This window comes from Hemicordylus capensis, chromosome 3 (genome assembly GCF_027244095.1).
Source record: "Hemicordylus capensis ecotype Gifberg chromosome 3, rHemCap1.1.pri, whole genome shotgun sequence".
In the NCBI taxonomy this organism is placed as follows: Eukaryota; Metazoa; Chordata; class Lepidosauria; order Squamata; family Cordylidae; genus Hemicordylus; species Hemicordylus capensis.
In genome coordinates, this window is record NC_069659.1 from 352896462 (window position 1) to 352967501 (window position 71040).

At 49.5% G+C, this 71040-nt stretch overlaps 2 long non-coding RNA genes across 5 annotated transcripts; one reads left to right on the forward strand and one right to left on the reverse strand.

Annotated features, from left to right (window-relative positions):
• The first annotated feature begins 1851 nt into the window (after nucleotides 1–1851).
• On the forward strand, nucleotides 1852–21403 carry LOC128350602 (uncharacterized). Of its 2 annotated transcripts, none has more exons than XR_008319354.1 (2): nucleotides 1852–2774; nucleotides 21280–21403. It is a non-coding gene; the product is annotated as an uncharacterized LOC128350602 (long non-coding RNA). The 2 variants fall into 2 exon arrangements; XR_008319352.1 differs by lacking the exon at nucleotides 1852–2774 and adding an exon at nucleotides 17741–18193.
• Nucleotides 21404–24492: 3089 nt separating this feature from the next.
• LOC128350603 (uncharacterized) lies at nucleotides 24493–55070 on the reverse strand. Of its 3 annotated transcripts, XR_008319356.1 has the most exons (5): nucleotides 54873–55052; nucleotides 53946–54611; nucleotides 38474–38651; nucleotides 33130–33419; nucleotides 24493–24844 (listed from the first exon to the last, which is right to left on the reverse strand). It is a non-coding gene; the product is annotated as an uncharacterized LOC128350603 (long non-coding RNA). The 3 variants fall into 3 exon arrangements; XR_008319355.1 differs by lacking the exon at nucleotides 24493–24844 and having other exon boundaries at nucleotides 31725–33419; nucleotides 54966–55070; XR_008319357.1 differs by lacking the exon at nucleotides 24493–24844 and having other exon boundaries at nucleotides 31725–33419; nucleotides 54873–55060.
• Between the last annotated feature and the right edge of the window lie 15970 nt (nucleotides 55071–71040).

Below are 71040 nucleotides of genomic sequence, written 5' to 3' on the forward strand. Positions count from 1 at the left end.
TCTTCCAAGTTGCAATTCGCATTAATGCCGTTTTCAGCTTCTCCCAGCCCCCACAAACCGAAGTATCTCCCACGCAGCCTGCGCCCTTCCTCGGAAGTCAGTCCCCCGTGATTCCCAAGCGACTTGTTCACTAGCAGGGGTGGAGTGTTTTTGGTGGGGCCCGGGGGCGGGGGGGGAGGACCCGTAGGGACAGAGGTACTTCTCGGCTTCTCTGGCTGTTGGGCGCCCGCACTTCTGAATCTGCAACTACACCACTGCTCCCTTGTATGCATGTGTTGGGGAACTGCAGGCATAGCTTGTGAATCGCAGCTGCTGCCCTCGTGGTGGAGACGATGAAAGGGCATTGGTAAAGGTCAAAATCCCCATCCGAATAAGTGCGGCTGACTGCTGAGGAGGCACGCTTTGGATCGCGCTGCACGGAAAAAGTTCCCGGGAAAGAAATCCTCACGACCCCACCTTTTTCTTCGACCCCTTTCGCAGCAGGTCAAAAGCACGAGAGCAAGATGCTCTTCTCGGGGTTGGACTGAACCCAAGAACAAGTTTTCAGAAGCGAGTTCCGGCTAGCATGTGTAAATGGACTTGCTGCGTGTTTGGGGAAAGGGGTGTATTACTGTCAAAGCCGGAAATCTCCGTCCCTTTACTCTGTAGCCAGCCCCAACCCATCTTCTCGATTTAATTTTCATGGCGATTTCGCCTCCTCAGCCCCCCCCCTTTTTTTTTAAAGTCAGCACTCACAGTAATCACTTTGCAGGGAGGGAAGTGTAATGAACTCCTCCACTTTTAAAAAAGAGAAGCAAAGCGACGGGGGGCGTGTGAGAAAGAGAGATTCCGATTTCTTTTTCATTTTGAGCGGGGGGAAGCGAGAGAGAAAGCCGGGAAATTCGAGTAGCCGCTTCCTCGCTGCTTCGTCTCGGTCCCCGGACTTTGCTGTCATCGCGGGTTTCACAAGCGAAATGCGCACCCTCGGCGCCCCGCACGACCACCGCCAAACAGGTTTCCAATAAAAGCACTTGCAAAACACTCCGCTCCACTACCGAGTGGAATTGGGTCGAATTAATTCAAAGAGGCTAAATGAGAGGCTCGATTTTCCCCACCTTTTGCAGTCAAATCCGCCTCCCCCCCGCAAAAAAAAAAAAAAAAACTTTGGCAAGGGATTTGTGGATCAAAGGCATCCCAACTGTGTGAAACTCTCCAAGGGAGATCAAAACCTTTTAATTGCAATTCCTGTAAGATGCAAATCTTTCTCCCCTCCCCTAATTAAAACAAAAAGATAGTTTTTAAAAAAATGTTTCCCCTTAATCAGCTCAGCCCCATATGCCCCCTTCCTCCCCCCCCTTTTTTTTTGCAAAATTAGTAAAAGTTTGCATGGACGGGGGAGCGGGGGGGGGGTTGAGCCGAACGTCCCAAGTGGGTGAATGGGGCCCAAAGGTGCCTGCCAGTCTGTCCTCGGAATACCCACGGGAGGCAGCTGGCCACGGGAGGCAAGAAGCCTCTGCCACACTCAAGATGGCGCCTGGAGCCCTTGGTGGAGACACCACTCGGTTTCATCGCGCAGGCAACATCGCTAATCAACCTTTCCCCCGCAAGCTGACCCCTCTATGTCTTCACAGACTATTTCCCGGTCCTAAAAGGCGGCAGTAGGCTCTCAAATTAGGCGAGAAGCGCCCCCTAAGACCGAGCTGCCTTTATGCCACACTCAACATGGCCGCCAGACCGGTGCCAATCTTGTGCACGGAAGGCGGGCTATTAGATTCCGACGATGCACATTGGCCAGTGGTGTTGAGCGAACACACAGTTGACGCTTTGCGGCCTTTTATTGGGCAACGTTTCTGTCACTCGCGATTACGGCGCTCAGGAAAACCGGGATTTAGGGACGGCTTTGGCTCAGTGGAATGGCTTTAGCCTTGGCTGCAAAAGGGAACGGAAGGGAAGAGTTTCACTGCGTAAGTGTAATGAAATGGGAGCCTTTTCTAATGGGAATAGTTTCGTTTAAAATGGGTGATTTACTGAAATGAGAAGCAAGTTAACGATCCTTAACGTGGAATGGACTTTTTTCTTTCTTGCCGTGTGTCTTGTTTTTCACATTGTACTTTTTAGAACTTTTCATCGAAGTCTTAAAGGATTGTTTATCCCCCGCTCCGGTACAATTTGTAACAATAGCTGCAGTTTTGGACCTACACTTTCCAGGGTCGGAGACATTATAAAGGCACCGCTCACGTTTAAGTGCCAGAAATCTCCCCTTGACTTATTCAGCAATTTCCCCTGGATTTTTAATGCTTTGCTTTTGAGCCCAGGGCGCATTTGCCATCTCAGTTCTTCGGACTTCACAAGGTCGGCTTTTTGTTGTCTAATCTAGCTCAGCCTGATGATACGTATAAATAAAACGTGTGCTATGCCATTGTGGACTGCAAACCTCGACTGGAAATTACGAGTTCTGGGTTCAAATTCTCTTCGCCCATAGCGTCGCACGCTGAATGGCGAGACCTTCTCTCTCAAGGCGATCTTGAGCGTCTATCCGCCTCTCTGAAAGGAACGAACTGAAATAGGCGCAGGGTTGTCTTGTCTCTTCTGGACCACTTCAGAAAAGAAAATTCGTGTTCTAACGTGAAAACACACGGTACTACTGAGAGCCGATTCTCACGTTACAGAAAGGCAAACCCGGGTTTCTGCCACCAGTTCTATACTCAACAGGGAGCTTCAGCCAAGCATAGCCCTTGATCCCTGTACCTGCCTGAAACTCGTCTCGGTTGTGGTATTTATTTTTATATGTTTAGGTATATACTTTAACTCACTTAAAGGTAAAGTGTGCCGTCGAGTCAGTGTTAACTCCTGGTGCCCACAGAGCCCTGTGGTTGTCTTTGGTAGAATCCAGGAGGCCTTTACCATTGCCTGTTCCTGCACAGTATGAGATGATGCTTTTCAGCACGTTCCTATATCGCTGCTGCCTAATATTGGTGTTTCTCATAGTCTGGGAAACATACCAGCAGGGATTCGGACCAGCGACCTCTGGCTTGCTAGTCAAGTCATTTCCCCGCTGCGCCATGAGGTGGCTGCTCTAAATCACTTAGGTGTGCACTAAAAGATATAATATCTAACATAACACTGAACTATAGTGGCAATATTTTACCAATCTTTTCAACTGGAGGAATCTCTATTTCAAACATCAGGCTGTATCCTCTAAAACAATCTCCATGTTGAGTCAAAAGTAAGTCCCATTAATTTTGCAGCTTTGGGTCCCCAGATGTTGTTGGACTACAACTCCCATCAGCCCCAGCCCCAATTGATGTTGGGAGTTGTAGTCCCATGTCTGGGGACCCAAGGCTTGGAAGCCCAGCCTTAGGCAATGGTGTCACAGTCTTAGGGGGTATGCACAGTCTTAATACAATCAACCACAGCTGTTCAGGTCAATACTGTTATTGGTTACTTTGTGCAATTGTACACACTTTAGGACTGCCTTCAACCAGAGGCAGCAGCTACATTGTTAACTGCCTCTTTATCTCAGCAATTGGCCGGTGATAAGCGTTTATCTCCAAAGGCTGAGAAACTTCACCTGCTGATACCCAGCTGATCAGGTGGCTGTTAAAGGCGCAGCCACAAAGTCTGATTGATAAGTTGGCAATCCTGCATATATACATAACAATAAATTTGATGCTGTGTGCTGGGAAAAATGGATTGAGGGATGAGTCCAGAGATGGGATCTAAAATGAGCACTCGGGGATCATGAAGCAGGCTGTTTTAGTAACAAATTAGTGAATGGGTTCAGTGATAAGAGCAACAGAAACGGAAGGTTTGGGTGTGGGTATTTCTCATAAAGGAGAAGGAAGAGTCGTAAAATGTGAGGGGAAAAGAAGGTCCTGTGAGACTAAAGTAGAGATTCTCAGCCTTGGGTCCCTAGATGTTGTTGGACTACAATCTCCATCATCCCCAGCCACGATGGCCTGCCTGGAGATGATAGGAGTTGTAGTTACAACATCTAGAGGCCCAAGGCTGAAAACCCCTGGACTAGAGTAAACAGTTCCAAAGGAGGACAAAACTCCTGTACATAGTTGTGTAGGAGAGGGAATTTTAGCAAGTGTTGCTTCCCATGCAGGCTTGAGAAAAGCTGCACTGAGGAGGATTCTCTTCTCTGCACAACTGTGAAAAGTGCAAAGAGCCCTGTTCTGCTCCGCATTCGGTCACCCCCTGCAAGAGGTTCTCTTCGCAAATGAAGATATCCACCACTTCAAAGAGGTACAAACTTTCCCATGAGAAAAACTGGGAGGAGAGTATGCTAACTCAGTAATGGATCGTAGGTTGTGGTGCAGATTTCAGTGCTTTTTGGTATGGTTTTCTGCAGTGGACCCCATGAAAACTTTTTCTCTGTAGATTAATCCTTAACCATCTTTTGTTCACATAATGCCCCTGCTGAAAGCGTGACGAACGTTCTCGCCATACACTTCCAAACCAAACCCATAATGCTCCTCGCAGTTTTTGCTTTAAATTTTTGCTTTTTATCCTGAATTAACAAACCTGGAGCATTGTTTATAAATTGCTAAAACAGGTGAAATAAAATGAATTGCTAAAACAGGTGAAAATTAGCTGCCCCACTTTAAAAAACTTGTGTAAGTGTGGAAATAGCCCATGCGCTGCTGATTATAAGGTTATTAGGTTAGATGGTTATTAGGTGGCATTTAGGCTACATTTGAAGAACTTCACTTCTGCATGTTCCTCCCTATGAACATTCCTGACACATGTATAGATTCCTCAATCCAACACACACCCAAATGCTCAAGTGAAAATGTACAAAGTTCTGTTTGTGTAACAGGCCTCTTTTGCAATAGCACGCAGATCTCTCCAGGCACTTGGTTTATTGCAGATATTTTCTCCTTTTAAAAATATCAGCAATAGCTGTAGCCAAGTTTGTGATCATACACATTTTATATTCGTTTCTCCAGCAACATATTGGTTAAATACATTGACCGGCGCTTTCCAAGTGAGTTCCTCCTAGGAACCCTGGGATTCCTTGGAAGCTTATCATGGATTTCCACTGAGCAAATCAGGGTGGTTCATTCTAGTGTGTGTGCTCAGTTCCCATGGGGTGCCCCTGCCAGTAGGGCCCAGCACCCACACAAACTGAGAGTGTTTCTTAAAACATGTCCCAAGGAATGCAAGGATCCTATCGCCTACTCCTGGGCACTGCACAACTTTGGCCCCACAGCTGTTTTTGGACAACAATCCCCATCATCTCCAGCCACAGTGGCCAGTAGGGATGATGGAAGTTATATAGGCCAACATCTGCAGGAGTGCTGAAGGAGTACAGCCCTGCTGCTTCCTAAACTGGAACCCGTTCATTGAAAAGGAGAGCCCTGGCAGAGAGCTCATGAGGAGAGCAGCAATGGCCTAAGAGAAGGGCAGCCCCACACTTTTGTAGGCCTGTGTGCCCTAAGGAAAATATATCCAGAGGGCCCCTGCCCCAGAAGGGACCACATTCTGAGACTGCTCTGTTGTTTTCTCTTGTGTAATATTTTTGTGTTAGGATTTTAAACCGTGAATCTGCCTTGGGGACCTTGGCAAAAAAGCAACACATATATATGTCTCCTTAGGGATGCCATTCGGGTGGGCTGTGGGGTAGAGGCTGCCTTGGTTGGCCTGATGGATGATCTCCAATTGGGAATGGACAGAGGGAGTGTGACTCTGTTGGTCCTTTTGGATCTCTCGGCAGCTTTCGATACTATCAACCATAGTATCCTTCTGGAGCCTCTGAGGGGATTGGGAGTGGGGCGCACTGCTTTGCAGTGGTTCTGCTCCTACCGTTTGGGCAGATCCCAGATTGGGTCTTCCAAGTTCTTCCAAATCTGAAGTTTCCTATGGTGTCCCTCAGGGCTCTGTATTGTCTCCAGTGTTGTTTAACATTTACATGAAACCACTGGGAGAGATCATCAGGAGATTTGGTGCTGGGTGCTATCAGTATGCTGATGACACCCAAATCTATTTCTCCATGTCAGCTTCATCAGGAGAGGGCATAACCTCCCTAAATGCCTGCCTGGAGGCAGTGATGGGCTGGATGAGGGATAACAAACTGAGACTGAATCCAGATAAGGTGGAGATACTTATTGTGCGGGGTTGGAACTCAGGAGATGATTTTGATCTTCCTGTTCTGGATGGGGTTGCACTTCCCCAGAAGGAACAGGTGCACAGTCTGGGGGTGCTTCTGGATCCAGGCCTCTCCCTGGTTTCCCAGGTTGAAGCGATGGCCAGAGGTGCCTTTTATCAGCTTCGACTGATACGCCACCTGCGTCCATTTCTTGAGATGAACGACCTCAAAACAGTAGTACATATGCTGGTAACCTCCAGACTGGACTACTGCAATGTGCTCTATGTGGGGCTGCCCTTGTATGTAGTCGAGAAACTACAGATGGATCTGAATGCAGCAGCCAGGCTGGTCTCTGGGTCATCTTGGAGAGACCATATAACTCCTGTATTGAAAGAGCTACACTTGCTGCTGATAAGTTTCTGGGCAAAATACAAGGTGCTGGTTATCCTCTATAATAAAGAGCTTGGTTGTAATCCCGTGTCCCTGCCTGTGTCTTTCTCGGCTATTCTGGGCATGCGCAGAGCGTATCCGAGAAAGATATGGCCGCAGGGACACGGGCGGCCATGTTGGGTCCCGGTAAGCGGCGAGGGGAAGCAGCAGCAGGAGGCGGTGGTGACTGGAGCCGATGCCGGGCGACGGGACAACGGGGGCGGCGAGTGGGGCCCATGGCGGCGGCCACGAAGGGGCGACAGTTGGTGGTTGTGGGGCCGGCCCGGCAGCGGACGGGCAGCCCGCAGTGGGCCCCGAAACCAGGGGCTGAAGGTGAAAATGGGGGGAGCGGTGGCTGGCGACTGGGGCCGATGCCGGCGTGGTGAGCCGGCAGGGATTGATGGCGGCGGCGGCCGCCGCGATGCGACAACGGGCCGGTGAGTGGGGTCCATGGCGGCGGCAGTGGCCGTGGAGGGGCGACAGTTGGTGGTTGCGGGGCAAGGGCAAGAGGGAGTGGGGCAGGGGGAGGGGCAAGGGCAAGGGAGTGGGGAGGGGCAAGGGCAAGAGGGAGGGGGCAGGGGGAGGGGCAAGGGCAAGGGAGTGGGGAGGGGCAAGGGCAAGAGGGAGTGGGGCAGGGGGAGGGGCAAGGGCAAGGGAGTGGGGAGGGGCAAGGGCAAGAGGGAGTGGGGCAGGGGGAGGGGCAAGGGCAAGGGAGTGGGGAGGGGCAAGGGCAAGAGGGAGTGGGGCAGGGGGAGGGGCAAGGGCAAGGGAGTGGGGAGGGGCAAGGGCAAGAGGGAGTGGGGCAGGGGGAGGGGCAAGGGCAAGGGAGTGGGGAGGGGCAAGGGCAAGAGGGAGGGGGCAGGGGGAGGGGCAAGGGCAAGGGAGTGGGGAGGGGCAAGGGCAAGAGGGAGTGGGGCAGGGGGAGGGGCAAGGGCAAGGGAGTGGGGAGGGGCAAGGGCAAGAGGGAGGGGGCAGGGGGAGGGGCAAGGGCAAGGGAGTGGGGAGGGGCAAGGGCAAGAGGGAGTGGGGCAGGGGGAGGGGCAAGGGCAAGGGAGTGGGGCAGGGGGAGGGGCAAGAGGGAGGGGGCAGGGGGAGGGGCAAGGGCAAGGGAGTGGGGAGGGGCAAGGGCAAGAGGGAGGGGGCAGGGGGAGGGGCAAGGGCAAGGGAGTGGGGAGGGGCAAGGGCAAGAGGGAGTGGGGCAGGGGGGAGGGGCAAGGGCAAGGGAGTGGGGAGGGGCAAGGGCAAGAGGGAGTGGGGCAGGGGGAGGGGCAAGGGCAAGGGAGTGGGGAGGGGCAAGGGCAAGAGGGAGGGGGCAGGGGGAGGGGCAAGGGCAAGGGAGTGGGGCAGGGGGAGGGGCAAGAGGGAGGGGGCAGGGGGGAGGGGCAAGGGCAAGGGAGTGGGGAGGGGCAAGGGCAAGAGGGAGGGGGCAGGGGGAGGGGCAAGGGCAAGGGAGTGGGGAGGGGCAAGGGCAAGAGGGAGTGGGGCAGGGGGGAGGGGCAAGGGCAAGGGAGTGGGGAGGGGCAAGGGCAAGAGGGAGTGGGGCAGGGGGAGGGGCAAGGGCAAGGGAGTGGGGAGGGGCAAGGGCAAGAGGGAGGGGGCAGGGGGAGGGGCAAGGGCAAGGGAGTGGGGCAGGGGGAGGGGCAAGAGGGAGGGGGCAGGGGGGAGGGGCAAGGGCAAGAGGGAGTGGGGCAGGGAGAGGGGCAAGGGCAAGGGAGTGGGGAGGGGCAAGGGCAAGAGGGAGTGGGGCAGGGGGAGGGGCAAGGGCAAGGGAGTGGGGCAGGGGGAGGGGCAAGAGGGAGGGGGCAGGGGGAGGGGCAAGGGCAAGGGAGTGGGGAGGGGCAAGGGCAAGAGGGAGTGGGGCAGGGGGAGGGGCAAGGGCAAGGGAGTGGGGAGGGGCAAGGGCAAGGGAGTGGGGCAGGGGGAGGGGCAAGGGCAAGGGAGTGGGGAGGGGCAAGGGCAAGAGGGAGTGGGGCAGGGGGAGGGGCAAGGGCAAGGGAGTGGGGCAGGGGGAGGGGCAAGAGGGAGGGGGCAGGGGGAGGGGCAAGGGCAAGAGGGAGTGGGGCAGGGGGAGGGGCAAGGGCAAGGGAGTGGGGCAGGGGGAGGGGCAAGGGCAAGGGAGTGGGGAGGGGCAAGGGCAAGAGGGAGGGGGCAGGGGGAGGGGCAAGGGCAAGGGAGTGGGGAGGGGCAAGGGCAAGAGGGAGGGGGCAGGGGGGAGGGGCAAGGGCAAGAGGGAGTGGGGCAGGGGGAGGGGCAAGGGCAAGGGAGTGGGGAGGGGCAAGGGCAAGAGGGAGGGGGCAGGGGGAGGGGCAAGGGCAAGAGGGAGTGGGGCAGGGGGAGGGGCAAGGGCAAGGGAGTGGGGAGGGGCAAGGGCAAGAGGGAGGGGGCAGGGGGGAGGGGCAAGGGCAAGAGGGAGTGGGGCAGGGGGAGGGGCAAGGGCAAGGGAGTGGGGAGGGGCAAGGGCAAGAGGGAGTGGGGCAGGGGGAGGGGCAAGGGCAAGGGAGTGGGGAGGGGCAAGGGCAAGAGGGAGGGGGCAGGGGGAGGGGCAAGGGCAAGAGGGAGTGGGGCAGGGGGAGGGGCAAGGGCAAGGGAGTGGGGAGGGGCAAGGGCAAGAGGGAGTGGGGCAGGGGGAGGGGCAAGGGCAAGGGAGTGGGGAGGGGCAAGGGCAAGAGGGAGGGGGCAGGGGGAGGGGCAAGGGCAAGGGAGTGGGGAGGGGCAAGGGCAAGAGGGAGTGGGGCAGGGGGAGGGGCAAGGGCAAGGGAGTGGGGAGGGGCAAGGGCAAGAGGGAGGGGGCAGGGGGAGGGGCAAGGGCAAGAGGGAGTGGGGCAGGGGGAGGGGCAAGGGCAAGGGAGTGGGGAGGGGCAAGGGCAAGAGGGAGGGGGCAGGGGGAGGGGCAAGGGCAAGAGGGAGTGGGGCAGGGGGAGGGGCAAGGGCAAGGGAGTGGGGAGGGGCAAGGGCAAGAGGGAGTGGGGCAGGGGGAGGGGCAAGGGCAAGGGAGTGGGGAGGGGCAAGGGCAAGAGGGAGTGGGGCAGGGGGAGGGGCAAGGGCAAGGGAGTGGGGCAGGGGGAGGGGCAAGAGGGAGGGGGCAGGGGGAGGGGCAAGGGCAAGGGAGTGGGGAGGGGCAAGGGCAAGAGGGAGGGGGCAGGGGGGAGGGGCAAGGGCAAGAGGGAGTGGGGCAGGGGGAGGGGCAAGGGCAAGGGAGTGGGGAGGGGCAAGGGCAAGAGGGAGGGGGCAGGGGGAGGGGCAAGGGCAAGAGGGAGTGGGGCAGGGGGAGGGGCAAGGGCAAGGGAGTGGGGAGGGGCAAGGGCAAGAGGGAGTGGGGCAGGGGGAGGGGCAAGGGCAAGGGAGTGGGGCAGGGGGGAGGGGCAAGGGCAAGAGGGAGTGGGGCAGGGGGAGGGGCAAGGGCAAGGGAGTGGGGAGGGGCAAGGGCAAGAGGGAGTGGGGCAGGGGGAGGGGCAAGGGCAAGGGAGTGGGGAGGGGCAAGGGCAAGAGGGAGGGGGCAGGGGGGAGGGGCAAGGGCAAGAGGGAGTGGGGCAGGGGGAGGGGCAAGGGCAAGGGAGTGGGGAGGGGCAAGGGCAAGAGGGAGTGGGGCAGGGGGAGGGGCACGGGCAAGGGAGTGGGGAGGGGCAAGGGCAAGAGGGAGGGGGCAGGGGGGAGGGGCAAGGGCAAGAGGGAGTGGGGCAGGGGGAGGGGAAGGGCAAGGGAGTGGGGGAGGGGCAAGGGCAAGAGGGAGTGGGGCAGGGGGAGGGGCAAGGGCAAGGGAGTGGGGCAGGGGGAGGGGAAAGGGCAAGAGGGAGTGGGGCAGGGGGAGGGGAAAGGGGAAAGGGCAAGAGGGAGTGGGGCAGGGGGAGGGGAAGGGCAAGAGGGAAGGGCAGGGGAGGGAAAAGGGCAAGAGGGAGTGGGGCGGGGGGAGGGGAAGGGCAAGAGGGAGTGGGGCAGGGGGAGGGGAAAGGGCAAGAGGGAGGGGGCAGGGGGGAGGGGCAAGGGCAAGAGGGAGTGGGGCAGGGGGAGGGGCAAGGGCAAGGGAGTGGGGAGGGGCAAGGGCAAGAGGGAGGGGGCAGGGGGGAGGGGCAAGGGCAAGAGGGAGTGGGGCAGGGGGAGGGGAAGGGCAAGGGAGTGGGGGAGGGGCAAGGGCAAGAGGGAGTGGGGCAGGGGGAGGGGCAAGGGCAAGGGAGTGGGGCAGGGGGAGGGGAAAGGGCAAGAGGGAGTGGGGCAGGGGGAGGGGAAAGGGGAAAGGGCAAGAGGGAGTGGGGCAGGGGGAGGGGAAGGGCAAGAGGGAAGGGCAGGGGAGGGGAAAGGGCAAGAGGGAGTGGGGCGGGGGGAGGGGAAGGGCAAGAGGGAGTGGGGCAGGGGGAGGGGAAAGGGCAAGGGAGTGGGGAGGGGCAAGGGCAAGAGGGAGGGGGCAGGGGGGAGGGGCAAGGGCAAGAGGGAGTGGGGCAGGGGGAGGGGCAAGGGCAAGGGAGTGGGGAGGGGCAAGGGCAAGAGGGAGGGGGCAGGGGGGAGGGGCAAGGGCAAGAGGGAGTGGGGCAGGGGGAGGGGAAGGGCAAGGGAGTGGGGGAGGGGCAAGGGCAAGAGGGAGTGGGGCAGGGGGAGGGGAAAGGGCAAGGGAGTGGGGCAGGGGGAGGGGAAAGGGCAAGAGGGAGTGGGGCAGGGGGAGGGGAAAGGGGAAAGGGCAAGAGGGAGTGGGGCAGGGGGAGGGGAAGGGCAAGAGGGAGTGGGGCAGGGGGAGGGGAAGGGCAAGGGAGTGGGGGAGGGGCAAGGGCAAGAGGGAGTGGGGCAGGGGGAGGGGCAAGGGCAAGGGAGTGGGGCAGGGGGAGGGGAAAGGGCAAGAGGGAGTGGGGCAGGGGGAGGGGAAAGGGGAAAGGGCAAGAGGGAGTGGGGCAGGGGGAGGGGAAGGGCAAGAGGGAAGGGCAGGGGAGGGGAAAGGGCAAGAGGGAGTGGGGCGGGGGGAGGGGAAAGGGCAAGGGAGTGGGGAGGGGCAAGGGCAAGAGGGAGGGGGCAGGGGGGAGGGGCAAGGGCAAGAGGGAGTGGGGCAGGGGGAGGGGCAAGGGCAAGGGAGTGGGGAGGGGCAAGGGCAAGAGGGAGGGGGCAGGGGGGAGGGGCAAGGGCAAGAGGGAGTGGGGCAGGGGGAGGGGAAGGGCAAGGGAGTGGGGGAGGGGCAAGGGCAAGAGGGAGTGGGGCAGGGGGAGGGGCAAGGGCAAGGGAGTGGGGCAGGGGGAGGGGAAAGGGCAAGAGGGAGTGGGGCAGGGGGAGGGGAAAGGGGAAAGGGCAAGAGGGAGTGGGGCAGGGGGAGGGGAAGGGCAAGAGGGAAGGGCAGGGGAGGGGAAAGGGCAAGAGGGAGTGGGGCGGGGGGAGGGGAAGGGCAAGAGGGAGTGGGGCAGGGGGAGGGGAAAGGGCAAGAGGGAGTGGGGCAGGGGGGAGGGGAAGGGCAAGAGGGAGTGGGGCAGGGGGAGGGGAAAGGGCAAGAGGGAGTGGGGAGGGGAAAGGGCAAGAGGGAGTGGGGCAGGGGGGAGGGGAAAGGGCAAGAGGGAGTGGGGCACTCTTGGCAGCGGCGGTGGAACTCTCCCCTACTAGCGCCCGTTATTTTAACGGGCTTGAAAACACTAGTAACCTATAAAGCCCTAAACGGCTTGGGCCCTGGGTATTTAAGAGAATGTCTTCTTCTGCATGAATACCACCGCCTATTGAAATAATCAGGAGAGGTCCTTCTGCAGCTGCCACTGGCTCATCTGGTTGCTACTCAGGGACAGGCCTTCTCCATTGCTGCCCCAAGGCTTTGGAACACACTTCCTGCTGAAATAAGAGCCTGTCCATCTCTGACAATTTTTAAAAAAATCTTTAAAGACACATTTGTTCACCCAGGCTTTTAATTAAATACTGTTTTAGTAGTTTTAACTTCATTTTAAAATATTGTTTTAAGGTTTTAAATTCTTATGTTTTGACTTTTGGTTGTCATTTATTTTAACCAATGTTTTAATCTGTCATTTATTTGTTCTAACTAATGTTTTAACTTTTTGTTTTTGTTGTAAACCTCCCAGAGACGTAAGTTTTGGGTGGTATAAAAATATGTAATATAAATAAATAAATTCTGGCTGAGGGGTGATGGGAGCTATAGTCCAACAAACATCTGGTGACCCAATCTTGGAACCCCTGCCATGAATAAATAAAACACACCTCCCATCTTTCTGTCTCACGTTTGTACTACTACTACTACTACTACTACGGATATTGATATACCACCCTTCAACCAAAGTTCTCAAAGCTGTTTACATAGAAAACTACATAATACATAAATAAGATGGTCCCCTGTCCCCAAAGGGCTCACAATCTAAAAAGAAACCTACGGTTGACACCAGCAACATCCACTGGAGGGATGATGTGCTGGGGCTGGATAGGGCCAGTTGCTCTCCCCCTGCTCAGTAAAGAGAAGCACCCTTCTTCCTAGGATGGTCCCATGAATGGTCTCATTTTGCCCCCACTGGGCTGAGATTGCAGCTTGCCCAGGGCTGCCTGATGTTTGTGTAGGGTTCTGAACTTGGGTCTCCATGGTCCAACCCCAATTCTCTACCCACTGTGCTTCAGTGCCTGCACCCCCATGTCAGGCTGCATATGCCCAGTCCTTAAGAACACTGGTGAGTTCATTGGCATATTGCACTAGCTGTCACATCTGCACTTTTTGGGGGCGGGTGCGTTCAAGTGACTTACATGACTTCACTCAAACAAGGGTCTTCCCCCAGAGGTGGCTCAGATAAGGCTGGTCTTGGGGTCGCAAGCATGAATTGTCCAGTTTGCTAAGCAGGGTCCACCCTGGTTTGCATTTGAATGAGAGACTATTGTCTCCCTAGAGATACACATATCAGGCAGTATATAAATATGATAAATAAATAAATGTGTACTGGCACCTCAGTCATCGCTCACTGCCTCATTTTGCCTCATGAAAAGGCTGCCCCACCCATTAGAAAGCTTGCTAGAAGTATACAGATGGAATGGGCAATAATACCTTCATTTATATAACACTTTTAATATACAGCACACTTTGCCACCTTCATCGTTTTTATCCACACGCTAACCTCAGCAGGCCTCTGCTCTCCCCATTTTACAGATGCGTAGTTGAGGCTGGAGACAGTGACTTGTCCAAGGTTGCACTAAAAGTATGTGGCAGAGATGGGACTTGCACACAGAATTTTCCGGATACAAGTCGATTTTTCTTTATCCATCAAACCACACAGTAAATAACGACATAGAGGAAGACTCCTAACATTTCCTAGTAAGAGGGCGCTCTGTACACTCTGTAAAGAGACCCAGCGTGGTGTAGTGGTTAGAGTGCTGGACTAGGACCCGGGAGACCTGAGTTCAAATCCCCATTCAGCCATGTTACTTGCTGGGTGACTCTGGGCCAGTCACTTCTCTCTCAGCCTAACCTACTTCACAGGGTTGTTGTGAAAAAGAAACTCAAGTATGTAGTACATCGCTCTGGGCTCCTTGGAGGAAGAGTGGGATAATAATAATAATAATAATAATAATAATAATAATAATAATAATAATAATAATAGCAGCAATACCAGGGGACAGCAGAATAGAAGAAAAAGAAATAGAAAAAATCACCAAATACAAAGATCTACAAATTGAAATTGTAAGGCTGTGGCAGAAAAAGACCCAAATAATCCCAGTGGTAATTGGCACCCTGGGTGCGGTTCCAAAAGACCTTGAAGAGCACCTCAACACCATCGGGGCCACAGAAATCACCATCAGCCAATTACAAAAAGCAGCTTTATTGGGAACAGCCTATATTCTGCGACGATATCTATAACAACAGCAACAACATTGACAATAAAATCCAGCCATCCCAGGTCCTTGGGAAGGACGATGTCTGGATAAAACAAACCAGTCAATAACACCTGTCTGACTGTGTAAGATAATAATAATAATAAATACACAGCAGGGTGGTGTGTGTGTGGCTGGTTGGTGGGTCCCATCTCTGTAGCCTGATTCAGACGTTATCCAAAAGCCCAGCCCCTCTGTTGCTGTGGACAGCGGGGCAAAGGGGGAGGAAGTTCTGCCTCGCCGCGTCAATCACCCGCCACTCACGGTTTTGACGGGGTTTGTCTGAAGAGGGAAAAGTCCTCCCCATTATGGCAGGTGCTCCTGTGATTGTGAGACTGGATTGATCCACTCTCGCAATCACGGATGTGCCCACCACCATCACGGGGAGGGTTCTTCCCTCTTCAGTCAAGCCCCATCGTCGCCATGAGCAGCGGCTGTGCTGGTGAGTGATGTGTTGGGAGCAGGATTTCTTCCTGTGCTTTGCCCCACTGTTCATGGCTATAGTGGGACATTTTAATGTCTGAAGGAGGCTTCTGCCTAGGATGAAAGTTAAGGGAGACAGAAGCCTTGAACCATTGAAGTAGGGGTGTGCACGAACCAAAAAACATGGTTTGGTTCAAATTCGAACCAATTTGAACCAAACTGCATTATTCCGAACCGGTTTGGTCAAACTGACTGGCCTGTCCATTCCATTAGGCTGAACTGGTTGGGGCAGTTTGTGCGGCCAATATGCTTGTAAAGGGGAATCCAGTGAGGATAGTACAGTGGGTAGGGGAGCCTTCCAAGTGTGAGGGGTGGCTGGGCAGAAGCAGCGAGAGAGGTAATAAGCTGCTTATCTGACCAGCTCGGCTGCTGCTGCTCGCAGCCCCAAGCATGCTCCTCCCTCCTTTACCGAGCTGCCTGTCGTAAATCTGTTAGCTCGGCTAACCAAACAGGATTTACAACCCCCTTCAGCACTCCCCCTGTGAGATAACAGAAAGCAGCAGCAAAACTGCAAGAAGGAAACGAAAAGGCTCACAAAGAAAATAGTAAACGAATTAAGTCCCCTGAACTGAACTAGGTACCCCCCTCTAACAATAACTGAGTAATAAGTGAAAAGGAAAACAGAAAGCAAGGAATGAAATGAGCGAAGGACACCAGAACAAAGAATTGACAGAACAAAGCAGGAAAGCATAAACAAGGCAAACTGGAAAAGTCTGGAATTTAAATAGCACACTGTCTGCGGCCAGTGAAAGTTGCAAACAGCATCTGAGCAACTGAGAGACTGCTAAATATATATGGCTCAAGAGAACCAGCAGCCAATCAGGCTTCCCTGAGTCAGTACTTCGGCTTCCTCTCTTATGATCTCCTGTGCCTGTGTGACTCCCACTGAGCTTGCCTCTTGAGACTCCTTCCCAAGACAGGTGAAATCCCAGGCTCCTCCCCATCAGAAATCATGTCTGGCAGCTGTTGCGAATCCTCAGCTCCAGAGTCTGGTCTCCCTGCCAAATCCTGTTGCTGTGCCTTTAAGCCCTCACTAGCAGACGAATCCTCCTGCTCTGACTCTTCTGCATCAGAAGTCTGAGCCATGACATCAACAAGAAGGGAGAATCTCCCACAGTGATTGTAGTGTATGACAAGCCCCAGAGATGGCATCTGTGCATCCCCGGGAGACCTGAACAGTTCTTAGTGGAGCCACTGACTCCACCATGACTCCCCTCCCCATTTTTAGTCTACTTTCCAGTAGACTTATGAGATCACCCAGCATTCTCTGTGTTTGTGTCTGTCCATGTGTCTCCCACCACCATCAACTTTGCAACACCTGGACCAATATGAACCAAATCTGGCACAGTTGTAGGGACACATAGGGACAAGTCAGCGGTGTCATTTGTGATGATGTCATCCTTCTCGGTCCAAGATGGGGGATGTGTGAATTTTTGAGGTGCAAGTGGGCTAACTTGTGACCTGCCTAACCGATTTGAACCAAATTTGCTACAGCTGTAGGGATACATAGGGATGCCCAAATGGTGTGCTGTGTGTTGATGTCATCCACTCCAATTCAAGATGGTGGCCACGTGAATGTTTGAGGAGCAAGTGGGCTAATTTGTGGACTGTCTAACTGATTTAAACCAAATTAGGTACAGTTGCAGTGAGTGACACACAGGGACACCTCAGTGGCATTGTCTGTGATGATGCCATCTACCTCAGTCCAAGATGGCGGACACATGCACATTTGAGGAGCAAGAGATCTTACTTGTGGACCTTGATTTGCACCAGATTTAGTCCAGATGTAGAGACCGTGAAAGGAAAGTGGACTGATTAGTCCTCACTAGAACAACTTGTTATAGATGACTTGACAAGGAAGGAAGGTCGATTCATGTTGGAAATAGCCATTACCCAAACTGGCTTGTCCTGTGCCCTTAGCAACAATCTGACACAGGGCCAGTTTGGATGATACCTTCATTGGGGACTGATGTGCAATGAGTAAAGAAGGCTGTATTTTGGGGGTGCAGAAAGTGCAGGCCCTTTGGGGAGCAGGGTGCAGTATTACATATTACATGATTACACCATTGCACAGTACCTCAGGATGCATCCAAGAGGGTGAGAGAGAATATATATTCTGGCATTGTTTATGTGACTGCCTAGGTCTGCCTAATGGATAGGCTGCTTCTGCATGGTATTGTCACTGAAAAGGATTTGTGGTGAGACAGCAGAGGTTGATCATGTGGAGAAGTTTGCACGTGAGTGGAGTACTGAAGGAACCGGGTGAGTCCCTACTTCCTGAGTGGGAGTACTGTATTACCCTTCGTTAGAAAGGGAGAGCTACTCCTGTCCCTATTGAAGTTCAAATGGGAGAATTCACACAACAGTGGTGGGGCTTTTTTTGTTTTGAGATCGAAAAGCTGCTGTGAGGTGATTTCCCTCTCCTCTTTATCCACATGGTAAGATGCTCTTGAGAAAGGCACCTGCTCATGCTCCTTGTGTGGTAAGATTGCAAATTTCCTCATCTTAGCAGTTTTCAGGCCTTGATGTTTTGTGGATCGGTCCCCAGGGCTGGACTCAGGGCAGGGTGTATGTGTGTGTTGAGCTGAAGTGATATGGTCAGAGTTTGGCAAACGCTGGTCTTCAATAAAATGGGGAGGGGAAATGGGCAGGTTATCCCGAAGTAAAAGGTGTGTGTGTGTGTGTGTGTGTGTGTGTGTGTGTGTGTGTGTGTGTGTGTGAGAGAGAGAGAGAGAGAGAGAGAGAGAGAGTGCACGCACATACATGCCCGGCACACACACGCGCACACACAGCATGGCATTTTATGCCTTGCAGCTCTGAAGAGGAAGAGCAGCGGATCGAAACTGCTGCCTGTCAAAGGGCGTTGCTCTCTTTCGCTTCCTGCCCACCCCTCGTGTGGCCTGTGGAGGAACGAAGAGCTCAGGGTGAGTGTTGAAGAGTGTGGGCAGAATCCCAGAAGTAAACAGCACGAGGTTGCTTGGCTTGGGATCGCGGACCAAGGGCTGGCTGGCTGGCTGGCCCCTTGGCTAAATTTGGCCAGCTTAATTGGGGCTCCAAAATAGCACGGCTCCCTCTTCCATCTACCTCGAGGCCTCTGTTGCTAATTCTGCACAGTCTACCTTTTTATTTGTGTGTGTGTGTTTTCCAAAAAATTTCGCCGGAGGCTGGAGAAGTGTTTGTCCTGCAGCAAAGAGTGGCTCTGGAAAAACAAAGGACTTTTGCCACAGGAGGTTAGTTTTGTGGCCTAGGAAGAAGCAGAGGTGACATCCGGTACCAACATTGCCCCCACTTTGGGAAAAAGAGTCAAGAAGAGCCTCAGGGGAAGATGGAGATTTGCAGCTACACTGTCATTGGAAGGTGGTTGTGTTGCCGTTTGGGTCCTGTCAGGTAGGAGTTCCCAGCCTTGGGTTTTCAGATGTTGTTGGACTACAACTCCCATCATCCTTCCCCATCCACAATGGCCAGCAGCCAGCCAATCCAACAGCACCTGTGGATCCAAAGTTGCGGGGGTCAGGGCGGGGGGGGACCCTGCTGTTAGGGATGACTTTAGAATATGTGGTCAGGAAAACACTCTGAAAGTATCTGTTGAGGAAACAGAATTATTTCTGTGAAGATGAAGAAAGTAGAACGTGTTTAAAAATAGTCCTCCTAATAAACCCTGGAATTGTCACCCTCTTTTTTCCTTCCGGACGAGCTAATTTAAACAAAAGAAATATTGTAGCCTCTGCCCCAAGGAGTTTCCAGTCTACATTAACATGGAAGGATTCAACTGAGGATGGGTGAGTGAAGGGACAAGCCAGGATAGGCTGGAGTGAGAGATGCACATGAGCAAAATTCGACAGCAAATTAAATTCAACAGGGGAAGTTGCTGTATCTCCATGCCAAGAAAGGCTGGAACCTGTTGGATTTTTACCTGATATCCAGCTTTTAAAGGGACAGGAACTGTATAATATGTGTACTTTGAAAGTCCCAGGTTCAGTTTCTGGCATTTCCAGTTAAAAGGAGCTCAAGTAGCAGGCAGTAGCAGATTGCTGCCTGAGATCCCAGAGAACTGCTGCTAATCAGAGTAACCAATACTGGGCTAGATGGACTAATGGTCTGTCTCTATATAAAGCAGCGCTCTGTGTGTGTGTGTGTGTGTAATTATGCGTTAAGGTGGCTGTCTTTATTTTGAATAATATTACTTTAATGCTCAAAATTTTACAAACAGCATAGCATGCAGTTTTACCTTTAGAAGTAATATAATACTATACCTGTTTCCTCCTTATATGTATAAGTTGCTGGCTGTGTGCAGAATCTGTGCAGAATGATTCTCTGTTATCTGTTCCTGCTGGGCGGCCCCTAGGCTGTCTGACTTTTTGGAGTCTAGGTCTCCCAACCTTGTTCCTGTGTACTGGATTTTGAAAGTCTCTTTAAAACATTACGCTCTCAGGAACAAAATGTTCTGAGCCGCCAACAGAGTGCAGATGTTTAATATCTGGAGTTGTGTTCACGTAAACACAAGGAAGCCTTCTGGAAGGAATATTCAGAAAGGTGTGCCTTATGTTTGTACCATTCATGCACATTTTAAATATAGATTACAGGTAGAAGAGGCAAAGCATAGCTTTGGATGTACTTCGCGGTTCCCCTGAAAAGTGTGTCAGCCTGATACTCCGGAGAGCCTCTAGTACCAGCTCAGTGTGTGTGATCCTTATCTGTTGATAATTGCACAAAGGCAATTCTCTCGCCATTTTTTAATGATCACATGAGCACCTGACAACTCTAGTTTGCAAAGACACTGGTAGTAAAATACTTTTTCAAACAGCGCGTAATCTATGGAATTCTCTGCCACGGGATGTGATGATGGCCACCAGCTTGGATGGCTTTAAACAGGGCTTAGACAAATGCATGGAGGACAGGTCTATCAACGGCTACTAGTTATGGTGGCTATTGGCCACCTCTAGCCTCAGAGGCAAGATGCCTCTAAATACCAGTTGCAGAGGGGACATGCCCTGTGGGCTTCTCAGAGGCATCTGGTGGGCCACTGTGTGAAACAGAGTGCTGGACTGGATGGGCCTTGGGCCTGAGCCAGGAGGGCTGCTCTTATGTTCTTATGTAATTGTTCTATAAATGGTCTGTGCTCCCTGCCACACCAAATCCAGCAACCCCAGGTGTCAAGGCAGGGCTTCTGTTTTGGATTCAGACAGGTCCTTTAGCAGAAATGCAGGCAGCTGCAGTCTCTCCTTGGCTTTCATTTCTCACATTCTCCAAGAAGTTCAGATATCTTACTTTTGGAAGACCTGCTATAAAGCTTATTCAAAGTAACTTTCTAGCAATCCAGGGCACAGAAGTCCAGAGTAGCACCCGTTGGTCCTCTTGGCCAACCGCCATTTATATTTGGTTCCTCTTTGAACGAATGTGTCATATTGTGGTTTGGGGGAGAATTCTTGACTACTGCTGAGAATTTGCACAAGGCTTTGTGGCAATGAATTCCACGGATGAACTATCAAGAACAAGACTCAAGTTGGATGGAGGCTGCAGTCTTATGCTCCCTGACTTGAGAGGAGTAAGCTCCTCTGAGCTCAGTGGGACTAACTTCCAAGTAAACATATCAGCATTCTTTTTGTTTGGTATGCTTTCAGAATTAGTCTCCAGATATAATAATGACATCATGATTGCCTTCCTGGATTTGACCAGGATCCTGCATTCTGGTGCAGCGGGAAAATGACTTGACTAGCAAGCCAGAGGTTGATGGTTCGAATCCCCGCTGGTGTTTCCCAGACTATGGGAAACCCCTATATCAGGCAGCAGCGATAGAGGAAGATGCTGAAAGGCATCATCTCAAACTGTGCAGGAGATGGCAATGGTAAACCCCTCCTGGATTCTACCAAAGACAACCATAACGCTCTGTTGTCACCAGGAGTCGTCACCGACTTGACGGCACACTTTACCTTTTAACCTGCATTCTACTTGCACTGCCCAGGTGCCCCTTGAAGCTCACAAGCGGGGCATGAAATGCAAAATCTTTTGCTGATGTTGGCCTCCAGTATCTGGAACTTGGTGATGGACTGGACTTGGAGATTGATTGTCACCCTATAGATTTTTAAAGGTACCATATAACCGGCTTCCTCTTTGCCCCTCTCTGCACCAGCCAAGCCACCAAGTATGACTTTGGCACACACATCCCTCTGCCCCCAATTCATTTATATTCTGCACAGAATATAATTTTAGCTAAAGTCACACTTCGCCTAGGTCACCCCAAACCCCAAGGCTGGTCCTGTATGGGAGGGTTGACTCCCAAGGGTATGCCCCTCACGCCCCTTCATTTCCGCATCTGAGTGTGATTTTGTTCTTGTGTAGTCCTTGTATTTCAGATTGAGGCCAGTTTGATCTATTAGGACCTTTCAGCCCCCTTATTAATGTTTTTAATTTTTATGGGTGTTCTTACCCAATTTCACATGCTGTTAACTGTCTCCCCTCTTTTTTACATCCAGCCTTTAGGGAAAGAAGGTCACCCGCCTAATCTCCAGACTCCTCTCTCTACAAACTGCAAGAGCACTGAGCTCGAAGGGCACGGCAGTTCAACGGCAAAATTTAAGTAAAAAAGTAAAATCCTTGCTTCCTGCGCATGTGTACATTATTTATTTAGTTATTTCTTTCTTAGATTCACAAACCACCTGATAGAAAACATCTCCCCGCAATTTACATAAAATTCAACCATGTAAAAAGATTAAAAACAATTAAAACAGTATTAAAAATAAATAAACGAAAAGCCTGAAGAAACAAACAGTCAGTCTTTCTTATTACGGTCCAAGACCAGCCAAAGCCTGAACAACAGAGCTTTCTTGAAGGCAGCCAGTGATGGGGAAGATCTTATTCTGACAGGAAGCGTGTTCCAAAGTCCTGGGGCAGCTATCGAGAAGGTCCGGTTCTGAGTCGCCATGAAATGGGCCGGTGGTGGCTGCAACCGGACCTCTCCTGATGATCATGTTAGGAAGGAGGCACTTTCTTAAAAACCATGGGCCCAAGACAGGGCATTGCGGGGCAGGGAGAGGAAGTGGGGTGGGGAGACTCACAATATTCACCAATGCTGCACCCTTGACGCTGACAGAAAATAGCTGCATGAGCTAGCCCAAGGATTGCTAAGTGTGGATGCCACAGGCCCACAGATGCTCGGGCGAAAAGGTCCTCCCTGTGGAAACCCCCTCAGTTCAGAGCAACCATATGTTCAGGCGCGTAACAATGATAGGGCAAGGGGAGACAGTTGTCTGGGGGCCCCACTGCCTGGAGGGGCACCTCATGTGACTCCCCATTGCCCCCTGCCCAGCCCCAAGGCCCCTCAGCCACTTGCCCTCTTCGCCGTCTCTCCTGCTTGTGCTGCTGGCCCTCAATCGAAGCAGCAGCCAAGCTGCAAAGAGCTCCTTTTCTCCCGCCTCTCAGCTGATCGGCGGGTGGGCGAGGCTTCCACGGAGGCCTCCGTGTAGGCCGCAGTGAAGCCTGAACTCCAGTAGGGCCCAAGCAAGCCAGGAAGGAGGAGGCAGCCAGAGTGTTCTCTGCAGCAGAAGACCCCTTGCTGCCCTGCTCAACCCAGACCAGCATTTGCCAGGTAGAGTGTGAACTCCTTTTTGTGGTTACCTTTCCCCCCCCCCCATATATAGGGATCTGCTTGCCATAGGGCTTGGATATGGGGGGGGGGAGGGACCGAGAAGACTCTGAATATTTATTTTGAAACAGCTTGGAAAATTTGCTGACTTAAAAAAAACTATCTAAAAAGTCCTATAAGTGGCTTGTTTCATGGCAGAAAATTGCAAAAACTTCTGGAACAGTATTTTATTAATTTTATTTATTCATTCATTCATTTATAAATGCACTTATGTTCAAGTTGTTTTGCAACCCAGAAGGTCTGAGTGAGAACTGTGAAGCATGTGTGGTGCTTTTATTTTATTTTTCTTGTGTGTGAACTGCTCCCCAATAACTTGCAGGGACTTCAGGGTAAATCTGGCCACCATGTGAATGCAGCACCTCCATTCCAGAGGAGATGTGTCTTAAAGGGCTTTAAAAGCCTCCTGTGAAAAACCTCCTGCAATCAAACTTGCCTGAATTTGTTCAGAATTCTGAGAAAACAAACATAGGTTCACCCTGCATGGTTGAAAGTCTCCTTTGCTAATCTGCAGCGAGGGGCCCATTTTAATAATTCATCTTTCTAGTGTGTTCTAGGCATTAAAAGTAATACAAATGTATAGTACTCAATGTATATCACTATATATTGTGACATGTGCGTGTGTGTATTCAGTGAAATGTATTTGCAGGCAGCATACTTATTTTGGAATATCAGACTTAAATCCTTGAGGGCCTGGGGTGTGCGGAGGCCCTGGACTTTGAGTGGGGGGGCCCATTTTAAAATCTTGTCTCTGGGCCCACTCCAACCTTGCTACGCCCCTGCATATGTTGATGTCTTCTTATGAGCAGTGGTGCCCTGCGGTTATTCAGTGGCCCAGTGAAGCCACTAGGGAATCATTTCAGGGAGGTCTGGACCATTTGCTACCCACCCATCTCCACAGAAGCTCTCTGGCAGGGCTGCTCAACTTGGTTCCTCCAGCTGTTTTTTGGATTATAGCTCCCATAATCCCCACTCACAGTGGCCAATAGTAAAGGATTATGGGAGTTGTAGCCCAACACCTGAAGGAGGACCGAAGCTGAGCAGCCTGGCTCTATGGTAACAGCCATGCAACATGCAGAAATGCAACAGGTGCAGCTTTCCTGGATACTGCCTCTCTTGAATTTCTGTCTGTTAGTAGGTGTGTTAGTAGGCAGAGATCACACCTCGGAGGAACTATGTCAATACAGTGTTGTTGAATCAATCGACTGCTGGCGGCTAGATTGGAGGTGAAAATTGATAGGCACGTAAGGTTATGTTGATCCACAGAGAAGTGATTCATGTTCCTGGTATGACTTGTCAAAGACTGATGTGCTTTGTACTTCAGTGTCCCCAAAAGGAAGGAGTGCCAGAAGGATACTTTCTGATTTTCTATATTAAGCCTACACGGAACCTGCATTAAAATAAATCAGGATTCTGTGCCAAGGTAACCCAGATGCGGTAGCAGAGAAAAGGGGAGAGCGTGTGATCTGAATAAATTATGCCATGAAATGACATTTGCTTATTTTGCAAAAATGTCTTTCTTCAGGTTAGAGGGAAAGGCAAACGAGCTATTGCTGGGACTCTTGCCCAGACCTATCTGTGTCTTCCGATTCCACCCCCCACAAAAGTTCCTGCACTTTTCTTCATCGCTTGACAGGGCTAGAGCAGGGGTTCCCAGTCTTGGCCTCCAGATATGGTTGGACTACAACTCCAAAGTCCACTGTGGCTAGGGGTGATGGGAATTGTGATCCATCCACATCTGGGGACCTGAGGTTGGGGACTCCTGGGCTAGAAATGTGCTTTTTAAAAGAAGACCACAACCCAGGGCCTCAGGGTGCTGAAGTCTGTGTCGCATCCCTGCACTGGAAAAGTGCAATCACTGTGCATTGTTTATGGCTGTGTTGCTATGTGTGAGAAGTTCCGGTTTCCTCATCAGCAGGTCTTCCCACCAAATAATCTTCCCACCAAATAAATAAGGTCTTCCACCAAATAATAAAGAAGGTTGGTAATTGCACATCAGCGTTGAAAACATAGCAAAAAAAGATGTATTATCATTATCATTATTTTATTATTATTTATTCATTGATTGATTGATTAAATGCCATCAAGTGGGTGTCGACTCTTAGCGACCACACTGATAGATTCTCTCCAGGATGAGCCGTCTTCAATTCGGCCTTTAAGGTCTCTCAGGGGTGCATTCATTGCTGTCGTGATGGAGTCCCTCCACCTTGCTGCTGGTCGTCCTCTTCTTCTCTTTCCTCCAACTTTTCCCAGCATTATGGACTTCTCCAGGGAGCTGGGTCTTCGCATAATGTGTCCAAAGTACGATAGTTTAAGCCCTGGCCATTTGTGCCTCAAGTGAAAATTCTGGATTGATTTGTTCATTCATAGATGTTCTAAAAATTAAACACACAGCACAGCTTGCGGGGGGGTGGGGGAGGAGAAGAAAGTAACAGTAGAATCCACAATACAGAATAAAGCAATAATAAACTAGCGTTAAAATAATGGATCGTTAAAAGACGAGTGGGCCCTAAAAGCAGCAGATCACCATCAGACCTTAAAAGCAAGGGCGGTGCTTTCATGATGGCAGGTCTTGTGAGAGTTGGCAGGTTCCTGGGGTGCCAGGAGGGGAGGCAAGATGCCCCCTACCATTGCCATCGGAGCCGCTCTTTCCAAGGAATGCCTCTCCTCACACGCCTTGCAAAGCTTGCAAAAAGCACCAGGAGAGGAGGAGAGGCTGCTGGCCCCCCTCCCCTCCTTCCCATCCCCAGCACCACTTCCAAAGTGTGCAAGGGGGCTAGTTTTGAAAGGGGGCTAGCCCCCCCCCCACACACACACCAGGGCCATGGGGCAAGGCAGCTTTTGGTGTACCGGTTGGAGGGATGGGGGACAGTCCATAAATGCTTAGAAGCATACCCAGTGGTGGCTCAAGATCTCCGTGTGCCTGAGGCAGGACCCCAAATGCTGCCACTTGTGGGCACCCTCCTCCCTCTCTTTCCTTTTTAAAAAGTGGGGGGCAGGAGCAGGGGCGTAGTGGAGGGGGAGTGTGCAGGAACAGAGTGCTAGTGCTTCTCGTCTTCTCTGGCTGTCAGGGTGGGATGGCCCCCGGGGCGATCATGGAGAGCGCCTCCTTTCTGCCCTTCTGAACTGGCAGTGACACCACTGGGCAGGAGAACATCTGGTTGCCTGACTGGTGTCCCAGAAATCTGCTGCCTGAAGCAACTGCCTCGCCTCGCGGACACTCCGCCCCTGAGCATACAAGGAAAGAGAGCGGCCCATGTCGACAGGGAGGGCGTTGCAGAGTTTTGGTGCCCCCATCAAGATGCCCGTGACGTCTGCAGCAGTTTGTCTAAAATTCTGTGAGCCTCTGCAGCTGGATTTTAAACTTGTGCAGGTGTACGTAGGAGACGATGGTCCTGGAAGCATCTTGGTCCAGCTCCTAGGCCATTTAGGGCATAGATGTGATGATGCACCCACTGTAAATTCTTGAGCTACAGCGAACCCTTCATCGTGAAGCTCCTATTGTGACTCAGAACCTTGCATGGTTGGTTGTGCCGTCGTGTCGGTGTCACCTCCTGGCGACCACAGAGCCATGAGGTTGTCTTGGTAGAATACAGGAAGGGTTTGCCATTGCCTCCTCCTGAGCAGTATGAGATGACTGATGCCTTTCAACACCTTCCTATATCTCTGCTGCCCGCTATAGGGGTTTCCCATATCCCACACCAGCGGGGATTCGAACCAACAGCCTCCTGCTCTCTAGGCAGGTTGCTTCCCCGTTGCGCCATTAGGTGACTCAAAACCTTACAGAGGCTTACACTAAAAGAGTCTCACAGCTTACAGTTCCCTGGAGAGACAATGGGTATTCAGCCAGTTTGAATCTCTGATGTAGATATGCCCAGAGTGTGAGCGGTGAGCCAGGAAGTTAGTGGTTCAAATCTTGCCTTAGGTAAGCCACTCTTTCTCGGACTTTGTCTTTTGTCTGCAAAATGGGGATAATTCTGGCCTACCTTACAAAGTTATTGTGAGATCTGAAACATTCAGATAATGCCATATATATGTTATAATTATTCGAAGAGGTATCAGTCCATTCCCATTTAGAATGTATATTACACCAAAAGAGACGAAGGAGTTTCCTCTTCACACGTGAGAACCACAAACATACAACGTACAAGTCACAAACTGGGTTTGGACCCTTCTTCTGAGCCCAGTTGCTGCTCTCCTCCTCTTTAAAGAGAACCACCTCTTTAAAAGGTACGTCTTTGCTCTTGTTAGTAGGGCACTCTGCTGTTTAAGCTTCCTCTGAATCACAGGGGTCTTGGAGGCCATCTAGTCCAACCCTCTGCTTGTTGCAGGAAATTCCAAAATCCAGAGCGTGGGCATCCCCAACAGATAGCTATCCAGTCTCTACTTGAAAGCCTGCAATGAGGGAGAGCCCATCACCTCATAGATTATTGGCTGAGATGTCAAACTGCTCTGATGGTTAAAAGGTTTCTCCTAATATTTGGCCAAAATCTTCCCTCCTGTTCCTTAAGTCCATTAGATCTAGTCCTAAGTTTTTGCTGCCTTCTGTGTGGCAGCCTTTCAGGCATTTGAAGAGTGCCAACACATCACTCTTCAGTCTTCTCTTCGCCAGGCTAAACATACCCAGTTCGTTCACCTTTCCTTAAAGGGCTTGCTTTCCAGACCCTTCTTCTGAACCCATTCCAATTTTTTGACACCTTTCTTATGTGGTGCCCCAAACTGGATACAGGACTCCTGGTTAGGTCTGATCAGTGTGGACGGGGCTAACATAGGAACCTGCCATATATTGAGTCAGACCATTGGTCTATCTAGCTCAGTCTTGTCTTCACAGACTGGCAGCGGCTTTTCCCAGGTTGCAGGCAGGAATCTCTCTCAGCCCTATCTTGGAGATGCTGCCAGGGAGGGAACTTGGAACCAAGATGTTCTTTGATGTGGCCTTCTGGCCTTAGATGTGGGAGAGCCAGGTGGTCGCCCAGAATGCTCATCTGAAGGGGATGCCAAGCTGAGCTTGGGAATTTGCTGTTTGTTGAGCGTACTGTCTGTAGTGAACTAAGAAGACTGGAGAAGAAGCTGCAGGAGGTCTAGGAGTCTTCTTGGTGCTTTCCAGATTAGACCCTGCAAAGGGGGTCACGTCGGATCTCGGAGGTGTGCTTCCACATTTCCTGTGTTGTGACACCATAGTCCGTATGCGGACAGCAGGGTGCCGTTCACACTGCCAATGCCTTGTTTCAAATTTAATTGCTGTGATATCGAGCTAGGACGTTTTATAGCCAGAGTAAGGAAGTAGCTGTTTTTTCGGGTTGTTAGTTTCTGCAAGACTGCCCTCCCCCGCTGTTTACCTTTACTTGGCATTTTGCTGCTGTTGAGCAGCCAGGCTGGAAAGCACCCTTCAGTAGAATCCGGGAACTGGAGTGAGAGAGAGCAAAATACTTAGAGGTAGCAGCTCTAGTCCTTTGTCATGGGCATTGCTGGGAAAGCCTGGGAACAGTCCTAGGGCCTGATACACGACTAGGTTTTGCAATCCTGCACAAGCCACACAAAGTTGGAAACACAGATACAATAACTGGGGGTGGGACGCTGAAGGCACGCCTTGCCCAGAATGCTCTTTATCCTAGGGCCTGTCCTGGGTGCGGAAGAAAGTGGAATGATTACTTCTTGTGGCTTGGAAACTATGGTTCTAGAAGGCATTCACTTCCCCCCTCCTCGCCTGCAACTGAAGCTCATGGCTGAATTATCTTCGGCTTCTGCTCGACTGTAATTTCACACATACTATGCCCCAACCGGGTGTCCCCCATCCTATACTTGTGCATTTAACACCCCCCCCCCCCCACACACATATCTAAATGCAGAACTCTGCATTTGCTCTGCGTCCCTACTGAATTCCATTCTGCAAGTTTTAGCCCAGTTTTCCATTCCAGCAAGGTCATTTTGAAGTTTATCTCTGTCTTCTGAGGTGCTAGCTATCCCTCCCAGTTTTTGTTTTCTGTGATTTGATGAGGATTTCCTCCAGAGCTTTCATCTAAGTTATGGATAGAAATGTTGATGAGTGCCAAGCCTAGGGCAGAGCCCTGTGACCCCTCACTTGAAATGTCCCTCCAGTTTCATGAGAAGCCATTGATAAGCACTCTTTGGTGCTTTCCGGATTGTGAGCCTTACACCGCAAAAAGCAGTGTAAACGGCAACATTTTGTGGTGCCGAATTCAAACCGCATTAGAGATCCATTGTAAGAGGGCAAGCCTCCTACAACGGGAATATACAGCTTTTTTTTTTTGCAACAGACTTGCAATGTCGTAGCACTATAACGCAATGATAAAAGTTGAAAGAAGGCGTTGGAAATATGAACAGCACCTTCCTTACAACGCAGGGGCTGCATTGTCAAAACACAGGCAATTCAGAAGCACACTTAAGGGACCCGTTGCGACAGTCTGGAAACTGCGTGCAATCTGGAAAGCGCCTTTGAGTACATTTTCCAACCAAATTGTGAAGCCATCTGATGATGATATTACCACCTAGCCCACACTTGACCAGTTGGCTAGCCAAACTATCATGGGGGATGTCATCAAATTTGCTTTGCTGAAATCTAGATAAATGATATCCTCAGCATTTCCACAACCCACTAACCTAATATCCAATTTAAAAAGAGAGATAAGATTAATCTGGCAGTATCTGTTCTTGGGAAACCCATGCTAGGGTAGGTCCCACTAATCATGGCGTTGCTTTCAAGATACGTACAGATTAGGAACCTAGGAAGCTGCCTTCTACCAAGTCAGAGCACTGGTCCATCTCGCTCAGTATTTTCTCTACTGCCTAGCAGTGGCTCTCCCAAGGTTGCAGGCAGGAGTCTTTCCCAGCAATGCCTTTAGATGCCGGGGCCTGAACCTGGAACCTTCTGCCTGCAGAACACTCCCACTGTTCTGTACCACTGAACAATATCCCCATCCCCAAAGGTGGCATACATGGGTCTCTCATCCAGGCCCTGACCACAAAGTTTCAGCAAAGACCTGCTTTGCTTCAGCAAAGTGGCTGTATGGTGTGACTTTAAACCATGCTCTGGGACCCGCTTCAAAATCTGTTCTAGTGTTTTCCCTGGACTCTTCAGTAGACAAACTGACCTGCCTGGAGTTGATTGGCTCCTCCCCCCACCCTGTCCCACACCAGTCTTTTGAAGTCTGGGGCAACATGGCCCATCTCCAGTCTTGTGACGCTTATGTCTGTTCTCCAGGATTTCTCATAGATGAAAGGCAGAGGTTTGCAGAGAACCTCAGCAAGTTCTTTTACTTACTTACTTACTTACTTACATTTATATCCCGCTCTTCCTCCAAGGAGCCCAGAGCGGTGTACTACATACTTGAGTTTCTCCTCACAACAACCCTGTGAAGTAGGCTAGGCTGAGAGAGAAGTGACTGGCCCAGAGTCACCCAGCTAGTCTCATGGCTGAACGGGGATTTGAACTCAGGTCTCCCCGGTCCTAGTCCAGCACTCTAACCACTACACCACGCTGGCTCTTTTAGTCCCCCAAGGAAGCAATGCATTCAAACCTGAAGCCTTAAGGAAGACAAGGGTTTTCTGACCACCTCATCAGTCTTGCTGCAATCCCGACCCCTTAACCATTCATGTGCTTTTGGGGAAGCTTCAAACAGTTCCTTTGGGGGGTTAAGATGGAGGAAAAATAGCTGTTCCACCCAATGGAAGAGCAAGCTAGGTAGCTGTAGATCAATTTGATTTGCCGATATACACACACCTGTTATTTCAGCTGCAAAGGTGCGAGGAAGCTGGACTTGTGGCATAGTTGAGGGGTGTGTCATGATTTTTTGTTTTACATTATATCTGTAAAGATATCTTCTCTTTGTTCCCTGTAGGCTGTAGGATTGTCTTGGAGGAAGCACAGCAAAGATGCCAGAGTTTCCTATACAAAGCAGGTACCCTATTTACCTGAATCAAAGACTAATTCCCCTCCCAAGTTCTTTAATGTTAGAAATGTGTGTGTGTGTCCATCTTAAATTCAGAGCCCTGTTCCTTTCGGGTATATAAGCTGGTGTCTATCTTATGTTTCTTTTTAGATTGTGAGCTCTCTGGGGACAGGGATCCATCTTATCTATTTATTATTTCTCTGTGTAAACCGCCCTGAGTCATTTTTGGAAGGGCGGTATAGAAGTAGAATGAATAAATAAATAAATAAGCTGTATTTTATCTGTTTTTTAGGGGGTCGTCTTAAATTCAGAATAATCTTCTATTCAGATAAATATGGTACTTGCCCCATTGGCTGCCTCCCACTGTCATAGGGGAGGCATCCAGTAAGAGGTGTAGTGGTCTGGAGTGGTGTAGTGGTTAGAGTGCTGGACTAGGACCGAGGAGACCCGAGTTCAAATCCCCATTCAGCCATGAGACTAGCTGGGTGACTCTGGGCCAGTCACTTCTCTCCCAGCCTAACCTACTTCACAGGGTTGTTGTGAGGAGAAACTCAAGTATGTAGTACATCGCTCTGGGCTCCTTGGAGGAAGAGCGGGATATATAAAATGTAAAATAATAGATGTAAATAATACATCATTATGCTGTACATAACTCTAGCATTATGAGGAAGGAGGTAGGAAGGCAGAACTGTTCTCTGCCTCCTCCACTCAGCTGAGACTCTAGGAGTCTTCTTGGTGCTTTCCAGATTAGACCCTGCAAAGGGGGTCACGTCGGGTCTCGGAGGTGTGCTTCCACACTTCCTGTGTTGTGACACCACAGTCCCTATGCTGACAGCAGGGTGCCGTTCACACTGCCAATGCCTTGTTTCAAATTTAATTGCTGTGATATCGAGCTAGGACGTTTTATAGCCAGAGTAAGGAAGTAGCTGTTTTTTCGGGTTGTTAGTTTCTGCAAGACTGCCCCCCCCCCCTGCTGTTTACGTTTACTTGGCATTTTGCTGCTGTTGAGCAGCCAGGCTGGAAAGCACCCTTCAGTAGAATCCGGGAACTGGAGTGAGAGAGAGCAAAATACTTAGAGGTAGCAGCTCTCGTCTAGCTATGGGTAAAGCCACCTAATGGCTCAGCAGGGAAATGCCTAGTGAGCAAGAGGCTGCCGGTTCGAATCCCCACTGGTATATTTTCCAGACTATGAGAAATATCGCGCAGCAGCGATAGAGGAAGATGCTGAAAGGCATCATCTCATACTGTGTGGGAGGAGGCAATGGTACAGCTCTCCTGTATTCTACCAAAGGCTACCCCAGGGCTCTGTGGTCGCCAGGAGTTGACACCGACCTGACAGCACAACTTTACCTTTAGCTATGGGTGGGGGACGGGACAGTGAGAGAGAGAATTTGGCACCCTGTCATTTTCCAGGGGGACCACTAGATGGCAGTGTGTTGGGCTGCCACCTACTGCATTTGCAGAGAAGAGGAGGGCCGCTTTTTCGCTAGGATTCCGTAGCAGAGTGCATAGCTGCAACAGAGAGCTAGATGAGTTATATCCACATATCTCGCCTCCTCCCTTGCTCTGAGCTAAGTCTGAAGCCAAACAGAGTTAGTGCATGTAGGAAAGAGAGAGGGGATTTGTGCCCAGTGGCTGCTGACAGTGCATTTTCTGTATTGCCTGGAGCCTCTATAGATTCATCTGCCTGCTCCTGTGCGCACATCTCACTTCTATCAGTTTCTCATGCTTTTGGAAAACCTGAGCGCAAAAAGATTTTATATCAGTGGGTGCAGATTCTTAGGTACCAGTCTGCTGCAGAGCTGTGTAAAATGTTCAAGGACCTTCAGCATCAGAATTCTAAGAACCCGGAGGTCAGGCACGAGGGATTTTCCCAGCCTTGCCTGTGCTTATTACCAGGATATGTGGATCCCTAACAAAGAGTTCTGTGTAATTTAAACATTTGCATTTACATCAAGACCTGCTGAAGAATCCGTTGCAACTTGAATACTTGAGTTCTCTTACAACAGATGAAGATGGTTCAGGCTTGGTTTGGATTTTAAAGGAAGCAGCACCTTTGCTCTACTAAAAAGTGTGCTTTATTAATCCACTGTGGGGGTCAAATACACCCCAGAATAAGTCATGGAACTAAGAACACTGAAGTGTTGACAGTGGCTGCAAAGGAAAAAAAAAATCCAACTCCTTATAATGTAGTTCCCTTTGGCAGTACAGTAGCAGGATAGCGGCAAAGACATCGATGTACATATCAATATTTTGGTACACAGAAAAATGGCATGGAATCAGACAGTTTCAGCTTCCCATTCATTGCAATCTGGAGTCAAAATGCCCCCAACACCATCAGAGTACACACAACAGTTTACAAAAAATTACAGGTGGGGTTGGGGGCATGGAACACCATTGTTCTCCTTTAGGCTGTGGGCTCTAGAATTGTAGGGCACTGAAACTGGGTGCAAACAGAGGGAAAGCCTGAGGAGCAACTCCTCACTTAAAATGTTTGGAGGGGGGAGAAAAAATGCACCTTGAGGGGGGAGAAGATATGTTTTGGGGGGACAGAAAAGCACTTTTCAACAGAGAGAAAAATACTTGGGGAGAGCTGAATAGGTAACACTTTGGTGGTGGGGGTGGGAGATCAGTAAAATGAGAGGGGAAATCCTCAAATGCTTAAAGGGGGATCTGCACCCCTGACTGAAATCAACATCATATGGTATTTTCTTCCAGGTCTCTGGGTCAATTTGACCCCACGATCTGGGCAAAGGTTAAAAAAATCACCTTACCCACACATGCTGCGCTTGGGGTCCTTGGGCAGACACTGAATCCACAGCTCCACCCAGCTCAGCTGGTCTTAGTTCCAAGTGCTTTGGCCAGGACTGGAAATCTGACTGGCCTGACAGAAAGGAGGAGGCTTCTTGCTGTAGACCCCAGAAGGAAAGCAAGCGCAAAAGACTTCTAGCTCTTCAGTCCAGCTGCTGCTGCCTGTTCTGCTAGTGGCAAGCCAAGCGCTGGCGGTGCTCTCAGACTCTCAAAGCACTCCTTGTGAGTCACTGGAACGCTTCAATAAATCAAGCTGGTGGGGATTAAAACGGTGAGTTGCGTCAGTGTAGGAGTAGCCCAAATGCTGCCATTTCCCCTGAAGCGGCACAGGCATGCCTTTCTCGCACTCCGCAAGAATCCTGGAACCAGCTCAGGGCTCCGGCACCACTGATGCAGCTCCCAAATCTCAGTTGCTATCAAAGCTGCAGAACTGGAATGGTGGAGACAGAGGATCGCCACCTTTCCCCTTTGGCCCTGCTCCTGTGCATTGAACAGCTGCTGGACCCACAGGGATTTAGGAAGTGAAACTTTTCTTGGCATGAAAACAAAGTGGGAGGAAAAGAAAAGAAGAACTTCCCTCCTGGATCACACAAAAGCAAACAACAACAACAACAACAACAACAACAAACCCAGCTTCACTGGCCAGCCAGATGAGTCAGATCTTTGGTCCATTAGCTCAGGGATGCCTACACTGACTGGCAGCAGCTCTCCAAGGTTCCAAGCTGGAGTCTCTCTCAGCCCTACCTGCGGATGCTGCCAGGAATTGAACCTGAGACCTTCTACATGCAAATCAGGCCCCCTACCCGCTAAGCTGTGGCCCACATGCAGGCAACTACTACTAAGAATTAGGGGTGTGCACAGAACCGGCTGGTCCCGTTTGGTTTAAGTCCGGACCAGACCCGAATGGGACCGGGCCAGTTCGGTCCGGCACCCCCTCGAACCCCACACCCGGGTTTGGATCGGGGGGGGGGGTTGTGAACATTTTTTTAAAAAAAAATTTTTTTTACTTACCCCCTTCAGGGGATTTGTTGGAGGCGGCAGCGGGAGGGGGTCCCGCAAAGGTTCCCCCTCCCCCCCTCCAGCCTCCCTTCATGCTGGCTCTTCAGCCCGTTCGGGCCTTCCCCCTCCGACACGGCAGCCAATTTGGAAGCTGTTGCACCTGTGCAATCGGCCTCTGCGTGACCCAGGCCATACGGAGGCCAATTGCGCAGGCGCAGCAGATTCCAAAATGGCCACCGCGCTGGAGAGGGAAGGCCCGACCAAATGGCCGGTATAGGTATGAAGGGAGGCCGGCGGGGGAAGGGGGAACCTCCATGGACCCCCCGCTGCTTCCAACACCTCCCCCAAAGGGGATAAGTAAAAAAAAAATTTTTTTAATGTCTGCAAACCCCTTGAACAGATGGGGGTGTGTGTTTCAGTCCAGGGTCGGACCGAACGGGATGGTTCAGTTCGACCCCGAATGGTCGAACCGAACCAGTTTGACGTTGAACCTGTTTGCACATCCCTACTAGGAATGTGCCTGAAATACGATTCAGTGTCCAAATTGTAGGCATATCCCTTTAAAACTGAGGGCTTACACAGCCCCCCTTTAACACAGAGGGGAGCAGGCCCACACCTGCCCCTGCTCCAAACGCTGCCATTGCCGTAATCCCAGCACTCCCCCCAGCTATGCCCACATGCCAGCAGGGCGTCTCCCAGCTGCCCCTACGCGACGCCAGCCCTCACACGGTCCCCGCGCATGCACAACGGCCATTTGCGTGGTCAGCATGGTTCTAATTAATTCTAATGTTCTAGAACTAGAGCAGACTCCATTAGTTCTATTTATAACTCCTTGTTTTTCCTGGCAGCAACATGTAATTATGTAGAAAGCATCACTGGCTGGATTTCTGCCAGTCATGTAGCTGTTAAAACCACAGGAGCCCGGCCAGAAAAAAAGTTGGCAACCAGATTTCCCATAGTGACTAGTGGTGCCAGCTGACTGGGTGCGTGGGACTTGACCTGGCTTTTCCCTGTGCCTTTAGTAACACTTTGATCTGCAGAAACCAAGTGGTGCAGCTTTTCACACCATGAAGATAGATTTGCATCACTACTAGCGAGCAGAACATAATAAGCAGGGCCAGCCCAAAACATTTGGAGGCTGACCATTGTTTTTCTTCCCTATAATGGTGTATTTTCCAGCAGAAACAAAAATGAATCATATATGTTTATATATGAAAAAGTCAGTTATCAGTCTTCTATCACTACACTAGCATGTGCAAGAAGAGAACCCCAGGATTGGGGCTATATCCAAGCAGGTTCTGAATGGCTCCGATTAAGAATGAATCAACCTGTAGGAGACAAAAGCCTCATTCAGAGAGGCTATCTAACATTCAGTTATTCTTAATGAATATTTACACCTTGATGTCCTTATGGGAACTCAAGGCCCCAAGGTTAGCATTACAATGGGAGAGAGAGAGAGAAAGAGATCTTTTCTGCTCTGAAATGTTTTCCGTATGAGGGGGAATTCCTCATAGTTCAGACACAAGATGGTTTCCCTCTCTTTTCTCCGCCCTCTGATTTGGATACCTTTGCTCTTCTTAACAGGGCCTGGTATAATTACAATAGGATGCTGAAGGGTTCGAGGAATGTATGGTGTAAAAGCGACACACCTCGCCATCTCCAGATCTGGCCATCCTAATTGAGAACCTGCCTTGGCACACCCCTGTGACTCAAATTCACACGCCTCATCTTGTCTTGGCAAAGGGGAGACCAGGGTGGTAAGAATTCGTCTGAAAACTTTAAAAACAAAGGCCCCAAAGCAGCCTTCCTTATAACACAGATTCCCAGCTCTTGTTGACTACAACTCCCATCATCCTCAGCCACAGGCCATTGCAGCTGGGGATGATGGGAATTGTAGCCAACAGCATCTGGGAATCCCTGTTGATTGATTGATTACGTGCCGTCAAGTCGATGTCAGCTCTTAGCAACCACATAGATAGATTCTCTCCAGGATGATCGGGAATCCCTGTACACTGCCCCAAAGACAGAGTTGCCACCTTTATGTCTGGCCTTGCTCCTGTGCCTTTAACAGCAGCCTGAAAATGAAATTCAAATGGCAAATGTTTCCCCACCACATCTACACATCCCTGTTTGCCAGGCTGCCATGAGACAGATAAAATAGCAGGGCCACCAAAAAAAAAAAAAGGTGGCAACAATGCTTCAATGCATTTATACAGTGCTTTTTGAATGTGTACAAAATGCTTCATATGAATCAACTAGAAGTCGTCGAGGGCAGCCCTTCCGTGAGGCAAGGTGAAGCAGTCTCCTCAGGAGGCAGATTACTGGGGCACCAGCAAGCTGCTAAGATGCTCCTGCCCCCTTGCTTTGATAAAAGGGGGAGAGAAGGAGAGGAGGAAGGTGCACACAAGGGGGCAGAACTGGCACCCTGCCTCAGGCACACCAAGGCCCGGACCCACCACTGGATGTCATCCTGACAACAGCCCAGCGTGGGTAGGTCAGTGTTATCATGGCCCTAGAGCACTGAGAGGGAGTAGCCTGCCATTCTGCCTGACCGAATTCTATGTAACTCAGAAATGCCCCTTTTGCTTCCGTCAGTGAATCCAGGACAGAGAGACAGATTAGAACATAAGAACTTAAGAACAGCCCTGCTGGATCAGGCCCAAGGAGGCCCATCTAGTCCAGCATCCTGTTTCATACAGTGGCCCACCAGATCCCCCTGGGAAGCCCACAGGCAAGAGGTATTTGCATGCCCTCTCTCCTGCTGTTTCTCCCCTGCAACTGGCACTCAGAGGCATCCTGTCTTTGAGGCTGGAGGTGGCCTATAGCCCTCCGACTAGTAGCCACTGATAGACCTCTCCTCCATGAAGTTATCCAAACCCCTCTTAAAGCCATCCAGGTTGTTGGCTGTCACCACATCTTGTGGCAGAGAATCCCACAAGTTGAATATGCGTTGTGTGAAAAAGTCCTTCCGTTTGTTGGTCCTAGATTTCCCGGCAGTCAATTTCATGGGCTGACCCCTGGTTCTAGTGTTGTGTGAGAGGGAGAAGAATTTCTTTCTAGAGAAATTCTCAGATCGACTGACAGAAGAGCAAAGGGGGCATTTTGAGTCACGTAGAATTCTGCCAGGCTGAAGGGCTTCTCCGACTTGGGTCCCCAGATATTGCTGGGCTACAACTCCTGTCCCACCACATCTGGGGACCTGAGCTTTAGAATCCTTGTCTATTTAGTTCTTTTTAAATCCCCTCCTTCCTCCAAGAGCTCAGGTCCGCATGCATGGACCCCTCCTTTAGCCTCACAACAACCCTGTGTGGTAGGACTGTGTCCAGTCCAATCTTATTGCTTAGCTATTACAAAAGGCAAGTTAAACTAAGAGGCAGAGGCTAGGCCAAGGTCACCCAAGCAAGCTTTGTGGTTGAAGGGGGATTGGGACCCCGCTTTCCCCAGAGTCAACCCAGTGACACCACATTGGCTTGCAGTGCAGGAGGCTCCAGTGGAAGAGGGCAATGAAAGGGACTCGGATTTTGTGTTACTCGTTTATTTTTTTAAGTGAAGTGTAGATCCTCAGGGCACTACGTTCTCATTCAAAGTCTCTTTTGAAAATCTTGACTTGCCAAAGTTACTCAGTAAGAATATGGCCAAGATACACAGCTCAGTCCAAAACATGTTTGCCTGGTATCTAGTTGCTTCTATTAATCCTTTGTTACCTTTCTTCCCCCCTTGTTGTTTCCTCCCCATCCCTTCCTACATGGTTTCATCCCAAAATTCAGACTGTAAGCTCCTTGGGGCAGAGACCCTTCTTCCTTGTTTGTCAGCTTCTGTATGGTGAGGAGTACTGTATGTCGATGCTGCTGAATAGAATTATACTAATTTTTATAGCACCATCAAGAGGCATGGTATGGCACTTCAAAGAGTTTAATATTTATTTATTTATTTTTACATTTTATATCCCGCTCTTCCTCCAAGGAGCCCAGAATGGTGCACTACATACTTAAGTTTCTCCTCACAACAACCCTGTGAAGTAGGTTAGGCTGAGAGAGAAGTGACTGGCCCAGAGTCACCCAGCAAGTCTCATGGCTGAATGGGGATTCAAACTCGGGTCTCCCAGGTCCTAGTCCAGCACTCTAACCACTACACCATGCTGGCTCGTGGTGTATACAGAAACAGGACAGATACAGCCCACAAGGAATTAGCACTCTGTTCGCAATCTGGGCAGCAGCACCAAAGAGACAGTGGGCCATTCTGGAGGACCTTGGGGCAAGAGGATCTAGGGCCAGTGGGTCCCACCCCACAAGGTTCTAATTCACTTACTGGATGGAGAAAAGAGCAGTACTTGCAAGCAGAAAACACCGTCGGCCCCTCCATCACCATCACAAGCTGGAGATAGCAAATATCATTTTCTCAGAAGACAGCTATAGAACTTGATCAGGCCCTGAGGCAGCAGCGTATCCGGCAGGAAATCTTGCACTAAATTGTACATAGCATTTGCCTGGAAAAGGATAGAATTGTTGGAGGCACACCTGATGAGTTTTTCTGATTTGTGCAATCATATAGAAAACAAACATGCACTCCATAACTCTCCCTGCCCCAAAAGTTGTTTGTTGTTTGTTGTTGTTGTTGTTTGTTTTAAGGAAGTCAGGTCAGGGAGTGGGGAAGCAGATATGAACCTACTACAAACTGAGATTGGACCATTGCAAATGGGTGCACAATAATCTGTGAGAGTCAGGACTGCATCCAAACTGGTGGTTGCTTTTTGGTGTTTTTATGGTTTTTAAAATGGTTTTACTTACTTACTTACTTATTCGATTTCTATACCGCCCTTCCAAAAATGGCTCAGGGCGGTTTACAAAGAGAGATAACAAACAAGTTAAGATGGCTCTCTGTCCCCAAAGGGCTCACATTCTAAAAAGAAACATAGGGACACACACCAACAACAGTCACTGGAAGTACTGTGCTGGGGGTGGAGAGGGCCAGTTACTCTCCCCCTGCTAAATAAAGAGAATCACCACTTTAAAAGGTGCCTTTTTGCCAAGTTAGCAGGGGTTAACTGGTTTTAGTGCTATTTTTATGGAATTTTATTGTATTTTGATTTTTGCAAACCACTTTGGGAGAAGTTTTATGAAAGTCAGTATAGAAACTGAACTATTCAAACTCAGCCCTCAGCCGTATTCGATAACTGAACTATTCATTCAGTTCATCACTCAGCCCCCAGCCATAACTGATATGAGGCAGAACCTTATTTATTTTATTTATTTTTGCATTTATATACCGCCTTTCGTTAAAAAGATAACCCCAAGGCGGTTTACAAAAGTTAAAAACATACAATAAAAAGACAATAAAAACATCATGTTAAAAATATAAAAACATATAAAAACAGGCATAAAAACAATACAACAAATACAACAAATAAAAACACAAAGAAGCTGCAGTAGAAAACGATCATGTAAAAGCCTGGGTAAAAAGCCAAGTCTTTAAAAGCTTTCTAAAAGCCGTGATGGAGTCCGAGGAACGAATGGCCACTGGGAGAGCATTCCAGAGTCTGGGGGCAGCAACAGAGAAGGCCCTGTCCCGAGTGCACGACAGCCGGGCCTCCCTCATTGTCGGCACCCGGAGCAGGGCCCCCTCAGATGTCCTTGTCAAGCGGGCAGCAACCCGTGGGAGCAGGTGGTCCCTCAGATACCCCGGGCCCAAACCGTTTAGGGCTTTAAAGGTCAAAACCAGCACCTTGAATTGGACCCAGAAACGAACCGGCAGCCAGTGCAGCTCTTTCAAAATGGGGGTGATATGTTCCCAATGGGCAGCTCCAGATAAAACCCTCGCTGCCGCGTTTTGCACTAGCTGCAGTTTCTGGATATTCTTCAAGGGCAGCCCCACGTAGAGCGCGTTACAGTAATCCAGCCGCGACGTGACTAAGGCGTGGGTAACCGTGGCCAGATCTGCCTTCTCGAGAAAGGGATGCAGCTGGCGCACCAGCCGAAGCCGTGCAAAGGCACCCCTGGCCACCGCCTCCACCTGAGCTTCCAAAAGCAGAGCCGGGTCCAGTAGTACCCCCAAGCTGCGTACTGTCATTTGTTGCTAAATTGAACTGCCTTGTGAGCAGAAGGATCTTGACCAAGCGGAAGGGCATTGCTGGTGAGGATACTGCTTTTTAAAACCCTGATTTTAATTCTGCTTGCCAATAATTGCAGAAGAGCAATGCCTCTGTAGCTCTGAAGGACTCTGTTGTGGAAGCAACTGTACTTAAGCTGAATCACAGCTGGGAAGCAAGGATGAAGGGGTGAAGCCAAAGGCTTTGTGGGGAACGTGTGCCCATTTCTGCACTTCTACGTGTGCTCTGAATAACAGACATTGCACAAGGTAATGAGCCCCTGGTGGCGCAGTGGTAAAACTGCCGCCCTGTAACCAGAAGGTTGCAAGTTCGATCCTGACCAGGGGCTCAAGGTTGACTCGGCCTTCCAAGGTTGGTGAAATGAGTACCCAGAATGTTGGGGGCAATATGCTAAATCATTGTAAACCGCTTAGAAAGCTCTGGCTATAGAGCGGTATATAAATGTAAGTGCGATTGCTATTGCTAATGTGTCGAGGATTGGGATGCTGCCCAAGAACAACCCAAGAATCCTCTTGTTGAATCAGACTAAGGACCCATCTGGTCCAGTTTTCCTCTTCTGTACCAGCCAGCCAGAAGCCCACAAGCACCTGAGCCATTGCCTGGTGCTTCCTTTCAGCAGGTGGCGATCAGATGTTACCCTGAGCATGGAAGCAGCGTGTAGCTGTCATGGCTAAAAGACATTCATTCTTTTGGTCTGCAAACCAAGTCCTACAGGTAAAGAAAATGGGTGCTTCTGACTCAGTATATGGCAGCTTCCTATGTTCCTATGAGCTGCCACACAACAGAAGGAGTAGACTTTCTCTCTGTTGCTCCCGAGGGCAGGGCTGGAACCAGTGGTTGGAAATTACAAGGAAGCAGATTCAGGCTAGCCATTAGGAGGCACTTCCTAACCATAAAGGCAACAGTGGAACTGTTCAACAGTGGAACTGCCTGCCTCATGCCATGGTGGGGTGTTTGTTTGTTTCTGGGGGGCGGGGGCTGGGTAGCCATCTGTCAGCAATGCTGTAGCACAGGAGTTTCCAACTTTGGGTCCCCAGATGTTGTGGTGGACCACAACAATCATCATCCCCAGCCTCCGCAGCCTGCATAAGAACAGCCCTGCTGGATCAGGCCCAAGAATGCCCATCTAGTCCAGCATCCTGTTCCACACAGTGGCCCACCAGATGCCGCTGGAAGCCACAGGCAGGAGTTGCAAGGTAGGCTTCCACCACAATGGCCTCTGCCATGGGGAATCAAGGTTGGAAACCCTGCTGTAGCAGAGTAGGGGCTTGGACTACCTCCATGCCCTCTTCCAGTTCTAAAATTAAATGATCCTATTATACTAACTATGAATCTAGGAAGCTGCCATATACTGAGTCAGACCAGAGTCCATCTAGTTCAGCATTGTCTGTCTACACAGACTGGCAGCGGCTTCTCCAAGGTTGCAGGCAGGCGGGTCTCTCAGCCCTAACTTGGAGATCCTGCCAGGGAGGGAACATGGAACCTTCTGCATGCAAGCAAGCAGATGCTCTTCCCGGAGTGGCCTCATCCCCTCAGGGGAATATCTTACAGCGCTCACACGTTTCCCATTCAAATGCAGACCAGGGTGGACCCTGCTTAGCAAAGGGGACAATTCATGCTTGCTACCACAAGACCAGTTCTCTCGCCATAACATATACAAAGCTACCTCTCAAATATTGCCATGGTATATATTTCTGGAGTATTTGTGACGGAAACCAACCCTCATCTTTGGAAAGCAGCTCCACTTTTTCCAGGGTCTCCCTATAACAGGAATGCAGGAAGCTGCCTTATACCGAGTCAGAACCTTGGTCCATCTAGCTCAGTATTGCCTAGTGTAGTGGCTAGAGTGCTGGACTAGGACTGGGGAGACCCAAGTTCAAATCCCCATTCAGCCATGAAACTAGCTGGGTGACTCTGGGCCAGTCACTTCTCTCTCAGCCTAACCTACTTCACAGGGTTGTTGTTGTTGTGAGGAGAAACTCAAGTATGTAGTACACCGCTCTGGGCTCCTTGGAGGAAGAGCCCCTTGGAGGAAGAGCCCCTGGTGGCGCAGTGGTAAAACTGCCGCCCTGTAACCAGAAGGTTACAAGTTCGATCCTGACCAGGGGCTCAAGGTTGACTCAGCCTTCCATCCTTCCAAGGTCGGTAAAATGAGTACCCAGAATGTTGGGGGGCAATATGATAAATCATTGTAAACCGCTTAGAGAGCTCCAGCTATAGAGCGGTATATAAATGTAAGTGCTATTGCTATTGCTATATAAAATGCAAAATAAATAAAATAAAATAAAAACACTGACTGGCAGAAGCTCTCCAAGGTTTCAGTAGGAGTCTCTCCCAGCGTTACCTGGAGATGCTGCCAGGAATTGAACCTGGGACTATCTGCATGCACGCACTCCTCTACCACTGAGCTACAGCCCTGCTTAGCAAAGGGGACAATTGATGTCTATAGGAAACTGCTTTATGCCAAATCAGACCCCTGGTCCTTCGAGCTCAGAACACTGACTGGCAGCAGCTCTCCGAGGTTTGAGGCAGGAGTCCCTTCCACTCTTACCTGAAGATGCCAAGGAGTGAACCTGGGACCTCCAGCATGCAAGCAGATGCTGCATCAGTGAGCTATGGCCCCAATCCCTCAAAGGAATATGTTACAGCAGCAGACAGTGCTCACATGTAGTCACCCATGCAAATGCACACCAGGTCAGGCCTTGCTTAGCAAAGGGAGAGCATGGAGGCCCCTCTGTCCTTGATGTAGCAAACTCGCTTGCCTCTTACCAACTGAAATGAGTTTGCTCCTACATCCAGGATTGAGAGTTTCATTTCATTTTCACTAAACTTGGCAAGAATTATTAGAGCCATCTTTATGTAAGACCTGTTTGGGTCTCTAACGCTCCATGAAGTACATTTACTGTTAAAAAGGAAGGTGATCGCTCTCCTTAAGATTGATCTTATCGTTTTTCTCAGCTTGATGTATAACGCTACTCATTCTGATGAAGAATTCAGAAACGTTGTTTAGCGCTACATGTTCTGGTTCTGGTTCTTATTTAACATTATATAATTCATTTCCCCCATGAAAGTTGTATGGTTCCCCTTTAATATTATACAATTTATTTATTTTTTCCATGAAAGCTCTATATTAGTATTCTTATGGTTATTATATTTATTATATATTTCATGGATATATTCTTGACATTCATTCTTCATACGTTATTAGCCAGAGTACTGACTTTCCCCTTTTTCTCAGTTTTATCGTGAGCACTACCCCCCCCTTTTTTTGTTTACCTGACATGCACACATGCACTTGCTACTTCCACCTACTTTCGGTCTGAAGAACAGATGGGGTGGCAGGGAAGTACGCTGCTGCTGCTGCTGCTGCATTAGACCAGTTTTCCAGCCAGCACCAGTGGCGGGGGGGGGGGGGAGAGAAGCGGAGGGAGGGATAGGTGCACCCTCCCCCACCCTTAAAGTTATCCCACTACCTCTGCCATCAAACTGACCCCCACCAGTTCTGTGCACATCCCTACTGCCCAGTCTGGATAGACAATACTGAGCTAGAGGGACCGATGGTCTGACTTGGTATAAGGCGGCTTCGATTCAAAGTTAGAATAATAGAATCGTTGGATTTTAGAGCTGGAAGAGAAAAGTTGCAGGATGAGAGAAGAAAGGACTCCCCTGTTGCCTTTAGCCTTAGTTAGTGTGATTAGATCTTCAGTATCAGGCACATAGCAGGACACAATCAGGAGTGATGATGATTCATAAGCCAAATTCCCGAGGGGCAGCAGACAGTATTCCTGTTGCAGCAAAACAAGCCAGAGCCCTGAGGCATCTGAAAGATGGACGGATTTCTTGTGGCGGAGGCTGGATCCCGCAGTGTATTTTCAGTGCTTGAAAGTGCCACAAGATCTTTGCTATTCCTTAGCCATGGCATGGTTGGCACATCACGTGGTCCGCCAGAGCTCCTTCCAACATTCCAAAGCTCTGAACAGCATCCAAGGAGCTGCAATCGAAAAGCATTTTAATATTTTTTCCCCTAGGCAAATGGCTCCTGTCCTGCTTGAGTTCCCTGGTAGTCCCTCCAGGTACAGTGGTCCCTCGACTTACGAACTACTCGACATAAGTATTTTTCGAGTTACAAACGGCAGTTTTAGATCCGGTTTTAGATGCGGTTTTTTCGACTTACAAATTTTTAGATGGGGTTTCCTCGACTTACGAATTTTACATGCGGTTTCCTTGACTTGCCTGCCTGTTTACTGCCTGTTTATTCTTGAAAAGAAATGTTCCTGTGCAGTTTTCAAGCCTTACTGGGGGTCTGGGTCTTTTTTCTAGGCTCCGGAACGCATTAATCCGTTCCCAATGCATTCCTATGGGAAACTGCTTTTCGACTTACGAACTTTTCGACTTACAAATGTGCATTCGGAACGGATTAATTTCGTAAGTAGAGGGACCACTGTACTTAGAATGTGAAGCCTGAACATCTTCCCAGGAAGAGAATCCGAAAGCAAAAGCGTTAGGAACATGGTGTCCCTTCCTGATGTTTGTAAAAGCACCATGAGAACCAGTCTTACTCACTCAGCTGGCTTTGTGGTAGCAAGCATGACTTGTCCCTTTTGCTAAGCAGGATCAGCTCTGGTTTGCATTTGAATGGGAGGCTGCATGGGTGAAGCACGGTGAAATATTCCCCTTGGGGATAATGGGGCCGCTTTGGGAAGATCACCTGCATGTTTGCATGCAGAGATTCCAATTTCCCTCCCTGGCATCTCCAGATAGGGTTGGGAGAGACTCCTGCCTGTAACCTTGGAGAAGCCACTGCCACCCAACCCTGCTCTTAACAGTTAAGGCGTAACTAATCTATATTAAGACAGTGGCCAACATCCTGAGCAACAAACCGCTTGTGGAAGAACTTTGGGTTAGTGCAAATGTTGTGCCATCAAGAGCGTGCTTGCACTCGTACAGCATTTGCACAACTGCAGCCAGGGAGCTGTGCCAATTTATTTTAAAGGGAACTTTTGCACAAGGTCACCATAATGCAATTCCAGACATCCCCATCTTTTAGTGCAGCGAGGTGACCTTCTTGCAGTAGAATAACTTTCCTTGTCATTCAAGCGTCTTGTTGCTCAGAATGTCAGCCAGTGATTTCGAGCATCTACTTCTGCTTAAGAGCATCAGGCCTGCTTGGATAGATCAGATTCAGCTCCAAAGACAAAGCAATTGGAAGAAACCAGTGTTTTTGGTTTGCATGAACAGCAGCACTAGTTGGTCCATAAGGAACTGGCAAATAGTATGCTGGTGGACAACCGTCTCTATTACATAAGAACACTTCCCTCTCAGCCTAACCTACTTCACAGGGTTGTTGTGAGGAGAAACATAAGTATGTAGTACACCGCTCTGGGCTCCTGGGAGGAAGAGCGGCATATAAGATGTAAAAATAATAATAAAATAATAATAATAATTAGAACAGCCCTGTTGGATCAGGCCCAAGAATGCCCATCTAGTCCAGCATCCTGTTTCACACAGTGGCCCACCAGATACCGCTGGAAGCCTACAGGCAAGAGTTGAAAGGGGCATGCCTTCTCTCCTGCTGTTGCTCCCCTGCAACTGGTACTCAGAGGCATCCTCTGAGTACCATTCTAGATTTGCCAGTGGGTCACAAAAACCTGCCCTGCCTTGGGAGCTTGATCATGCAGGAATTAGTAGGTAAAGCTTTCCGTGGCGTGGAGAGAAAACATGGAGAGAAAACATGATCATCTCTTCATTCCTCCAGATCCGGCTGCTGCTGAAGGCACAGCTAAAGGGCTGGTTCAAAAGTTCGCCACCCTAATTACTTATGTTTAAAACAATATTTATACACCACCTTTCTGTGGAAAAACACCCCAGGCAGCCTACAATGGCAGCATTAGAAGCAGCCAGGCAACAGTAGGAAAATAGACTAAGTTCAAAACAAAAACAAAAAATCCCTTCCCCCTATGAAATGGAAAGCTACATCTGATTAAATCCTGCCTTTTGGTGTCATTTTTAAAGTACAGAGCCCGCTTTGATAATTGGCGGCCGCAAGCATAACTCCAGGTTGTGGAAGAGAAGGGACAAAAAGATTGCCCCCTGCCCCACATATTGTGTTATGTCCAAAGCCACCTCATGGCGCAGCCGGGAAATGACTTCATTGGCAAGCCAGAGGTTGCTGATTCGAATCCCCGCTGGTATGTTTCCCAGACTATGGGAAACACCTATATCGGGCAGCAGCAATATAGGAAGATGCAGAAAGGCATCATCTCATACTGCGCGGGAGGGGGCAATATTCAGACATTATATTAACATAAGAACAGCCCTGCTGATCAGGCCCAAGAAGGCCCATCTAGTCCAGCATCCTGTTTCACACAGTGGCCCACCAGATCCCCCTGGGAAGCCCACAGGCAAGAGGTATGTGCATGCCCTCTCTCCTGCTGTTGCTCCCCTGCAACTGAGATTGAGAGGCATCATGCCTCTGAGGCTGGAGGTGGCCCACAGCCACCAGACTAGTAGCCATTGATAGACCTGTCCTCCGTGAATTTCTCTAAGCCCCTTTTGAAGCCATCCAAGCTAGTGGCCATCACCACATCCCATAGCAAAGAATGCCATAGATTAATTATGCGCTGTGTGAAAAAGTACTTCCTCTGTATGTTGTACCTGCATTCAGATGTCTGTACACTTGTGCATACTTTAGTATGAAATGACTGTAACTAAGTTCCTTTTAAAAGTGATAGGAAGTGAACCTGTGTTCAGAATAGCATGTGAAAGTCTGTACCTGCATACAGACCTTGAACATAACATGAGCCCACCGGGGATTGTTTCCTCATGTAACCAGGGCCAACTTAAGCATATTTTGACGACGGCAAATGCAGGAGGCCACAGCATTTGGGGGGGTGTCTCATGAGCCACCTAATGGAGCAGCGGGGAAGTAACTTGCCGAGGGAGCAAGAGGTTGCCGGTTTGAATCCCCACTGGTATGTTTCCCAAACTATAGGAAACGTCTATATCGGACAGCAGCGACAGAGGGAAGATGTTGACAGGCATCATCTCATACTGCACGGGAGATGGCCATGGGAAACCCCACCCATATTCTACCAAAAGAAAACTGCAGGGCTCTGTGGGCGCCAGGAGTCGACACCAACCCAACGGCACAGCTTTACCTTCTTCACACGCTGGGGTGGGGTCTGTGCAGAAGAAGAGTCCGTCTCAGAAACCATACTCTTGCAAGATGGGGTTTCAGACAGGCTGGCCCTCTGCCAGCACTGAGTCCGGAGAGGCAGGAGGCGTGGGGCAGCCGGGGAGGACGCCAGCCATGGAGAGCTGAAGGAGGAGCTGGCACTTTCTGCCTGCATAGCAGGGGCGGCTCCATCCCATATGTTTCCCTTGGATACAGGAAGCTGCCTTGCACGGAGTCAGGACCTTGGTCCACCCAGCCCAGTATTGTCTACCCTGACTGGCAGCCGCTCTCGAAGCTCCTCCCCAGCTCTGCTACCCAAGAACCTAGCAGCTAGAAAGTGAACCTAGGACCTTCTGAATGCAAAGTGTATGTTCTGCACACTGGATTCCTTTGATTGATGATACACAGTGTGCGGAAGCCCTTCCTTTTCTCCATCCTAAATCTCCTGGAGGCAATCAGCTTCATGGGATGACCCTGGTAACGCAAATGAGGCAAATAAAAATGAGGAAAGGAGAAGTTGCTTGGAGGCCGCCGTTGGTCCTCTTTCTTTTGTTCTAGATTGTTGCCAACTTAGCTGAGGCAGAGGAGCAGCTGAGGGACCAAGGTGCTGACAGCCCCCCTGCAATCTTTAGCCCAGAGGAAAGAAGTTGTACATGATGGGGGCCCCCAAACCTAATTTTGCAGTAGGTCCCCAAATCTGTAGAACTGGCTCTGCATGTAACTGCTGTTCAGAGGTATACTGCTACTGCACATGAAGGATCCACAACTATCATGGCTAATAGTTACTGGGGGAAAATCATCCTCCAGCTCTACCTGACAGATGGCCAGCCTGTAGGTAGCATGGCTCTAATTAATGGTGGGGCAGCAAGGTGGGATGGGAGAGAGAGGAGCTCTGGGAAGGAGAGATAGCTCTGCCTCCTTGGGTGCCCCCCTCAGCTCCTTAGAACTATTTATTTTATTTTTTACATTTTATATCGCGCTCTTCCCTCAAGGAGCCCAGAGCGGTGTACTACATACTTAGGTTTCTCCTCACAACAACCCTGTGAAGTAGGTTAGGCTGAGAGAGAAGTGACTGGCCCAGAGTCACCCAGCAAGTTTCATGAGGCTGAATTTGAACTCGGGTCTCCCCAATCCTAATCCAGCACTAGGTGTCCCTAACAGGGAATCCTCAGCACCCTAGGGATACTACTGTTCATGGGGTCCTTAAACTGATATAAAACCCATATATAAGTCTATAGTATAGCTATGTGGGGTAAATGCATTGTAGGCCTGTAATCACTCACCGGCATCTCATATTTAGTCTATAATTCCCTCTTTCTTTCACTTGGCTGTCTCTGGCCAACGGACAGCACTAAATGTCCCTCTCCAGTCCTCCCTGGGAGGTTACATGCCTTGAATATCTGTCGGCTGTTATCAAGTCCCCTCCTTAGTAGCTGTTTAGCCAAGGAGCAAGAACATTTCTGTTCTTATGGGCCTCATCCTGCACAGATGCAGAAGACAGAAGCACTTGCACAGAAAGCAAGAGGAAGAGAGACCTAAATGGTGTTTTTTACACACGGCACTAAAAGTGCTTTTGCACCATTTATGCACACAAAAAGAAACATAGCAGTTTGTGTACAGGTTGTGTGGGAACTACATGTACACCCTGAAGCAGCCACTTGTTGCAGAGGAGTGTAGGATGGAATTCCTAACAGTGCAGGGTGACCAGCTACAGAGGAGGACTGAGAGACTCCTGTACTTTTAACAGAAGAAAGAATGTCTGGTGTGGGGCTACCCTTGAAGACTGTGCAGCAAAGTCAATTGGTGCAGAATGCAACTACCAGATTTCTGTCTGGGGCCAGCAAATCAGATCGCACTGAACATTTACCTCGATCAGTGACTTGCAGACTAACTTCAAGGCAACTGTATGAAGCTGCTTTACTCAGAATCAGACCATTGATCTATTTTGCTCTGCACTGGAACATACATAGGAACATAGGAAGCTGCCATATACTGAGTCAGACCATTGGTCTATCTAGCTCAGTATTGTCTGCACTGACTGGCAGCAGCTCTCCAAGGTTGCAGGCAAGAGTCTTTCCCAGCCTTACCTGGAGATGCTGCCAACCTGGGACCTTCTGCATGCAGAGCAGATGCTCTGGCAATGCAGTTTACAGGGTTTCAGACAGGAGTTTCCTCCAGTCTTACTGAACCCAGGGCTTTCTGTATGCAAAATCTGTGCTTATTATTGCAATGCCTTATTGGTACTAATATCTTATTCATACTTCTTTAAAATAGTTATGTGTGGCCACCTAATGGCGCAGCGGGGAAATGACTTGACTAGCAAGCCAGAGGTTGCCAGTTTGAATCCCCACTGATATTTCCCCCAGACTATGGGAAACATCTATACGGGCAGCAGCGATATAGGAAAGATGCTGAAAGGCATCATCTCATACTGCGCGGGAGGAGGCAATGCTAAACCCCTCATGTATTCTACCAAAGACAACCACTTCCAAAATGGCTCAGGGCGGTTTACAATTAAAACAATACAGTTAAAACCAATTAACAATTAAAACAGAGATTATAAAAACACCATAAAACAGCAATTAAACAATGAAAACAATTTAAAAACCAGGTTACAACATTAAAAACCCTTTACAACAGTTAAAAAACCCTGGAAGGCCAGGCCAAACAGTTAGGTTTTAAGGGCTCTCCTAAAAGCCAATAAAGAGTTCAAATTATGGATTTCTGCATTCCACAGTCCAGGAGCGGCTACAGAGAAAGCCCACCTGTGAGTCGCCACCAGACGTACCTCCTCAGATGACCTTAACGTGCGGTGGGGATCATGCAGAAGAAGGTGCTCTCTAAGGTAACCTGGACCTAAGCCGGTCCTAGTCCTACCTAGCCAGGAAAACAAACAAATGGATCCTAGGACAAATCAATCCAGAATTTTCACTCAAGGCACAAATGACCAGGCTCAAACTATCATACTTCAGACACATGATGCGAAGACCCAGCTCCCTTGAGAAGTCCATAATGCTGGGGAAAGTTGAAGGAAAGAAGAAGAGGATGACCAGCAGCAAGGTGGATGGACTTGATCACGACAGCAATGAATGCACCACTGAGAGACCTTAAAGGCCGAGTTGAAGACAGGTCATCCTGGAGAGAATCTATCTATGTGGTCGCTAAGAGTCAACTTGAATCAACTTGACCGCACTTAATCAATCAATTTGTTTAGCAGCTGACTGGGCTTGAACCCGGGGCCTGCTCTCCCACTGAGCTCCAACTACCAGGACAGCAGCCACCAGCCCTATTTCTGAGGCCAGGCAGGTTTCCTTTTTACCACTGATGCAATTTAGCACTTCATTAAATGAAATTAAGCACTGGTTGCAGCCATTTACTCTTCCTCGAGAGCGCCTCATTAGCTAATCACTGGATGAAATTAATGCACAAAGTCTTGTCACCCATTGAACGGCCACCAGGTAGAGCTGCTGAAAGGGAAGCTCTGGTTGATGGGAATTGTAGTCCAAAAACATCTGGGGACCCATGGTTGAGAATGCCTGCCCCGTTCCATTCCATCAAAGCTTAACCCTTCACTTTAGCAGCTCTCACCAGGGTAGCCAAGCCCATATTTCTGCGCTGGTCATTTTGGGAGGGTTGCCAGGTCCTCACCCAGAAACAGTGCTATCTCTTTACAAATTCTGAGACTGAAGCTACTGCAAATCTTACTACAAGCCTCCAAGGATCCCTTTCCTCACCTTTCCCTCTTGCCCACTGAGAGGCTACATTAGAACAACATCTGCTTGCCACCATAGGCAAAGCAGGAGGGTGGGCTTGGGAAGAACAAAGGTGGAAGTGGGAGGAGAGCTGGTCTTGTGGCAGCAAACATGAATTGTCCCCTTTGCCAAGCAGGATCTACCCTGGTTTGCATTTGAACAGGAGACTGCATCTGTGAGCACTGTGAAATGGGGCCGCTCTGGAAACAGCACCTGCCTACTTCCATGCAAAGGTTCCAAGTTCCCTCCCTGGCAGCATCTCCACGATAGGGCTGAGAGAGACTCCTGCCTGCAGCCTTGGAGAAGCTGCTGCCAGTCTGTGAAGACAATACTGAGCCAGATGGACCAAGGGTCTGACTCAGTAGAAGGCAGCTTCCTATGTTCCACAATAACTGCAATCTCCGTAAATGCCTCTGAGCTTTTAAAGAGACCAGGTTCGGACGAGAACCTGGCACCCCTGCATTCTTAATTACAGCATTCCTTACAGCAGAGCTGAAGGAAACAAACAGTCACACCAGCTCACAGTTAAGGCATTTTTAATTACTTACATAGATTAACCCTAAAACCCCTAATTACCCATGCCATGTGGATTAATCCACAGCTTCCTTCCTTCCTTCGCCATACTTCTCCTAGCATGGAAGTCTGGAGGTCTCTTGGCATTCTTTGTGATGTGGAGCAGAGATAGGTGCATTCACACTGAATTTACCACTAGTTTGCTGCTGGAAATACATCTTTCAACAACAGGATCACACTTGGCCATCTGCATTTGGTGCAGATTTAGAACTAGAAGCAGGATTGTCAGCTAGTAACCCAGAGGGTGGGTTCACACATGTGTTTGTGAGGATTTACCAAGTAGGTATGGGGCGAACCAGAGGTGCTATGCCGCATGTCGTGAGAACCCGGGGATTTTTGGCAACTTTCAGCAATGTACGGGCTGGACTGGACCTTGTCAAGCCAACGCCAAATCCTGGTTACAGAAGTCGGTTTACAGTCTGTTTGGCGTGCTGCCAACTGGAGACTAGCAAAAACGCCCCAGGCACGCACGATACATTTTGATTGATGTAAAACTGGGGGCTCAGTTAATCAAGAAGCATTTTTGAAAGATACCCCTGAAAACTATTTTTAATACAAGAACTTTTTTTTTAAAAAGCCATGCTGTCTTAGAGGGATTCTTCCTCCTCTGAGAAAGATGAGAATGCATCTCCTAAGGTGAGATGTGTATGCATCATCTACTACAGGGATTACCAACCTTGGGTCACCAGATGTTGTTGGGCTCCAACTCCCATCATCCCTAGCCACACTGGTCAATGAGTTATAGTCCAACAACAGTTGATGACATATGACATATTTTGAGCATTGCTCAATTTTGCAGCACCATCTACTGGTCATTTTGCTGCCAATCCGAGATAAGAATCATGTCTTAAGATGCAGTTCTCATCACCAATTGGCAGCAAATGGACAGCAGGTGGCGCTGCAAAATTGAACAACAGCTAAAGACATCGTATAAAGGCCATGTAGATAAGCAGATGGAACCTCCCCTTTCAAACACAGTATTTCTTCACCTGAAAACATTCCAGGAGTGACTTTGGGAGATTCACAACAAACCACCTTCTTCCACAAATGCCTTCTGTATTAAGATCTAGAAATCACTGGACTCCACTGCTCCTCTGTCAAGCTATGCCCCCAATCCAAGTAGCTCCCTGCCCCCATGACCTGCTTTTTGAAACAGAAGAATTCCATTTGCAGAACCTCACTTGCGTCTAATCTGCTCTTACATTAGGCAGGCATTTTAGAGTTAGTTGATGTTTAGAAGTGTCAGCTGTAACTGTTGTGTTGTTGTTTTAGGAATGTATGCTGTATTTTTTAAGTGTGTTGTGCACACAGCTTTGAAAATCCAAATAATTAATACATTATTAGAATCCTAATTGTTAATAAAGAATAATTCTAAATTATTATTTATTATTATTCTTTTATTCTATTATTATTATTATTCTATTCTATTCTTCTTCTTCTTCTTCTTAATCATTAAAATTATTATTAAAGGAGGAGAGCTGGTCTTGTGGTGGCAAGCATGACTTGTCCCCTTAGCTATGCAGGGTCCACCCTGGTTGCATATGAATGGGAGACTTGAAGTGTGAGCACTGCAAGATATTCTCAGGCGATGGAGCCGCTCTGGGAAGAGCAGAAGGTTCCAAGTTCCCTCCCTGGCAGCATCTCCAAGATAGGGCTGAGAGAGATTCCTGCCTGAAGCCTTGGAGAAGCGGCTGCCAGTCTGTGTAGACAATACTGAACTAGATGGACCAATGGTCTGACTCAGTATATGGCAGCTTCCTCTGTTCCTATTCATATAAAATAAAAATCTGCAACTGTATCCGTTTTGGATAGTTTTAGAATAGATCGTATTTGTTGCTGCTTTTAAAAAGTATAATAGCCACTGCAAAGAGCCCCAAATCTGATGAGGACTGGGGTAGAGAGTGTATGCCCCTTTGCTCCCATATTGCTTTCCCTCATTTCCCCCAAACAATGTTCTTTGCCGCAAGGAGAAACATACAGGTCAGCTCAGTAGTACAGCCTTGTTTTGCATGTGGAACCAGGCCCGTAGCCCGCTGGTGGCATGGTATGTACCTGCCACACCAAACAATTCTCTGTCTTCCCTAGCCTCACTGACTGTTTTCAGTAAACATTTTATAACCGGCCTCCCCTGACTTCTGCAATCCCCCCTCCACCACAAATTTTGAGGTTGGTTACAGGCCTGAGAAGTTCCCAAGTTCAGTCCCTGGCAGCATCTCCAGGTAGGGCTGAGAAAGTCCTCCGACTGAAACCTTGGACAGCTGCTGCTAGTCCGTGCAGTCAATGCCGAAGTGTTCCAATGTCTGACTCAGTAGGAGGCAACTGATGTGAAATCCTTTACTGCTGAAGTAACAAGAGAGTAAACAGTTATTCATTGAAAAGGTAGCTGTATACACATCGCACACTATCAGCCTGGGAGGATCACTATTCTATCATGTCGTGCTGAGTAATAAGTTTCTGGCTTCTGTGAAAAAAAGCACCCAGCCCATAAACTGAAATAATCTTGGTCCCTGAATCCGAGAGGGTAAATCAATCAGATATATCTTCCACCTCGGGATGCGTGGTTGTGTGCGCCTCTTGCGGTCTTGGGTGGGCGGGCAAACAGAGTTTGTTTGGCGCTCATGAAACTCTGTGCGTTTGCAGGGGCTTGCCTCGCACAAGTCTTCTGTGTGGCTGCTGCTTTGGCCTCCTTCTGAGGCTTTTCGGAAACTCAGAACTGCATCCGATCCGCTGCTTGTGGGGATTCAGTAAGAATCCTTTGAAAGAGTCATAGATAGGAGAGAGATGGTCAGATGTTCAACCCAGAGGAGCACCGAGGTAATTTTGGAGCCTGGACCTAAAGGCCTTTGGAGACACAGAGAGAGAGAGAGAGAGAGAGAGAGAGAATAAGCATCATCATGCTCCACCGGGCAACTGCACCACCCAGGACAGACTGAAGAGGATTGGGGCGGCGGGGAGGCAGGGCCTTTCAGCTCCAAAGTCTAGGGGTAAGAGCGCCTCTGGTTCAACCTGCTACTGTAGCTGACTGTAGGAAGCTCTTTTCTCTTGCTTGCAAGGGTTAGAAGACCACACACACCCCACACCCCACACCCCCACGGAACTCACAGGACACGTTCCCTATGTTCAGCCCAAGCATGGCTTCTCTTCATTGTAGCATGTTGGAGATAACACAGAAGTGTGGTCCAAATGCAGACTCACGTTCTAGCCGCTCCGGGTCTCTTGCCTGCTCGGGCATGAACCTGTTTTCCGAGCTGCTTCGGATTTGCACACAGAGAGAAACCACCAGCGCTGGGTCTTATAGGCAGCCTCTGCAGATGTGGCTAAACTCCGCCCCCGCTGGTGACATTTCCGTTCCCATAGCAGCTAATGTACTTGAGATGGAAAGGAGGGGCTGTTTGGAGCATGGGGGTGGACCATTCATGCACAGACGGACTAAAAACAGATGTCTGAGCCATCAGCTGGGACTCAGAGCCATGCAGGACTTTGTGGAAAGTCCACAGCATGCTTCCTTTTCCTCTGTGGTGGGTGAGCCAATGTCTCTGGGTCAGCATGGAAAGGCTGCCAGCCCAGAAACCTTGGCAGCTTCCCCGCCGTAGATTTCCAGAGATCCAGGCAAGCAGCAGCACGCCCTCGATTAGGCAAGAAGGCCAGACCTGGCCAGCCTTTATAGCTTTGGGTCTTTGGCCTTACTGACCCCGTTGACAGCTGGCTAGGGTGAGAGGTAGTTGGTCAAAAGCTTTAATCCGTCGGTGGTGCTTTTTCCAGGATTGCCATCCTCCTCTTTCACAGAAGGGGCAAACTGAGACCCGCACACACAGCGTGCTTTTTAAGGGCACACCTTTGCTTAAAACGTCAAGCAGCTGCAAGCCCCTTTGACTGGCATGGCTCTCTACACCAAAGAACTCTGGTTATGCAGACTCTGCCAAAGGGCTCAGCATCTCTGGCAAGGAATAATCCGTGCCTCCGGAGAACTAAAGTTCCAGGATTCTGTGCCACGGGTGTTCATAGGGGGTTCAGAGTGGTTTAACTGTTTAGCCTGCAGTTTTCTCATGTTGATTTTTGGGAGGCAGGGGTGGAGGGTGAATTTGCATTTGTTTTATGGGTCTAATGACAGGTAATAAGAGAACATCTTTGTCTTCTCCGCTATGAGCCCTGCCACCCATTGAGATAATCCAAAGCAGGGTTCCCTGTAACAGAGAATCCCAGTGTTGCTGACTACAATTCCCAGAATGCTCAGCCAAAGGCTATTTCAGCAGGGATTCTGGGAGCTGTAGTCAACAACATCTGGAAATCCCTGCTATAGGGCACACTGATCCAAAGCGGTGCGTCTACAGCTGCAACTGCAACAGCTCTCCAGAATGTGAGGCAAGATCCTTTTCCAGCCCTGCCACCTCTTTAACCGGAGATAGTGAGGGCTGGATTTTCTGCAGACCAGGCAAGAGGCTTTACACACAGGACTTCTGCCCCAAATCTCCTTCAGAAGAGAGTGTGTGCATTCACACACCAGCCAAACTTACCTCGAAGTCCCTTGGAGATTCTTGGACCCACTCCACTCACAAACTGGGCTTTGTGATGTGAATTCTGGCTTATCTCAACGTATGCCCAGGTTTTAAAAATGCTAGTTCTAAACTACTTTTTCTGAAAACTGATGTACAATCAATAGCATGATAAGAAGGATCTTTACAAATGCAGATCTATCTCTGCAGGGAGCAATCTCTCCCCCCCCCCCCCCCGCCATTGGCTAGAAGGAAAACACGGAGGCATGCCATGTGAACTTGCATCGAAACAAAACCCAAGAGCAGAGGGGAGGGGCTGCTGCCCTCAATGCTGTGAGTGTACTTCGAAGTGGCTTCGCTCAACGTTTACCCCAAAGCCTGAAGCCGAGTGTGAATAACTCCCGTGTGCTCCACCACAAAGCTACAGGATGGACCAAAGATGTGTATGTTGAACATGTCAGGTATAAGTAGGTTGAAATGGATTGTGTGGAGCTGCAGTCTGGACAACCTGAGTTTCAGCTGTGCCGAGCTACTCAAAAAGGTCAACTTGTCTTGCTATCAGCACATCCTGCCCCCCCCCCCAGATCATGTTATTGGGCTTTAAAGAAGCTTGCATGGCTTGCATGGAGGAATAGGAACACAGGAACTTAGGAAGCTGCCTTCTACTGAGTCAAACCCTTGGTCTATCTGGCCTGCTTAACTCAGGGCCCCCAACTGTTTTTGAACTACATCTCCCATAATCCCCAGCCACAGTGGCCAATAGCTAGGGATTATGGGAATTGTTGTCCAACATCTGCAGGAGGGACGAAGTTGAGCAGAGGCTTAACGTAAGGATAGCCCTTCTCGATCTGACCCAAGGCCTATCTAGTCCAGCATCCTGTTTCCCACAGTGGCCCACCAGATGCCTCTGAGAAGCCCATAGGCAAGAGGTGAGGGCATGCCCTCTCTCCATCTTGCTGTTGCTCCCCTGCAATTGGTACTGAGAGGCATCATGCCTCTGAGGCTGGAGGTGGCCTATAGCCACCAGACTAGTAGCCATTGATAGACCTGTCCTCCATGAATTTGTCTAAGCCCTGTTTAAAGACATCTAAGCTAATGGCCATCACCACATCCTGTGGCAGAGAATTCCTGGTCAGTCACTGACAACTCAGACCCTTTCAGTGTATATGTGAAGTTGGGTGGGGTTTGTTTTTTTTTTGCCTGAATATGCATCACTTGCTTCCATTGAACCTCGTTTGCCTTGGCTTCTCCAAAGTTGCGGGCAGGTGTCTCTCTCAGCCTTTTCTTGGAAATGATGCCAGAGAAGGAACTTGGAACCTTCTGCAGGTGCTCTTCCCATAGCGGCCCCATCCCCTAAGGGGAAATATCTTACAGTGCTCACATGTAGTTTCCCATCTATGATGGCAGGTAGACCTGTGATTGTGAGGGTGGATCGACCCACTCTCACAGTCACGGGTCCGCCCTCCATCACGGAGAAGGCTTTTCCCTCTTCAGACAAGTGAGTGATGGGGGCGGGAATGAGTGACGTGTCGGTGGCGGGACATCCTCCCCCTTCTCCCCGCTGCTCAGGGGTAGGGCAACCCTTCACCTTAACATCTGTAGGAGCCGAGATGCTCACCTAATTGCCCATAGGACAAATGGTAGCCTGAGATCCTGACGAAGCCACGACTGTCAACCTAACTGGGTTCCACAGAGGGCTGCCATATTCCAGCTTTCCAAATCCCAGTGCCTATTTTGCATATTATGTAAATTGGTGTGAAAATAATTTCTGAGCAGAATAGTGGCTGCAGGTTTTGCTCCATAACTCCACTTCTCCAAGGGCTAGAGCTTAGCTTTAAAAAAAAAGAAAGAAAGAAAAGAAAGCTGAAATCTGGGCAAATCTGGTGAGCTAAGCAATCTGGGTGAGATGCTTAACATCCGTGTGAAACCCAAAATTCTGTAGCAGTTTCCTGCACTGAGCAAGGGGGCAGGGGTGGACTAGAAGACCTCCAAGGTCCCTTCCAATTCTGGCATTCTGACTTTACCTTCCGAATCCAGGTTTAATGGCAATTTGACTGAGTCACCACTAGAGGGCAGCATCTCTCAGATTTTAAAGAATATGGGTGTCCCGGGCTCCTTTACTGGGCGTTTTGCAGATTAGCTGCTACAACCCCGGTGAAATGCTTCGGCTTGGCAGGATCGAATTGAAAACGATCCCCAGAATCTACAACGGAAAATACAGCTCCTTTTTTGCAATGGACATGCAAAGTTACAGCACTAAATCACAGCGATAAAATCAGAAACGAGGCATCCGAAATGTGAACGGCACCCTGCTGACTGCATAGGGACTGCAAGGTGTCGCAACACAGGAAGCACAGAAGCACACTTCGCAGACACGTTGTGACGCTCTTGTAGGGGTGAATCTGGAAATCGCCCTGCAGGGCATGGTCTGTGAAAAACTGCTCCCAAAGGAATAAAAGAATTAAAAATAAAGAGTCGGTGCTGCCTGATCACCATCTATTTCAAGAGTAGCTTAGTTATGAGTAGGGCAAACTGGGCGTGTACAGGAGGAGTGACCCATTCACATCTGTTGAGGAGGGCACAAATAATTCAGCCAGGTTGGGATGGGGGTAGGGACAGGCGACAGCACACGTTCTCCATCCTGGGCTCTGGTTAGAGTAGTACTCTCTGATGCAGGAACAGCTTCATTGACTGGTAGCAAAAGGTCTTAAAAAAGGAACTACAGGTCATAACCCAGCTCTGAACTGGGCATGATTGAACCCATTGATTAAGCCCCAATTTCAATGCATTTCAGCACACCTAATTCTGTGATGGACTGCAGACATTAACTCAAATACCCATATAGCTACTAGAAATCTGGACAACTGGGGTTCAAACCTAACCTCATCCATGAACTTAGGGGATGAGGTGGTGTAGGCAAATCTCTCTCTCTCTCTCTCCCCCCTTTGCAATGTGTGGGTAATAATATTGACTTACCTTAGCAGGTAGGTCAATTACAGATACAGGGCTCTACATGTGGGATTCTCTTATATTTAGCAGAGGGAGAGCAACTGGCCCTATCCAACCACAGCACAGCATCCCTCCAGTGGCTGTTGCTGGTGTCTCCCTTATGTTTCTTTTTAGACTGTGAGCCCTTTGGGGACAGGGGACCACCTCTCTACTTTGTTTTCTATATCCACTTCTTGGAGAACCTTTGTTGAAAAGTGATACATAAATATTCATAATTCTAGTTGTACAGGTACAGTTATGGTATCTGCATACATGCCACACGGATGCTAAACTGAATACACACAGATGCACGTTTGTCTGGGTTATACCATGAGAGCAGGCTTTAGCTCCCCTTGCCCATCAGGGACACAGACAGTGAGATGAAGAGTGCTCCTATATTATCCCGATTCTGACATTATGCTGTATGAGTATACAGATATCTGTACATTCGTACACATGTTTGTGTGAATGACTGTACATTTTAAATGTGAGCCTTCAAATGTACGGTACAGATAGGAAGTGACTTTTAGGGACATAGGCAGCTGCCATATACTGAGTCAGACCCTTGGTCCATCTAGCTCCAAGGTTGCAGGCAGGCATCTCTCGCAGCCCTATCTTGGAGATGCTGCCAGGGAGGGAACTTGGAACCTTCTGCTCTTCCCAGAGCGGCTCCATCCCCTGAGGGGAAGATCTTACAGTGCTCACACTTCTAGTCTCCCGTTCATATGCAACCAGGGTGGATCCTGCTTAGCTAAGGGGGCAAGTCGTGCTTGCTACCACCAGACCAGCTCTCCTCTCCACTTTTGTACCTGCGTGGAGCATAACACGTGAATGACTATACCTGTGTACAGACTGGTACCTTTGTACACTGTACTCTCGCTGTACGAATGTTGAACATAATATGTGAATGGGACTAATGATCTTTAGACATCCCCAATGAGAAGGCGGCAGGACATCCCTCCCGCCTCCACTGGGGCAGCTGAGAGTGCTACTAGGGCAGTCTCCGTCACAGAGCTCAGGAAACCCATTGATGCCTGACAAGTGGGGAAAACCCCCCTGACAAGTAATGTACCAACATAGCTTGTCGAGTACAATGTTTTTGTCTGGCTAGTGAACCGCGCCAATGTTTCTTGATCCCTGCCCCACCGGATGTGGAACTGCAGGCATTAAGAACCATTAAAGCGTGTGTGTTTGTGTGTCCATGTGTGTGTGTGTGTGCCACAAATGAAGTTGCTGACACTGCTGGCAAGGAAGAGTGGGTGTGGCCTTCCTGGGCCTCTCGCCCACCGCTCCACTGCACAAGTGGGCCCCTAGAGTTAAACAATGGGGCCCAGACTGTGCCGTTCTTGAACTAGACGGAGGGAAGGAGCTTCCCTAGACAGGGTGTAGGGTGGCCAGGTGAAAACGAGGCCAGGGCGCCTGTGCCTTTAAGAGACTCCTAGCAGCCGGGATTTCAGCAGGTGCAGCCAGTCCTGCCAGGGAAAGCACAGCTGCAGCTGCTGAAATTACCCCGGTGGTGCATTTCTGAAAGACACAGGAGCCCTGGCTGTTTTGCACCTGGCCACCTGGCTACCGACGGGGGGGTCTCTTTTTCCAAACCGTTCTGGCGAGAGAGGAACCCCTGATCTCACTTCCACCTCTGATTTGTTTACACATCCAAGGGATGAGGCACAAGTGTCTGGGGGATAACATCAGAGAGTCTCCGTTTGTGGGCAGAGTGTGGTCTTTGTACGCCTTCCCCATTCTGCCGGGCAGGTGTTTCCCTTGGCACCACCTCTCTGGCTAGGCAGCATTTCCCAGAAACCTCTAGCGCAGACGGGTGCAAACAGCTCCTGGCCGGGCTGCATCTCTGTGGCAGACCCCAGCTCTTCTCCCCCTACCTTATCCCCACCCAGGCCACGGAGGACATTTCTGTCGGCTTCCCGGGTTCTTGGTCCCCTGCCTCTTCCCTCTGGGGAGCCCAAAGACACCCCCTCCCTCTCTGAGCACCTTCTCATCACTCTGCATTACAGCGGCCCCAGCCAGCTCCTCCGTTGTCCGAACCTCACAAAAGTCAGGCAAGGAAGCACAGACTAGTGGCTGGCAGAGGGGACAGGCTAGAGCTTTTAAAAGTCTAGACACTGCTGTTCGGCGGGGTGGGGGAGAACGGACCCCTCCACGCCTTAGAAGCAGAACTAGGTCCCACACTTGTTGTAGGGTGACCTGGGCCCACCCAGTCCGTGGGGCTTATAAGCAGAAAAGCTACAGGTCCTCACAGAGGGGAGAAGGCAATTTGGGGACAGTGAGTGTAGTTGTTCATCGGTCATAGAAACACTTTGTACGTGTTCAGGAACTATATGCTACCCTGTAAGGTGCTAGGCCAATCTTTGGGGAGCTCCAGTTCAGATTAAGCCATAACCACCATGTATCGCTCTGCAAGTCAAGCACAACACACTTTGGTTCCCCCAAGTTAGGGTTTCTTCCTACCATCGGGGAAGGAAAACGTCGCTCAGTGGCAGAGGACCTGCTTAGCATGCAGGAGGCCCCGGGTTCAGTCCCTGATGGCAACTCCAGGTAGGGCTGGGAAAGACTCCTGCCTGAAACCTGGGAGAGCTGCTGCCCGTCAGTGTTAGCACTCGTTGCTAACTAGGCAAAGAGGCACCTTTTTAACATGGTGATTCTCTTTATTTAGCAGGTGGAGAGCAACTGGCCCTGTCCATCCCCAGAACAGTACCTCCGGTAGCTGTTGCTGGTGTCTAAATTGAGTTTCTTCTTCTTCTTCTTCTTCTTCTTCTTATTATTATTATTATTATTATTACATTTATATCCCGCTCTTCCTCCAAGGACCCCAGAGCGGTGTACTACATACTTAAGTTTCTCTTTCACAACAACCCTGTGAAGTAGGTTAGGCTGAGAAAGAAGTGACTGGCCCAGAGTCACCCAGCAAGTCTCATGGCTGAAGGGGGATTTGAACTCGGGTCTCCCTAGTCCTAGTCCAGCACTCTAACCACTACACCACGCTGGCTCAATTTTTAGATTGTGAGCCCTTCGAAGACAGGGATCCTTTCCTTCCTTCCTTCCTTCCTTCCTTCCTTCCTTCCTTCCTTCCTTCCTTCCTCTTATTTATTAACTTATTATTTCTCTATGTAACTGCTTTGCTCACAATCGTTGCATATGACAGAAATAATTGTTTCTCCACAGTGAGTGATTAGAAGCATAAATGACTTGACATGGTTGAAGTCACGTATCGTACTCCAGACAAACATAACTGTCATAAACTCCTAAGACCTACAAGATTATTCAGGAGGGAATGGAGCATAACAGTCGCTGCCCTCCAGGCAGCAGTGAAGCCCACGGAATGACCTTGGACCAGTCACTATCTTTCAGCCTAACCTACATCACAAGGTTGTTGTGAGGATACTAAAGAGGGAAGGAACTAAGTATACCACCATGTGCTTTTGGGAGGAAAGGTGGGATATAAGTGAAATAAATACAGAAAACAACTTGGGTTGCCCATTTGTATTCCTGGCAGGACTCTTAGGCCTTTTAACAGTGGCACAGCAGGCAGAAATTAAACAAATGCAGCATTCCCCATCACTGCATCTCCATGATAGCAGAGGTGCACTGGTTGAATTTCCCAGCCACGCAGCTGCTAAAAGGCATAGGAGCCCAGTCAGATGAAAAGGTTGACAGCCATGTGGTTGGACAGACAACGAAGAACTGCCTTCAGGTTTGTCAGTTCTCAGTGGCCTACTTTCTGTGCTTTTAACAGCACTCACGCACACACAAATTAAATTGGTGAAGAGGGTCGCAGCAAGCCTGGAGTGGGCCCTAATATCAGAATATGGGAGACATCAAGTCTCCCATTCAGATGCAACCAGGGCAGACCCTGCTTAGCTAAGGGGACAAGTCATGCTTGCTACCACCAGACCAGCTCTCCTCTTTCTCTCACTCCTATACAAATAATATCACACACTGCCCAAGGCACACATGTTCTTTAACGCACATATTCCCCAGGAGCCCTGCCAGATGGCAATTTTACTTTGGAAGGGCAGGGGTGCATTCGCATATCATCCGGATTTACATCAAAGTCCCTGAAAGATATTGGGGAGAACTCCAGACTCCATTTGGGTTTTTCATCGCACATTGGAGCTTAGCCCAATTAATGTCCGGGGTAAAAAAATTCCACTCTTGATAGGGTTGCAATGAAGGCCTTGGAAAGGATATGTAGATGCTGTGACGTTTCCATACCTACGAATATCAGAAGCGTTCAGACAATGGATTTTCTCATGACACTCCCTTGAGAAGTCCATAATGCTGGGAAAAGTTGAAGAAGAGGATGACCAGCAGCAAGGTGGACTCGATTACGACAGCAATGAATGCACCACTGAGAGACCTTAAAAGGCCAAGTTGAAGACAGATCATCCTGGAGAGAATCTATCGATGTGGTCGCAAAGAGTCGACACCAACTTGACGGTGCTTAATCAAAATCACCCCATAAATCCATACCACATGGAGAGGGAAGAAGGAGCCAATCAGTGGGCTTCTCTCTCTCAAGGGCTCAGGGACATCTGTCTCACCCCCCAAAAAAACGCTTGCTCAGTTATAGCTATGCCCCTTTGGTGAAGCTTTCCTCATGATTTTATCTCCAGGCTAAGAAAAGGTTTCCCTGAATAAATGGTGTCTTAGGTGTTCGGAAGTCAGGATGCAAGGTGTCTAGGCATATGGTCCATGGGCAGAAACCAAATCATAACATGAAGATGCCTTTGCAGAGTTGTAGCAGTTCTGCTGTCAGGATGGGGGGCCACTCTGGGGCCATAGGATGTGTCATCACACATCTGGAAAAGTGGTGTGTGTGGGGAAGTGTTTGATCCAGGCAGACATTTATAGAACTGAGCTGTTGAGATGTTCTTCCTCCCACAGACTAGGAAACTTCTGTTCCTGGCCACCTAAACAAACTGTGATTGTGTTTCCACACAATCAGTTTCCACAGGACCTGCCTGTTCTTCCCTTGCAAACCAGATGTTCCTGAGCATCTCAGCTGCTTTGCTGCATGTCTTGTCCTGTGTCAAATAAATCACATCTCCCCAGAGAGCTGCAGAAATGGCAGGCCAATTCCCTCAGCCAGGCCCAGTAACTCACTTAGAGAAAGCGCACGGAAGCGACGAGCAGCATGAGGAGCCGTTAGCGCTGCACTCACTGAGCTTGGGCCATGCTGGCCAGACGCAGGATTGCGCTTCTGGTCTCGCACATCAGGTCTAGTGGCATATCCTCCTGCAGGACCACCCCCTTGCAATTAACAGCAGGTGTGGCTGAGTTTGAAAATGCCCCATGAAAAGCTGTCCTGTGTGTTCTGAGACACTAATAAGCACTTTGAGGGTAAAGTCGCTCGCATTCGTCATGAGTTGGATACTATGGCTGACGCAGGATCATTAGGAGCGGTGCCCAGAGTAAAAGCTGGTCTAGTTTTGCCGGCGGGGTTTCAATTAGTCTAGTTTTGCTGTGGGGAGCCAGCGTGGTTTAATGCTCTGGTGTAGTGGTGGTGTAGCGTGGTGTACAGCATGGTGTAATGGTTAGAGTGCTGGACTAGGACCGGGGAGACCCGAGTTCAAATCCCCATTCAGCCATGAGACTTGCTGGGTGACTCTGGGCCGTTCACTTCTCTCTCAGCCTAACCTACTTCACAGGGTTGTTGTGAGGAGAAACTTAAGTATGTAATACACTGCTCTGGGCTCCTTGGAGAAAGAGTGGGATATAAATGTAAAAACAACAATATTGGTCCCTGAGGGAGGATGTGGAGAAGGTGTTTAGTCAAGTTCGGCCGACCATGTGCATGCTTGACATTTGCCCTTCATAGCTTATTAAATCTAGTAAGGAGGGAATTTTCAGCTGGGTCCAGCAGGTTCTAAACACCTCATTGAGAGAGGGAGTGGTCCCAGCTCCATTGAAGGAAGCGATTATTCGACCACTCCTAAAGAAGCCCAGTCTGGGCCCAGAGGATGCAAACAACTATAGGCCTGTGGCCAATATTCCCTTCTTGGGCAAGGTGCTTGAGCGTGTTATGGCTGACCAGGTCCAGACACTCTTGGAGGAAATAGACTATCTAGATCCTTTTCAATCAGGCTTCAGGTCTGTCTTGGGAACAGAAACTGCTTTGGTCGCCCTATGGGATGGCTTGGAGAGGGAGAGAGAGAAAGAGAGAGAGTGAGAGAGAGTGAGAGAGTGCAACCCTGTTAATTCTCTTGGATCTTTCAGTGGTCTTCGATTCCATTGACCATGGTATCCTTTTGGATAGGCTGGCAGAGTTGGGTGTGGGAGGCACTGTTTGGAGGCGGTTCCACTCCTACCTCGAGGCCTGTTCCCCAGAGGCGTATCTAGGGAAAATAGCGCCTAGGGCAAACACTGAAATTGCTCCCCCTGTCCAAGCATCTGACACCCATCTTTCAGATAACTTTACCATCATATCAGCTGAAAAATACAAGTCAAGCTCGCTAATCTTTTAATCTTTCAAAAACTATTTAGCAGTGGACTTAGCCAGACCAAAAAATGCTGGAAAACTATAAATTTCAGTATGTGGGGGCTCATGAAATACCCAAATACTATGTGGAGATGTACTTGGAAAACTAAACAGAAGTGCCTGTCTAATTCTCTGCTATGCATTGTAGCATCATGAATACATAAGTTTTAAAAATAAATGGAGAATTTGACTTTTCCCAGATACTCTGTAAATAATATGCAGAGTAAACTGTGTCACTGCTTGGAATATATTCTAGTATTTCAGAAAGACAGTTAAAATGAGAGAAAGAGAGCAAGAAACTCCCAGTGGGCCTTAATATTAAGGGTTTCACACAGATTCAAAGACAAACTCACCATTAATAGCCATATTAGCAAGACATCACATTTAACTCACTTCTCACAAGAAGCAAAGTAAGAGCAAATGAATACAATCCTAGCTCTTAAGAGTCAGCTCAGTATTCACAAGCCCTGATTCTCTGTACATACTGCCAATCTGAATATGTGTACAGTGTCTTATATTATATTTTTATTATTATTATTTTTACCCGTAGCCCCTTTGGGGGGCTTCCTAAAGTCTGGGTTTGTTTGTTTTTTTGCAAAGATTCCCCCTTACCCCGCTGGCCTCTAGGGCCTTGCAGGGACCATTTGAGCATGTGCAGTGGCCGTTTTTAAAAATAATCTTTTTTTTTTTTTAAAGGCCACTGAAAACAAAATGGCCACCGCACATGCTCAAATGGCCTCTGCAAAGCCTGGCATGACCTAGAGCCTCACAGAGGCCATTTGAGCTTGCACGGTGGCCATTTTGTTTTTGGCAGCCATTTTTTTTAAAATCAATTTTACAAAATGGCGCCACCCCCTTCAAGTGGCGCCCAGGGCACGTGCCCTGCCTGCCCTACCCCTAGATACGCCCCTGCTGTTCCCAGAAGGTGGTGCTGGGGGGTTGGTTACTGTTCAACCCCTTGGCAGTTATACTACGGAATTCTGCAAGGTTCCATCCATTCCCCTTTGCTGTTTAACATGAAACCGCTGGGAGAGGTCATCAGGAGACTTGGCTTGAGGTGTCATCGATATGCAGATGACACTCAGTTGTATCTCTCTTCTTAATTAGATGCAGGTGAGGTGGCGACTGTCCTGAATCGATGCCTGGATGCAGTAATGGAATGGGGGAGGGTGAACAAGCTGAGACTCAATCCGGACAAGACAGATGTACTGCTGGGTGGTGGTTCCTCTGCCTGGGTGAATGATGTTCAGTCTGTTCTAGATGAGGTTGCACCCTCCCTGAAAGACCAGGCTCGCAGTCTGGGGGTGCTCTTTGATCCAGCACTGTCGCAAAAGGCTCAAGTGGCCTCTGTGGCTCGGAGCCCCTTTTATCAGCTTCGGCTGAGACACCAACTGCGACCTTGCCTGGACAGAGAGAGCTTGGCCACAGTTACTCACGCTCTGGTCGCCTCTCGCTTCGATTACTGCAATGCCTTGTGCTGCCTTTGAAAATGGTCCCGAAACTGCAGCTGGTACAAAATTGGGCTGCAAGATGATTAACTGGGACTGGATGTTTTGATCATATTACACCAGTGCTTTGTCAGCTGCACTGGCTCCCCGTCCATTTCCGGGCCCAATTCAAAGTGCTGGTTTTAACCTTTAAAGCCCTAAATGGCTTGGGGCCGGATTTCCTAAGAGCAGAGGTGCACCTAGGTAATTTTATAGCCTGGACCTAAAGGCTTTTTGGGGGCCCCCTAGCGCTCTGCTGCTGCCAACTGATAAGCTGCAATGCATTATTTTTTTACACCAGAACATACTCAGGGAAAGCTAGAAACTTTTTTAAAAAAGAAGATATTCCGTATAAGATGACTGACTTGCAGAGAGATACCACATTTTGCATTTAGAGGCCCCCTAGGGCACTATTTAGAGTCCCCCCTGGCCTGCAGGAGACTTGACCTCTGCCCAGAAGTCCAGTCCAAAGAGTGCCACTGCCTGAGAGGGCGCTTTGCCCCATATGTCCCTACCCTCACCTTAAGATCTTCTTCAGAGGCCCTCCTCTGGATGCTCCTGCCAAATGAGGTGAGTCGGGTGGCTACCAGGGAGAGGCCCTTCTCAGCGGTTGCACCCCGTTCATGGAATAGCCTCTCCCGTGAGGTTCGCCTGGCTTCATCACTTTGCTCTTTCAGATGCCAGGTAAAGACCTTTTTGTTCACCCAGACCTTTTAAATTCGGCTTTTTCAGATTTGATTCTTATTTTCAACTAATTTTAAATGAGTTTTTAAGCTGCTTTGTATTGTGTTTTCCTTTCACTTTTTTTGGTCTGTTATGATTTAATGTCTTATGTGTTTTTATTGTATGTTTCAATCCTTTGTTGTAAGCCTCCCAGAGAACAATTTGTTATGGGGTGGTTAACAAATAAAGTTGTTAATTATTTTTTATTATATTGTTGTTGTTATTATTATTGGGGTGGGCAAAGTTGGCCCTCCAGCTGTTGTTTAACTACAACTCCCATCATCCTCAGCCACAATTTTAATGTCACTAGGGATGATGGGAGTTGTAGTTCAACAACAGCTGGGAGCTTTCCAGATTACACGCTTACAACAGTGCCACTACTGTCCACTGTGTGCTTCCCTACTGCCTGCGTTTCGACATCACAGTCCCTGCACTGTCAGCAGGGTGCTGTTCACGGATTTTATCCTTGTGTTTTAGTCTTACAACGTTGCATGCATGTCGCCAAAAAAAAAAAAAAAAAAAGCTGTATTTTCCTATTGTAGGAGGGTTGCACAAGCTATTTACATTTCCAAAACAATCCTGCCAAGCCAAAACATTTTACTGCATTTTACTGCTGAGCAGCGTATAATCTGGAAAGCGCCCTGGATGGACTTGCCATGCCCCCGTCACCGAAATTCCGGGTTTTAAGCATCTCACCCAGATTGCTTAGCCCACCCAGATTTCAGCTTTCTTTCTTTTTTTAAAGCTAAGCTCTAGCCCTTGTAGAAGCAGAGTTATGGAGCAAAACCTGAAGTCACTATTTGGCTCAAAAGTTATTTTCAAGCCAATTTACATAATATTGTAAAAATTATTTTCTCAAAAATTATTTTCAAGCCAATTTACATAATATGCAAATTAGGCACTTTGGAAAGCCAGAATAGGGCAACCCTAGCGCTGGAGGGCCAAGTTCGCCTACTTCTCCTCTAGACCTTTGACTTCAGTAGTGTTTGCCCTTAAATTCCTAAAGCTTTGTGTTTCATAATTGCTTCCCTCGTAAACACAAAACAATCTTATTTGTATTTAACGAAGACTGTATTCCAGAAACAACTCCATTTCTCCTTCTCGTTTCCCACCCTTTTCTTCCTGACTCCACCCACCACACTCTCTACAGGATCCTCACTGGGACCAACTTCCCAACACAAAAGATTGCTAGACAGAATACAACACTTGCCCCCCACCCCTGCCCCAAGTCTGTAGGGTTGCTCATTTTTTGACCGATCACTGTAGCTGTGCCTTTAACAGCTACATCAGGACTTTGATATGTACTACACACCTCGTGGTGCAGCGGGGAAATGCTTGGCTAGCAAGCAGAATGTTGCCGGTTCAAATCCCCACTGGTACTATATCAGGCAGCAGCAATATAGGAAGATGCTGAAAGGCATCGTCTCATACTGCGCGGGAGGAGGCAATGATAAACCCCTCCTGCATTCTACCAAAGACAACCACAGGGCTCTGTGGGCGCCAGGAGTCAACACCGACTTGATGGCACAATTTACTTACACACAGTAGCTGGTGAAAAATGTGTGCCTCCATGGCATGGAAAGCTTCTGCAGTTGATCTCTGCGGACCAACTTGCTGTTGAAAGTAAAAGAGCAGGTTATGTTTTGTTTTGGTCAGCTGGCAATTCTACTGAAGCAGGTCTGAAAGGTTTGCCTGCAGAAAAACTTCCATTCCTGACCTCCAAATGATTCTCCCCACATCAAAATATGGCCAACCTTCTGTAGCCAGAACATAAGAACAGCCCTGCTGGATGAGGCTGGAGGCTTTTCTGGTCCAGCATCCTGTTTCACACAGTGGCCCACCAGATGTCTCTGGGAAGCCCACACCCGGCTGCATTGGCCTCTGGGGCTTGTTATGGGGGTGGGGTAAAGGAGCAAGTGGACGAGACTTCTTTAAACCACGGAGGCCTTTTAAAATAATTAATGCAAGCGATGGGCTCATAATACATTCTGGCTGCATGGACTGACACTTTGCTGTAAAGTTCTAGTCTGGTGGATGGGGAAGCAGGGAATATTTTTTGGGGGGAGGGGGGAGCATTTGCTGCCTCTTGGCTACTGCTTGGAGTCATCTCTGTGTGCAGGATTTCTATGGAGTTTATTTCCAAGTGATGAGAAGTCAGCTTGGCCCTGCCAGGGTCATCTTCCGCTCAAACCCTGCACCACCCTACTGGGCTGTCGGCCGTTCCCCCTACACTACACACCACCCCAACCTGTTTGTTTGGCCACGCCCTCTACCCAATGGATGCCCCGCCTCCCAGTCTGCTTGACCACGCCCCCTACACTTCACAGACCCTGTTTTCATCAGCGTAACATTGGCGAGTCTGCACTGTGTTAGTGCTCTATGCAGCTACCTAGATAAGGACGCGGTTTACCTTAAGGGGGACTCTGTCCCTTGCTCATATTGCCATTATAACTCAAAAGGCGAAAGCAAACCTACATGTGAGGTAACTGGCTTTTGTGACTCAGTTGTGAGGCAAAGGTACTCTGCACATGATCAGAGGCCCATGCAAAAGAACTCCCCAAAGGACCAATCCCTCATTTTACAGTCCAGGGTTCCAGAGATATAAAGCTGCACACATCAGGAAGAGGATAAAGGAAGCTCAGAGCATTTGCCCTTTCCGCGGAAGGGGAGGAGGGCTATCTGTCCATCAAAGGCCGCCGGCAGAGATGCCTCCTTTCTCCTCTCCTCCCCCCAGGGCTCCCCTTGTGCTCCACCACCGCAGCTCCATTTTCACATGTACCCTGTTTATTGTTTTGTCTGGATATTTCCTGCACTGTTGCTCACAGGATAAACTGGCCGGGAAGGAAATTGGTTTGTCTTTGATGTGCAGGATCAAAGGGAGGTCTGTGCATATTGCGATAGATGAACGTGAACGGGAGTCTGCGAAGTTTGGCTTTGCTCTTTGCAAAAGATAAGGCTGTGTTCCAGGGGCTGGGATTTCCAGGGGGTGGGTCCGGGTACAAGAGTTACCCTTGGCTGGTGTAACCATTCAGAACTACTTATAAGAAGTCACCACCGGAAAAGATTGAAGTCAGAACCTGGAT